General features: G+C 41.8%; 1 long non-coding RNA gene across 2 annotated transcripts; it reads left to right on the forward strand.

The window, feature by feature from the left end:
* Positions 1-23,546: 23,546 nt before the first annotated feature.
* LOC128417157 (uncharacterized) lies at positions 23,547-55,908 on the forward strand. 2 transcript variants are annotated; one of them, XR_008331388.1, is made up of 4 exons: positions 23,547-23,689; positions 23,874-24,090; positions 28,468-28,528; positions 54,744-55,908. It is a non-coding gene; the product is annotated as an uncharacterized LOC128417157 (long non-coding RNA). The 2 variants fall into 2 exon arrangements; XR_008331387.1 differs by having other exon boundaries at positions 23,547-24,090.
* The last annotated feature ends 16,181 nt before the right edge of the window (positions 55,909-72,089 follow it).

Consider the following 72,089-nt stretch of genomic DNA (forward strand, 5'->3'; position numbering starts at 1 on the left):
CAAAGTGTCCTGCTGCTGGGTTGTCGTGGAGTTGTTTGAGTACCCTTCCCCTCAATGTCTCCCCCGGTACGTACAGCGCTCCCTTATAGTACAGTACCCCTTCCTTTTCCTCAAATTCTCCCTGGTTTTCCCTTCCTTCCCGTAGTGCCCTGATTTTGGCTTGGGTGAACTCGTCGTCCCTGGTGAGACCGGCCAGTTCTCATTTCCCAACCAACACTCCCACACACACCCATCTGTCCTCGGGGAACACGTGTCGGGCTTCCGGTGGTCCCTCTCCTTCCATGTACTCCGGCTTCCAGGAGAGAGCATCGGCTCTAACATTCTCCGCTCCCGGCACATACCGGATCTCGAAGGAAAACTTGGAGAACTCTTGTGCCCATCGAATCTGTCTCTGGTTGAGTACTCGCGCAGTCCTCCAGTACTCCAAGTTCTTGTGATCCGTGCAAACTTGGATCTTGTGCCGCGCCCCTATCAACAGATGTCTCCACCGGCAAAACGCTGCATAGATAGCTAGCAGTTCGCGGTCATACGCCGTGTAGTTCTGCTCCGAGTTGTTCAGCTTCCTCGAGAAAAAGGCGCAAGGCCTCCAGTCTTGCTGGGTTCCTGGCTGCAAAAGTACGGCTCCTATGGCCCTGTCTGACGCGTCGGTCTCTAGCCTCATGGGCTTCTCCAGATCCACATGCAGGAGTTGCTCTTCCAACGCGAACGCTTTCTTCAGGCTTTCAAAGGATCGCTGGGCCCCTTCCGTCCATACGAACTTCTTTTTGCTGCTGAGACAGTCTGTGATGGGTGCTGTTAAATGAGCGAAGTTCTTGATGAACTTCCTGTAGAAGTTGATGAACCCTAGGAACCTCTGCATGTCCTTCCGGGTCTTGGGGGCCTTCCATTCCAGTACCGCCTGCACCTTGCTGGGGTCCATAGCTAGACCCTTGTCTGACAACTTGTACCCCAGAAACTCAACCTCCCTTGTGTGAAATTGGCATTTTTCCAGCTTGACCCACACCTGGTGCTTCTGCAGTCTCTTTAGCACTTCCCTGACGTCTTCCCTGACATGTTGCTTCTCATTGTCAGAATAAATTAAGACGTCGTCCAAGAAGGCTACGCAGTTTTTGTACAGCAGGGACCCCAACACGTGGTGCATGAAAGCTTGAAAGCAGGCGGAGCCGGACTGTAATCCGAATGGCATAACTAAGTATTCGAAGGCTCCTAGGGGGGTGAACATGGTGGTTTTCCATTCGTCCCCCTCCCTCATCCTGATCAAATTGTATGCCCCCCTGAGGTCCAGCTTGGTAAAAATTTTCCCCTGCCTCACCCGTGTTAAAATGTCGTCAATCCTGAGCATTGGGAAGGTCACGGGTTCTGACACCAGGTTGACGCCCCGGTAGTCCACAACGAGCCTGGGCTGATTAGTATCCCTTTTGTCCACAAAGAACACCGGACTGCCTTTGATTCTCTTATGAAACCTCTTTTCAAGTTCTTGTCAATAAATTCCCGCAACTCCTGCATCTCCCTGTCCGACATGGCATACAGTTTACCCACTGGCAGCTGAGCCCCTGGGAGTAGGTTGATTTGGCAGTCAAAGGGCCTATGGGGGGGTAGTCTATCCGCCTCCTTCTCGCTGAAGACCTCCTGCAGGTCAGCATATTGGGGTGGCACCTTCCCTTTTGGCTCCACCGCCATTCCCGCCACCCTGGCCACTGTCATCCTTGGGGTTCCCCCCCCCATGCAATGTTCCAAGCAGTAAGCTGACCCAAAGGTGGCTGTCCGCTGATGCCATGCCACTACTGGGTCATGCAGTGACAGCCAGCTCATTCCCAGTATTATTGGGGGCCCTGCCAGTGTGGCTACGTGAAAGGCGACGGTCTCCATGTGCCTAGAAACCCTCATTCTCATTGGCGGGGTCTGGTGCGTCACTTCCCCTCCCAGAAGTTCTCTGCCATCGATGGTGGTCACTTGCAAGGGGAAATCCAGGGGCAGCAGGTGGAGTTGGTGTGCCAGAGCGAAGTCCTTGCTAAAGAAATTGCAGGAGCTGTCTGAATCCAGCAGCACCTTCACCTTGACTGGGTGCCCATTCGGGAGTTCTAGCACCACTTCTATGGCTATTGCTGCCTTGGGGGGGTCTGGCTGGGGCACTTCTATTAGTTGCTGGCCTGGCTGCTGTGCCCGCTGATCGGCAGCCAAGCGCTGGCGTTTCCCTGCGCCTGCCCATTTTCCTCCTCCTCCCCCTCACCAGCGGCTCCCACCATTCCTTGCCAGGCCTTTCTTTGAGGGCAGACCCTGGCAAAATGTCCTGGCCGTTGGCAGAGGAAACACTTCTTGGTGGTTTTCCAATCCTTTCCCTCCTTTTTGCGACCTTCACCGGAGTTTGAAACCTCGTGCGCGCGCGCTCCATCTATCTCCATTGGCTCAGCCGGCTGGGGAGACTGCCTCGGCATTTCAGGAATGCGGTAGTCATGGCAACGTTCCCCTCTCCCCCCGCGCTTCTCCTCCGCCCGCGCTTCCTGGCGTACTCCAATCGCAAGCACAGCCCTGGTCAGCTGATCCATCCAGCGCGGGAAAGCTCGTCCTTCACCGTTGGGGATAACCCCTCCTCAAACAACATTTGAATGGGCTCCGAGTCTAGATCCCACCCGAGCCGGTGGATCAACATCGCAAAACGCGACCAGTACTCTCTAACTGATTGGCTCCCCTGCTTGCACCCCATCAGTTCCTGGCGAGTCACATTTTGCTCCACTTGGCTGGAGTACATTGCATCCATCGCGCCAAAAAATTTCCTAAGGTCCTTCAAGGCAGTGTTTTGCGTCGCCATTAGGGGCCTGACCCATTCCCAGGCGCCATCCTGTAGATGCCCAATAACATATGCGACCCTCTCCCCATCATCAGCAAAGTCATTATGCTGCAGTTCCAAAGCGTACTCTATTTCCGTCCGGAACGCGTTATAGTCTTGGGGCTTCCCCCCAAACTTATGTACCAGTCCCGGTACCTTCCTTGCGACGGGGGTGGGTCTGACCTGTCCATCCTGCGCCCGCCTTTCTTCTAGCCGCGCCGTCAGCAGAGCTACATGCTGTTCCAAATCTCGGTTCCTCTCCACCAGATTTTGCACTCCAGCTGCCTGCTCCGTGGCGCCTGCTCCCCCGGTTTGGCTCATGGTGCTGCCTGCCTGTCGCTGCGCACAAGCAACTTCAGGGACTGTCGGATTGCTATAATGGTTATGGGGTTGCTCGTGCGTAAGTTGCCGCCACTCCTGGCTAGGTGGCCTGGTTAAACCTTTCCTGACTGGACAGCCCCTCACTTCGTGGCTGTTCAGTCGCTGGCAGAATCCGACAGTGGGCGTTTCTTCAACCTTTTCCAACATAAAAGTTCTTTGACGCCCAGTCTCCTCCTAGCCTCCCTGCGCGGAAGCCTTCTGCGCAGGGTGGGCGTGGGTAGCGGAGGACCTGTGCTCTCCCCGCTGGTGTCCAGTGAAGAGTCTCTGAGCCTGCTCTCCGCTTCCCCCATTGGCCTCCCTCCATCCCTGGTGTCGCGCTGATTTTCTTCCCCAACAGGAGACCTGCCTCTCTCGCTACTTGGCCCCTCTCCAGCATCGTCGTGGAGCCCCTCCTCCTCCTCTCGTTCCGATGGCAGTTCCCTGACAGACCCCAAACCCAGCAGGATCCCTCACCTCCAATGTAAGGCCATTAAGTCCAGAATCTACAATTACCTAACTATACTCCTAAGTATTTTGATGATACACAATGTTTTCATATGGAATATGTTTAATTCTAGACCAGTATGCAAAAGTACTAATATTCTGGGCACTGAATAGTGAGGAACATTTCAGGTGATTGTATCATAAATAACACAAATATTCTGTTAATATTTCCACCTGTCTGTATTTTTCTAGTGTGTGTGTGTGTGTGTGTGTGTGTGTGTGTGTGTGTGTGTCTTTTCTGAAGTGTGAACTGGTGTTACAGGTATATGTAGCTGGTGATTTTTGTCATTCCCATTCTTTATCCATATAAAAAATGTTGGATTGCCTCTGAAACTTATCATATACAAATCTCAGTGCTGTAACCATATACAATATTATCCCAAGAGCCTTGTTAACAGGAACCTGAGCCTGACAACAGGGAGAAGAAGAAGAGAAGTCAGCTTATTCCAAAAATCTGCTGACCCACAAACACAGTCAAGCTGAGGAACAGTTTGGATGTTGAGGGAAAAGGCCCTAAGATCCATCTTTATCCACCCCCATTTTCTCCCCAAGGGAACCCAGAAGAGAGGGATATTCTTTTATCTCAATTCAAAGTTCTTTTTTTCAGGATATCTGTCGCGCTCCAGACCAAAGGACTTTTATGGTGACAAACAGAATATTGTTGTCGTCTGGTGTTTGAAAATTATGTTATCTCAATCACATATATAAGCAGGAATATTACATAAATAATACAATTCACACGCCACAAATAAACAAGTACACCAGCCTCCCTAAGTTTAGTTGTTCCTTTTCTGGTTGTCGCCATAGAATCTGTCCTTGAAGCCTGATATTTCTGCCGGTCAGTGAGGGAAAACGGACTCTTCTTATTTCACCTCAGCACCACAGCAGTCTTCTCAAAATGGCGGATGGTGCCAGTAGCTCAGGAACAAACTTATAGCCCTTTATAATCTAAAAGAACTTAGACAAGGAATTCATACTGTTGGGGAAATGCATAACTCTTAAACAATTGAAAGGAAACCTCACAACTAACCTATTCTTAAGGGTTCAAGGCCTTACAGAGAGGAGAGAGCAGGCATCATGTGAACGGCACTGAGGTCATGCACAGAATGGTGGCTGCTCTCTGCTTCAGGGGTCTTGCAAAACATGTGCAGAATCATCAAAGTGATATACACAAGTGGGTTACTCATGCATGATCAGGTCAAAAAGACTACTGTTGCAGCCAGTGCAGACTGACAGAGGCAGGAGTGATGCAGTCAGTTTCTGTGAGAACCCAAAAACTGACTGCACCATCTTGCCTGGAGTGCTTTGGGAGCAGAACTTTGCTGCAGAGGGTATGCTGATTTGAGCTGAGAGCTAATGTGTGGAGAGAGAATGAGAGACACAGCTGAGGTTCCGAGTGGAGATGCTGAGCTCTAAAAAGTGAACCCCTAGTTCTTCTAACACTCTTTTTAAGACCATTGGGATCTCTTAATTTATTATAGGGATACCTTGGGACCTTAAAAACATTCTTTTCATTCCTTTCACCTCGAAAAAGCGTCTTTTCTTTCATCCTTCCCCTGCCCATGTGTCCCTTTAAGCCTTTATTCCTATTTGCATCAATAATTATTTCTGGATCTAATAGATATGGAACTGTAAATAGTGAAAGCAGAAAAAAGGGGATGAAGAAGAGGGAAATAATGTTGACCAGGATGTGTATAATGATTAATATTCAGCATACAACATTTCTCAAGGGTGGTATATATAAATACCTAATTTTGTCCCATTATCATAGAAATGTTGCCTAACCTTAGCTACCCCTTACTTACTTATGGTCTAATTATCGTGATTTTAACCAATGCTTTTTCATTCCAATAATGGCCATATCTGGATTTATCTTTACTTTCAGCGTCGTTCATATCACTCATGCAGTGAAAATGGTAGCAGGAATTTAAAGTTATTTTAAAAAACATAATGGTTTTTTAAAAAAAAAACAACACCACACAACAGCATTCAAAACAAAAATAATTTTCTTTTCCTGAAAAAAATGTGATTTAATTCCATTTAAATTCATTTCACCCTGTAACGTATTTCACTTCAAGGATCTCTCAAAGGCTCCTTCTCCACCCCCCTTTTTTTTACACCCAGCCTGGTGATAAAAATTAGAAAGCAAATAAATGAGATGAGCAGCAGCAAGGAAACTGGATGCCTAAAAGTGCATCAAATATAATTGGAAGAGCAGAAGAGAATGTTTAAAGTAAGTTCAAGAACAGCGATAAGGCTGGAGGTGATGTTATCTATTGGACAGAAGAAACCATTAACATACACCAGAGTGTTTTCAATCACTTAATCAGAAAACCCTTTTCCTGAGCACTGTTTCTTGTCCATGTGCCACAGACAAACATAAATATTTTGGATTTCCTGCATCCTTCAGTCTGATAATAGCCTCTTAACTATAAGCCCTTCCCACCTCAAAGACAAAGCTAAAACAAATGATAAAGCAAGAAAGATAGAGATGATTTCTATGCCAGATGAGTTTGTGAATACTCCACAAAGGATCTACTGTGACTTTTTTTGAAACTTCCCTTTAACTTCAACTAAGTAGACAAAAAAATGGGGCAAGAAAATGGCTTAGGGTTCACTAATGAAGCTGCTGGGCTATATTACAGTAACACTGCAATGGTGTCAAGTTCATCTGAAGCAGAGTTTCCTTGCCCATCACATACGAGATTCTAAAATGTCAGCATTTCATTTTAACACGTATTTTTATTCTCTTTATTCTGTCTGACTGTCTGTCTCCTGACTTACACCCCATTATTCACCTGAAGCTCAAAGCAGCTTTCATAGGCTTCCTTGGAGGTATTTCATCCAGCTAACTTACCTGCCCGAATTCTAAGATGTGATAAACTTACTCCAGTGACGGCAATGGTTGCGGTGAGGGTGCCTAGTGTCAAGTGCGTAGTATGAGATACTGCCACTCAAGTGTGCACTACAGTACATAAGCAGTTCCCAATGCCGTGCGAGGATTGTATAATATTGCAGGATGAGCACTTCTAGCAAAAAATAATAATGTTTTATCCTTTTGGCAGTTTCTTGTAAATGTATATATAAATATGCATTTTTTAACACTGTATGTCACTGTGAGATTGTTTATGTAGTAAGAGACAAATAAATGTAATTATCATCAGTGATAGAAAATGGGCGGGATTCAAATAATGAACCTGCCAGTGGAAGTCTGCACAAGGAATGCTGCTAGTACAATGAGGCTATCCATCCTCTCCTCCTCCTCCTCTTGTGGTCGGGAGAATCTCTCAGTGCGGTATGGGGGAAGGAGAGGGCAGATTGTTCCATTAGGCAAGCAGAAATGAAGAAATTGAAGGTGCAATCTGCTTAGCGCTACTTCGAATTCCTGCCAATATTTTTACTGCTAGTCTACTAAGCTGGGGAGAAGAGGCAGAACGGAATGTGTAGGTCTTACATTGTGCAATAGCCAGACCCATAGGCCGCCCACATTTACCACCTATGCCATGGGCTTAAACACTTCGCTAATTAATGAATGTGATTTCTAGTCTGCAGGGCCTATAGTGGGTAGCAGCAGTTTAAAAACATCCCAAAGGCCAGTCACACTTGGCCAAATCCATTTTGGAGATAGTAGCATACTGGATCAGAGAGAAGTGGAAATTGGCTCAAGAATGCTTCCTTGCATTCCTACGCAACTCCACACTAAGGGGCTTTATATTGAGTTACAATACAAACTTCTGAGGTTCTGGGATCCAGTTCAGGCTACCAAGCTAGTAACTAAATCAAATACAGATAAGAGCCCACTATACTTTACAGCCAGCTGGGATGAATGCCACCAGATATCTTTAAGATATAACTGTGAAAGCAAGATCATCGATAGCTAATGAATATGAGGACCTCTTGCATATGGGGAATATATGTTTTCAGTCTGCAAGTTGTTGGCAACGTAACCTTCTCAGTAACCCCAAACAGTGAGGGAAATGGTTTTGAATAGGGCATGAACTTCAAGGAATGGAATGATAAAAAGACATCAGTCCCAGTACTTTCGTCATCAGTTTACACATTTGGCAGAATCCAGCGCTCAAACATTTCCTAATTCCAGTTTGAATGCTCCCTAATGATGGGTCCAAGAGTTGTTCTGCAAAGTTTAAGACTTCTCCCTGGCATGCTGGTATACAATGAGTTTTATCCATGTTAGGATGTTTCAATATGCACCTAAAAGATGGTTGTTGTTGGCGTCCATCTGTCTCAAGAGACAATGGAGTGCACTTCCACCAAAGTCAAACCACTGCAAGCCAGAGCAATATGATTGGCACCAGCTTGGCTGCAGGATTTGCCAGGAGGTGTACAACCGTCTTTGGAACTCCACTCTGCATTTGTGCTTACTTCTTAGCCTTTTCTTCTCCTGAAGCAGACCCACTGATATTAATTGACAAGATGGTCATGAATGACTTAAGTCCCTTTGCTTGATTGGGCCTGCTCTGAGAATGATTAATCTGACACTGTCTATAGACTTTGGGGAAACTGTGGGATAAATCCGCCTCGTATTCAACGTGCTTAAGTCTAATAAATGCATGGAGGGGTTAAGACCGTAGCAGGCATGGCCAAACGTGGCCCTCTAGCTGTTTAGGGACTACAGTTCCCATTATCCCTGACCACTGGTCCTGTTAGCTAGGGATGATGGGAGTTGTAGTCCCAAAACAGCTGGAGGGCCAAGTTTGCCCATGCCTGCCATAGAGTAAGCTATTCTGCCAAGCTTAGCTAGGTCAATTCCCCTAACCTTGGGAGGAAGGGTTATCAAACTCTTATTCTCTCACTTCAACCATATGAACCCTACAGTAAGGAGGTCTAAGCTGGATGCTCCAAGCTTAGACCGTGTGGCTTATGCAAGCCATCTTTTTATTTCTGTACAAATAATTTTGAAACATTTACCATTTTGGAACCTAAGTTACACTGACCTTTTTTTTTTTTTTTGCTGCTGTATAGAAAAGCACATGAATCTGAACTTTGAAGAGTTTGTAAGTAAACCATTTTAGCAAATGTGTGGTTTCTCTGTATGTCAAGGTTAGTTGGGAACTTGGAAGCGACTTACAGTAGAAGGGGGTATTTTAAAGTCTATATTTCCACACTTTATTTTGCTGTATGCTTTTTATCTCTGCCAGGGCTCTCTCACTATAGAGCATTTGCCTCAAACCTGAATTTAGGCATCCAGTGAATTCTCCTTTTTATATTATGCCATAGCTATTATTTCCTTTCACCGAATTAAACCAAGAAAAACCTGAAAAGTAAACCCTTACAATATTGTGCTAAAGTATTCCTAGAAGACCCTGGACTATGGACCAATCATCACTACTTGCTTGTATCTGTTTTATATTTCCGCAGATTGTTGGATCTTTGATCTAGTTTAATATTTGTCATGCTTTTCCCCCCCCTTGGGTTTACTAATGGATTTTGTAGATGAAAGACAAAGATCTAGAACTCTATTAAAGAAAAACGAGAGGAGTGGAGGGGGGGAGAACAACTAACTTCCTCTGCTCCTCTTACTTTTCCTCCTCCCATTCAGTTATCCCAACCACAGCTTACCTGCAGCATAATCACTTCAATCTGTGTCATACAGAAATACTAGATACCGTATTTTTCCGTGTATAAGACAAACCTGTGTATAAGCCGCTCCCTATTTTGCGGGACTCAAAATTAAGAAAACGCACTATGCATTATCCATGTACAGTGGTACCTTGGGTTACATACGCTTCAGGTTACATACACTTCAGGTTACAGACTCCACTAACCCAGAAATAGTACCTTGGGTTAAGAACTTTGCTTCAGGATGAGAACAGAAATCGTGCTCCAGCAGTGCAGCGGCAGCAGGAGGCCCCATTAGCTAAAGTGGTGCTTCAGGTTAAGAAAAATTTCAGGTTAAGAACGGACCTCCGGAACGAATTAAGTACTTAACCCGAGGTACCACTGTATAAGATGACCCCTTATTTTTAAAATTTAGGAAAAAATAAAGCCTTATACATTGAAAAATACGGTATCTACAGGCACAAAGCATACTTACCTGCAGATACATGAACTGTTACCTAAAGCCCCCCTTAAATGAGGGGGACTATTCCTGGAAGGACAAAAAGCAAGGGGAGAACTGCTTAACCTTTCTACATCCCCTTGGTGAACCATAAATTTAAATATTCACATAAGGGGGAGTATTTGGGGAAGAGGCATAGCAGGCAGAGAAGGGGTTAGATGCCTGCTCCATCCACCCCCACTGGAAGTGGCTTTTCTTCATTTAAAGGAGTCATAGGGCTACTACTCACACATGGGTTTATGTGCAATGTGTAGTCTGGGCCTTAGACAACAGTAGTTATTGCTGTCTATAACTAGATTGTTGTGCATGGTTTTTATAATGATTTTTTGTTGTTTCTTTGTTTGTTTTTTAAGTGGCTAAAATAGCCTGTTGAAATAAAATATCCTGTTAGATACACCACTGTTGGTGTCAAAGGCTACTCAAAATATTGGGTGAGAACACAGGTCACAGACAGAGTGCATGCTTTGCATGTTCTAGGTTCAGCCCTTGGTCAGATGATATGAAGCATGTGATGATACAAAAGACCCCTGCAAAATGCCCTGAGGAGTTACTGACAAGCAAGCAGACAATACTGGGATAGGTGGAGTAAGTTATTTTAATCCATGTGCCAAGAAAACCGTAGTGGGCTTGCAGAGGAAACTTAGTCTTGAATATTTATGGCAGAACTGGGAAACCTGTGCCTTGCCCGATATTGTTGTACAACTCCCCCCACAAACCCTGACCACTGGCCTTGCTGGCTGGGACTCATATGAGTTCAGAGTCCAAAGATATACATTCCTCATCACTCCTCTGGGGAAAGGGAGAAGCATGGTTGCAGGATGGACCCCAGGGACACTTCTTTCATGTGCCCTTGCTGTTTGAAATTATTGGGTGTACAATCATGACAAGGCCAGATTATTTGACCAGTTTGCAAGATTGCCTTACATACAGCAGAAGTGGCTGGAAGGTTCTTCTTCCTGCCTGCTCTTACAGGCTTTATTTTTTGCTGGCACAGGAATAGGGCGACCAGATGCAATGGAGAACAGAGCTCTTGTACCTGTGCAAAAGGGAATTTCAGCAGGTGCGGATTGCCTCAACCCTTCATGACAAGCTGCACCTGCCAACTTTCCCTCTTCTCTACAAGCATTCAATCCAGGATCCCTGTCCCCCTTTCATCTGGGCACCCTACAGACAAAAGCACTGTATCTTCCCCCATCCAAGCTCTTGGTACTTTCTTTTCCCTTATCCCTATGCTAGCAAATGTCTATTATCAGAAACAACAGAAGTTGTGACAATGGGAGTAGTCCATATGTACACAGTTGATACAGTGTTTCCCTGGGTACAAATGGGCTTTGTCAGTCATTTGAATAATGATGGACCAGAAACTGCAATTTGTGCTCAAATAAATAAACCAAAGCAGGATATGGAAAATAAAGTGAAGCTAACTTCAAGCCATCTTCATAAAGAACAAACACAACTGACACCTTTTCTCAAGTTTAATATCTGCCATTTCTGTTTGTGTTGTTCTGTTGTTAATTTACTTGCTGAAATTATTTGATATGTAAAAAAATAAGAAGATAAATATTAGCACCCTTGTAATAAGCAAGCCTATTCAGATGACATTTCCTCCAGTTCTGATTTTGTAGCACATTTTACACAGGATCTAATGTAAAATAAATCATAGCACCACTCTTAATCGTGAGCGATTCTACAACTAGGGGTGCTCAGGTTTCCTTCCTTCCTGAGAAGTAGGCATCATCACTTTCAATGCCTTGTACCCCCCCAGCCAATAATTACTTAAGTCCCCTGGCTCACGTCTCTTTGTCTAACATCTATTTCTTCTAAGAACATAAACTGCTAACTGATTTTATACCTAACTAGGGAAAGCACAGGGTCTTCAAGGGTGGATCTTAATGGACTGGGGGCAAAAGTCTTCAGTACTGATTTCTGAATACCCTACTAAGAAAAATGGCACTAACAGGTATACAAAAATATCACATATTCCTGATGCATCATGACTTAAAGTTCTTTTTCTTGAACCAAGTAGAAAAAGTTCTTCTATCACCAAAAAAAGAAAAAGAAAAGATTTGCTGCCAAATTTCACAGTAAGGATTCTTGAACAAGCCTCAGCCGAGATCTCATCTTTAATTCAAAACTCACTGATATTTATGTCTGGCAAGACACTATGATATATCAATGTTTGTAGGGTACAATATCTGGACTATAAAACCTCAGCAGAAACATTTACATTTTTAGGAAGGAATAAACAGATGTATGCTAAGGCTGTTTGAATGTGGCAACATTACCAACATTAAGAAAATTCAGGTTTGGGGTTATTTGGGTTTTCTGAAAAGGAAAGGGGGAAAGGCAGTTGAATCACATTGGAATCTCAAGACAATTCCAAGATGAACTGACTTGGAGAGTAAATGACCTCTTCATCTCAGTGATAAAGTTCCAGCCAAAATATTCTCTCAGCCTGAGACGTGATTCATTAGAAATATGTACATGGTGTGGAGCTCGACTCTCTATCTGGCAGAGTCCGGCCTGCAGACTGATAAGGAAGCAAATGCAAATGTCCTGATAAGAACTGAATGCAAATATTTATGATATGATATTCCCTGGGAATTATGTGGAGATAAAACAAAGTGTATTATTTTCCCGCTTCTCTTTCAGGTTTGCCAAAATGCCCTTTTTTGCTTTCGGAATTTGCATTTCTTCAAAATTGATTCGGCTTGCGTATTATGTTAAGCTATTTGTTTGCTAAGGATGGTAATTAGTTACTGTAATTACAGCAATGACAGTTGCTAAATTGTTTTTAAAGCATTACAGTGAGCCTGTGCCAGAAGATTGCAGTATTTTTTTGGATTTAAGCAGAGGCTGGAAAAACTCCCACTCTAAGGCCAGCGTGGGATTTTCGACTACAAAGCTGCTTTTCCTGATTGAAATATTTTTTTTAAAAAAAGAAATCATTAATTTGCATTGATTGTAAGTAACTAACTTTAAATTTTGGTTTATTCACAGATCACAGAAATATTAGTGATAGTGGGTCCTGTGGGAAAGGAGATGCAAGGGGGACTCCCATCGTAAATAAAAGTGAAAGCTGATAGCAGAGGGGGAAAGGGTCTAACTATTACTTGGAGCTTGTTAATTAAACCCTTCAGTCTGGTTTTTTTAGATAATTTCTTTTTTTAAAAAAACCACACAATTGTAAAATGTCTGATTCAAAGTCATTCCTGAACTTTTTTTGGAGGGTCTATGGCTAATATGAGATAACAGAAGGGACAGAGTGGGTAAAGAAGAGAGGAAGGAGAATCTCTTCTAAAGAATGCATTAAAGTTTCACACAAGGAAACGTTACCAGCAGCCCTTTGCGGTGTGACATCATGCATACAACCAATCTTTTGCAAATCATACCTAAAGAATGAACATGGAATGTGTCATGGGATAAACATCTACCATTATCCCCCAGAAACCTTCTCCAAGGATCACTGTTTATTCCTCTTCTTCGCCGTGCTCCCTCTAACTCTGGTGATTTTTTGACAGCAGGGAGAGCAGGTGGCTTAGCAGTGGAAGCACCCCAGGCAGAGGCCTTCCTGTTCCAAGACATGTGGTCCCAGGAGATTAGTTTGTGTAAGAGTGTGGATGTGATTAGGGGTGTGCGCGTGCGTTTGTGTGTGTGTGCATGCATGTTAACCCTAAGGCTTTCATCCATCTCTTCCTGTTTCTCTTCGCCGCCACCCCCCTATAATCTCATTCCTCACAGTATCTAGGAAAAGACATAATAAACACGGCCAAAACAAAACAAGCAGCCTGCTTTGCCCCATCACACTCTCTAACAAAGACTGCCTACCTGAGCAGATACACATACACCCATATCCCACTCTGCCTCTATGTCTCACCACTTCTTTGCATCCTGTCATTCTTCACAATCCCTTTCCCCCACACCCTTCCTCTACCACCTACATCTATTTGTATTTGCATTCCTTTTGCAACACCTTTGCAACCTGTACATTTTGCTGTGCCTGCAAGCAGCCTGCTGGCCTCCATGTGAGCAATCTGAAAAGTGTTTCTTTAAAGGGACCTTTGCTTTTCCCCACTTGCCAGCTGAAAAGGTTCCCAGAGCAGCTTACATCAGATCAATAAAAACAATAATAAAAAAGACAGCCCATGCCTTCGGGCCTTACAGTCTAAAATACACATGGCACAAATGAAATACAGGGCATGCAGGCAAACTCAGGCAACAGGTCCCAAAGCTGCCAAGTTTTTCTAATGACCAGCTTGCATAGAAACAGTCCGAGGAAGAGGAGAAACCCAGTGGAGGTGGTCTTTCAGTTGGGTTGATGGAGTGGGCCCTACTGTCACTTCTCTCCCTTTGTTGTAAGTCAAATGGAATGGGAGTTGGTTTGAAACTTTCAGCACAATCTGTAATAAATTACAGATTGTGGTGTTGTTGTTTGTTTCATTTTTTAAAGTGGGCAAATATTCATTGCGAACTTCTTGGTAGTGGTACCCACCCTGTGGAACGCCCTCCCATCAGATGTCAATGAAAAAACAACTATCTGACTTTTAGAAGACATCTGAAGGCAGCCCTGTTTAGGGAAGTTTTTAATGTTTGATGTTTTATCGTATTTTTTTATATTCTGTTGGGAGCCACCCTGAGTGGCTGGGGAAACCCAGGCAGATGGGCGGATTTAAATAATAAAATATTATTATATTATATTATATTATATTATATTATATTATATTATATTATATTATTATTGCATAGTGGCTAAGAGTGTGAGCCATTGTGCAGATTTCAACCCACTCTTTAACTCACCCAGTGGTATTATGCTAGTGACTATTCTTTTTAGCCTCAGTCCCCTTTCTGAAAAATGGGGGAAATAATCCTAGGCAAAGTTATATGGCTGCTTGTGATCCTTTTGTTCTAAGAATTACTGAGATGATGTATTTGAAATCCTTTGTGAGCATTTCCAACATGTGTTTTATAAATCATCAGGCTGCAATCTTAGGAATACTTACCAGAGAGTAAATCCCACTGAATACAATGGGATGTACTTCTGAGTAAACACACCTAAATTCACACTGTGGGATGTGCAAAGATAGCACAATCACAGTCATATTCCATGGCTTTGGAAGCTTTTGCATAAGACCTGATGAAAACTGGCGGAAACTTACCCAATAAACCTTTCTTTTTATATTGCAGAACAAACGGATTGACCCTTTGCTGGACTAACAGTAAAGCTGTGTCCATAGAAATTGACGGGGTCATTCATTCAGTACCACCACCCTGACTTACGTATTCATTCCAGAGTAGTGCTACAATAGCGTGATGGAGTAACATCCTGAGCCACCATGCAAATATCGCTAGGAATGAAACTGGTCCTCTGAGTAGACAATGCTGAGATGCTAAACCAAATAAGCACCAGCCCCCCACATATCACACTTATAAAATTTATAAAATTATTTCTGACTCAATTTTGGGCCCCCAAAGGAACTTAAAACTAACTAACTTTAAAAACTCATTGTAAAGCTTTAAAGCAGGTGCAGGGAACCTATGGGTCTCCAGATGATGCTGAAATACAACTCCACCTCCCTTGCCATTGGCCATGATTGCAGGGGCTGGTGGGAGTCATATTTCAGTTAACATCTGGAAGGCCAAAAGTTTCCCCCACCTGCTTTAAGGGCCTAATCTTCGACATTTCCAGTTAAAAATATCAGGTGGCAGATATTCGGAAAGCTCTCTGAGATCCTGGAGAGCTGCTGCTATCCAAAGCAGACAGTACTACGCTAGATGGACAAATAAGTGTGCCTTGGTAGAGGGCAGCTTTCTATACTTCATAAATCTTAGCCTATTATGAAGAGGATGCATACCCTCCAATATGTTGAGTCCCAAAACATGTGTCTTCCCATCCGTGCTCCCTCATGAGTCACGTGACCTGTGCAAAATCACAGATCCTAAAAGGGGAGGAGGGCCAAACTGCAGCCCTGAAAAAGTGGTTGGTGAGATCTCGGCACAATATCATGGTGCCCCCAATGACCAGCATGCTCACATGGGAAAAAACAGGATGGCCTGGTTTTTCTGGGACACTTGCGGGGTATGGAGGATGGACCGGTTTGCATTTTTTTATATACAAAGATGAAACAAAGTGCAGTTTGAACCATTTTATGGTTGTGCTGTTCAAGCCACAGGTACAGATTACTTTCCTTACTGCTTTAGTTTATATACTAATTTCCTGCCCTGTAACAGCATCTCTCTCTATCCAACCTGATAGGTTCAGTTCTTATTAGTGTTTAATAGATTACAGTAATATCCCCAGCTAAATAAGGAATTGTGTGCAAATAGCTGCTCTGAGCACAATTCCACAATACAATCCACCAGCCTCACATATCTATAGACTCAACAAGATATACTGAACATCACCTTCCTTGTTGTATGCAATCCCTGCTAAAGTGTTAACTGGCACTGCTGAGAGTAGTTAACTATTGCTACATGCAAACAGGTTTGGACTGTGACTATGCTGTGTAAAATTACCCAATTCTGAAATGAGGAGTGTTTTATGTTGTGACAGTCAGGGATTTCCTTAAATATATTAACATGTCAACAAGTTTTTGTAGAAGACGTAATCCTGTAACCATACATCTACAGCTGTTAAATACAAGTAAACCTTTAACTTCAGTCTAAGTTGATATTAATTTCCATGTTGGGTTGGGAAGAGATGCTGGCCTAGGAAGCTATATGCAACTTGATCTCAACATATAAGGGAAAACAGGTACCCTTAGATACCTGTGATGTAATGATGGCAGCAGATTATAACATCAAATGAATTTGGAAGTATTTATGGTGATTTAAGCAAACAAATGCTCTCCGCTATGAAAGTTAAAGATGATTCCCATGTGGCCCATCAAGAGTAGGATGAATGACTCTTAATCACATTTTGAGATATTCTCCAACTGCATCAAAGAAAATTCATTCTGCCCAGGTGTGCCTGAGCCTCTTTCCCTAAAACTTATGATGGTAGCTGATAGATGGTAAATATAAATTAGCTGCTTTGGATCAAAGACCAGCTGTAATGATGGGGAAAGAAGAATGGCTACATTCATCATATCATATATAGCAGATGGAGTCAGAAAATGACAGTATTTTGCTAAGCCAATGTAGGCATGGGAAGAAACAAGCAAACAGATATTATGTAGTTCAGCCCAGACTACTACACAAGCCTAACAGACAATTTGCTGACTCTTAAAAGCTAATTATTTTGTTGTTGTAAAAGGGCTTTGTAAAATGTATTTTCAAAATCTAAAATGTTTAAGCAACGATAATTTTATTTATTATATGATTATATATAGTCAAATATTTTTAAGCCACCTTTCATGAATACAGCCTTCTCAAGGTGGCTTAAATGCATAATGAATATACAGTTTTATCAGTAACAGTGCTTGGAAAGTTCATTTTTAAAAGGAATTAGTTCCAGTTCCAGGTCTCCACTTCCAAAAAAGAATTTGCTCCAACTCTAGTTCACCCCTTCCAAATGAGTCCTGCATTGGAGAGGGTTGGACTAGATGCCTCTTTGGGTACCTTCCAACTCTACAATTCGATGACTGTATGAGAAAGTAACCAATTCTGTTTCAGTTTAATTCACAATTCGTTCAAGTGGTCCTCAGTGTTGTTTTTCAGCCTTCAGAATTTTACAAGCTGCTCTGCTTAAAGTATAAAATAGACTAAGAAAGCACCAAAACCTATACACAGTGTAAATGTGAACAATTGTTTGCTTATTTCCCCCCCCCCCCCAACAATTGTGATCTTTAAAACGTAAACAGCTACATCACTTTTCAGATAGGTTAAAAATGGTAACTGCAATGGCAACAATTAAACAGAGAGTAAGTGTGAAGAAACCCAGAGAGAGAGAGAGAGAGAGAGAGAGAGAGAGAGAGAGAGAGAGAATTGAATGTAACATCTGCCAAAGTTCTACACAAAAGACACTTAATTCGCCTTCAGTTCACCTAAAAATAATAGGATCTACTTTCAGGTATAATTCAAGATTTTTTAATTAATTTGGTGAATTTGTTTATTATTATTATTATTATTATTATTATTATTATTATTATTATTATTTCCATACTGACCTTCATCTGAAGAAATAGTTAAAACAATTGTAGCAGTGGCTCTGCCTATGCTTTGTAGTTGGTGCGGCAGCCAGATGCAGATTGGCTGCAGGTGCCGAGATAACACAACTACTGCTGCTCTCAGCTGCTGGGGCTGGCTTGCCAAACGGTAAGAGGCTCAGCAGGTGCAAGTTAGCAGGACAAAGGGGGTAGCTGTGGGGTAGATGGTGAGAGGATTGAAGGCTTTTACCCGCCCCCCCTCCTGTTTGCCTCCTTGCCACAAGCAGCAGTCCTTTGGTTCCTGATCACATGCTACATTGGCCCCATGTTGTTTACTCCGAGCAGCAATCAGTAATAAATGCTGCAAATTAAAACATAAAATTGTAAAACAGTCAGTGTAAATGAACCATATACAATACAATGCAACAAAAAAAGCAGCAGCATACACAAGATAACCTTTGGTTTAAAGATAGTGACATTATTACATTACTGCTATGTTGGTCTGGGGCAGAACCAGGATGATGGGAGCTGAAGGTTCCCCATCCCTGACTTACAGTGTCCCACACCCACAATGTGTGATAGAATGTCATTGCACTGTGCATCTCCCATAAGAACACAACAGCCTGCTGGATCAGGCCAAGGGCCCACCCAACCCAACAAGTGCCCCTCCCACATTTGTCTCCATTCCCATCCCATGCAAACCATCGCTGGTCATGAAATAAAAGTTGCTATTTTAATCCTGACATGATATTTTCTACATTTTGTCCACAATGGAGCTTTTCACATGATTTTAAAATAAAGCATCCAGCTTGAAGAGGAGCCTTACACAGCTTGCAGAGAATTGAATTTCTATTGGAGGTTCACGCTTGATAAGGATATAGCTAAAGCTCTAAAACTATTCTTGCCTCTTGGTGGAAGTCTTACGTTTCCTAGCTGGGTGAACTATACCACAGTTGCCTATGTCACATTGTTTTTAAAATTTGCCTGGCCTTATTTCATCAGTGTTGTTTTTAACTGTTTTTATTTAATTTTATCCATCATCTTGAGCCATGTGTGTGGAAGCTGATTCACTAACAAATAAATAACATGAGGGGAAAATCAAGAAAATTATGCATACCATAATTCAAAAGTCAAGGCATCACATAGAAGAACATTTGTATGGATAGACCTTTTTTTTTTAAGGTCACATGCTTGGAATTTTGAAAACAAAAACATGCACACGGCTCTCCTGCTTTTTGTAAACATCCTTCTGAATATGATCTGCCCATCTATTGAAAGCATTAGTCTGGAGTCGCGTGATGCATCTAGCAGCTTTTCCTCACCATCAGTTGCCAGTCATTTTCATCTTGTTTTTGGTCATCTACTTCCTTAGCATATTTCCTGAGACAGACTGCAGAAAGGCCTTGTCTGTTTTGAAAAACTGGAAGACTGAGTGGGGTACTTTACCTTCTTTCAGTACCCTTTTCTTAGCCTCCTTACATTTCTGGCTGCCTGGTTTGTATTTATGGCTAAACATGGCAGTATGGTGTCTGCGTATGCACATCACACCTGTGTATTTGACATTTACTTGCATGTATTTGGAGCCTGTAAGTCCTACCAGCACCACTGACATCCGCTGTCCCTGGAATCAATATCCCTGATCATTATGATGTATTTTCCATCCAACTAGCTGTCCCTCTGGGTATCGTATCTCTTGTGAAAGCAAGGCACAAATCATCTGTTTTGCTAGTTAAGTTAAGGTTACCAGACATCCCTGTTTCCCGGGGACAGTCCCCAGATTTACAAATCAGTCCCTTGACAAAATCCATCCATTCCGACTGAAGCTGAAAAGTGTCCCCGGATTCATTGAAAAAAATCTGGTAACCTTAAGTTATGTCCTACTTTAAGCAAACAAGCACAGACTCTCTATTCCAAAAAGGAACTCACTGTTCGCTTGCTCTGCTCTCACACTGTTCTAATTGGCTCCAACAAATCTCACATGACCAGGTCAACAGGTGCATTCAAAACGGGGAAATAAATTTTCATAAAAATCCTGAGGTACGATCTACAATTCAAGTCTCAACGCATCCCTGGCATGCTCTGGTCCATGGGGTCATGAAGAGTCAGACACGACTAAACAACTAAACAACAACAACAGGATGTTGCAAAGCGATCAGCAATTGCATGAAAGCAAAATGTCAACTGACAGCACTCTCCCTTGTTTGCCATCTTTCTGTCTTTGAAAACTCCACTAGTGTTTAGGTCTTTTGCTCCCTACGAGGACAGCGAATCTTAAGCCCACTCAATAAATGCTTTCTCACTCTTATGCAAAATAAATTAACCTCATCAGGCTGTAGAGTCATTCAAAGTTTTATTAGTGAATCACTCTGATGAGGACAGAACAGTATAAAAAGGCTTTGGCAGACCTACAATTATTAGCAGGGTTTTTTTGCACTGCTAAAAATCTCTCTCCCTCCCTCCCTCTCCCTCCCCCCACTTCTCTCTCACACACATATAAAGGATAATTTTTATAGTTCTTATAAATGAGGTCTGCGTGGTATTTTATGTGAGCAGTTGCCTGCAACTGAAACTGAATCTTTTTCTTGTAGTTGTTGGCATCCCATCTGTCTGGAGAGACAATGGATTGCACCTGTGAGTGTTAAGTCAAACTGCTGGAGAATCACAGGGCACAAGCCTGAATCATGGCCAGTTATAATACAGTAACTACTTCTCAGTGGTAGAGTACACGCTTTAGATGCAAAAGGTTCCAGGTTCAATCTCTGACATCTCCAATGATCAGTTGGCAGATGAGATTAAAGACCATGGAGTACTGTTGCCAGACAACACTGGCTTAAATGGATAAATAATCTACCCTCATTTAAGGCAAGTTTCTTTATTCATATTGGTTCCTGCCAACTTAGCTCTAGGGTCGTCATGAGTTGTTGTGTGGAACTGCAGGGGAATAATGGTCGCTTATTATTATTCTGGCCTAACATCTGCTTTTTACAGGTTAACTTAGAAATCCATACTTCCTAGACAATACGCAAACTGAACCACAGGTATCCTTTAAAATTCATACTTCTCCAAACTTTGCAATGCATTTCTGCAGTCAAGTAATGTTTACAAACATGCATATACAGTACAGTACTATGGTAAAATGTGCATTAAAATGCACATATTAGTGAAAATAACATTTAAAAAGCAGTATATTAGGAGAAATTGCTTTGCAAAAATGTGTCAAAATGGTATGCATTTATTAAGGGAAATTCACACTAAATTTATGAGAAATGTTCATGATAATTTTTTCCACAAACTGCTGCAGTAGAAAACTTAATTTAAGATTGGAAAAATGAGAGACCAAAATTGACAAATTCATCGATCCCTAGACCCAGGTACTAAAAGCCAATACAAATAAGATACAACATTCATACGCTCTAAAATATGACTAACTACTTTCTTGGTTAAGTTTCGTTATGGTAGTTTGGGGGGTATTATTTGTGCATTACAAACATTTGTATATTACATGGAGTTCCCTAGGATCAGTGGTTAAGGAAATCATGACCAGCATAACATCAAACATCTGTATCGCTCCAAAAAAGATGCATTCAGTGAAACCTGTACTGCAACCATTATTTTATTGCCAGGTATCCTAGCATTGTTAAGGTGGTGTAATGGAAATGACAGTTGCACATATTTTTTCTACTTTATATATTTGCAAAATTGAAATTAGTTGCTTAACTTACACATATGCATTGCCTCCACAGCTACCATGTGTCTGATTAACAATGTCACTCCATAGGTTAACAGTAATCTAAAGTCATTCAAATGTTTACTGGGTGGTTTAGCAATGGTATTTACTAATAGCTCCTCTTTTAAATAGGGTTATCAGGTCTTACTTTGCTTTCATGCTTTGTGTCTTTTATCTAAGAAGCCCTTTTTAGGCCCACCACATATGGGGGGGGGGACACACATATTGAGAGGCCCCTTCCATGCCCATTTCTGATTACTAATCAACTCACATAATTTGTCATGGGACAACAACTTATCACACATACTCAACATATGACATGTTTAAAATAAGTGGCATTGCAGCGTAGGTTAGCACCAACTTCTCTACTTCCATCTCGTGTTCAACGAGAGGCTGCAGCAAGCCATTTTTAACAACGTGTTACTGATTCCTGAGAGTACATTACTGATAGTAAGACCAGACTGTGCAACGATCGTTCCTTTGCAATATTCAGATTGCTTCAGTCAGAAACTGGGCTCTGCTATTCTTATTTAGCACTTGGAATGCTGAAAGTTAAGAAACATCATACTGAGATTTAAGCAATGTTTAAAAGAATAAAAAAAGGTCTGAGTCATGAAACACATTTGTCCCCTCCTATTAAATAAGGCCTGGTTGCCGCTGTAGTAAGCCTGTGTTCACACCGTATGTGTTAAGACACATTTGAAACACGTGTTTCACCACAGAATCCACTGAAGTTTAACCCTCATGTAGCTACAATTCCCCACACCTTTACAAACTACAGTTCCCAGATTTTGCGGGGGGGGGTCATACATAAATATATGGTGTATACACAGCATCTGGGAGCTGTGGGTTCTCACAATACCCTTTTAAACAAAGAAGTTAGTTCAACATTTAAAAATAATAATAACCAGCATACCAGGGAGAAGGTGGGGCTAGACGCTTTCTGATCTCTTGTAACAACTTTTTTCTATATAAAACCTTATCATTAGACTAATAATATTTCTTAGACCATCAATCCTTCAGCTCAGTCGGAGCCAATCACTCTTCCTCAGCCTTGTCTTCCTTATAGGGGAGTTGTGGGAACAGGACGGGGAATCCATGTCAGTAATGCTATCTTGAGTTGTTTGGAGGAATGAGTACAGTGGTACCTCGGGTTACATACGCTTCAGGTTACAGACTCCACTAACCCAGGAGTAGTGCTTCAGGTTAAGAACTTTGCTTCAGGATGAGAACAGAAATCATGCTCCGGCAGCGTGGCGGCAGCAGGAGGCCCCATTAGCTAAAGTGGTGCTTCAGGTTAAGAACAGTTTCAGGTTAAGAACAGACCTTCGGAAAGAATTAAGTACTTAACCCGAGGTACCACTGTATAGGAATCACTTCTCTCTCTCTCTCCCACCCCCATCTTTGTTAAGGGCCCTCTTCAGGTCTCTCTTAAAGGAGCCATGTGCCAGATACAGTGGTACCTAGGGTTACAGATGCTTCAGGGTACAGACGCTTCAGGTTACATACTCCGCTAACCCAGAAATAGTACCTCAGGTTAAGAACTTTACCTCAGAATGCGAACAGAAATCATGCGGCGGCAGCGGGAGGCCCCATTAGCTAAAGTGGTACCTCAGGTTAAGAACAGTTTCAGGTTAAGAACGGACCTCCAGAACAAATTAACTTCTTAACCTGAGGTACCACTGTATATAGTTGGCAACATATACATTACACCTCAACAAGTGCTTTTTTTCTTTTAAAAAGAGGTGCCAGAATTCATAATGGCAATAACACCCACCTGAGAGGTGCTGGAACTGCACTTCACGCTATTAATTTTTGTACCTGTTTTGTACATATGTTAAAACATAATGATTTAACAAAGCCTATATTGTAACTATGGTGAAGGGAAAACTTTTTCTTTACCACTGAATGAGAGCAAACATCACTTGAGTTTTCTCCAGATACACATTTGCTCTGATTTAGCACTTTAAAAAGCAGGTTTTCAAGGGGAAAGCAGTAGGCAAAATTGCTCTGACCCATGCGTAAAAAGCACGGGACAAGCAGAAGTATGAATGACGCACCAGAAAAGAAAAATAGAAAGAATCAGACTATGCCTAAACTACTTAAATGTATGTAAATAGACTAAAGATGGTAGTTTTTTAAAAGAAATGGGGGAAAGATAAGATATAGATAAGGAAATAAGAGCATTCCATTGAAGGCAACACTTTCCCTCAAAATGCATTTTATGCACTCTGGAATAACACTTGGGCAGTGCACTGGCACTAAAGAAATATATTTGTGTTTTAATTTCAGGACAGACATATTCAACAGTAGTGTAGTTTCAGCTGTTGCTCTCTGGAAGTCACATTTGCGTTATGGTGCAACAGCAATGGGTTTTATAGGAAGCCATTTTGGTTGTGTTGGAAATCAGTTTGCAAACCTGCTTAGTCTGGACCTGGGAAATGCGGGTTTCCTTTACAGCAGGTCAGATAAGGTCTCTTCCAGGATTGCTGTGATGTGGACAGAGAAGGTAAGAATAATAAATCACATTATTTATGATGAAATAAACATTCCTAGTCTTTCTTAGAATTTCAATACGCTTTGGGTTTTAGGCCTGGCCTGAAAAGGAACACAGGATTGGTAAAGTGAGAAGTACAAATGGAAAAGAATATTAAGCTGATATTAGAATTATCTTCAAAGTTGCCTGAGCTTTTTATTGGCCTTGAGTATATATTTCAAGAATATTGAAGGGGGGAGCACATTAATGCACCAAACTTTAATTGTTGTTAGTTTATCCATGCAGCCCAGCACTTTTTCCCCCCTTCAGCCTGCTCCAGAAACGTTTGTTCACTTGTTACAAACCATGTCACAAATCTTCAGTGCGGCAGCTAATATTTTACAATTGATCAAATAAACTGGGCTATGTATTCTAAATATGTGACTTAATGAAAACAACTGAAAGATTTATGCTCCATTTAATGTACTTAGCTGAAGACCCAGGGGGATTGCCAAAGGAGATAAAAACTGCAGTACGGGTTAATGCTTAGTTATCTTTTGGTTAACTCTTATAGCTTAGTAGTCAAAGGACATGAAAGGAAAACCTTTGATAAAAATTAGCCTATTTGTAAATTCCAAAACAGGCAGCTGCCTTTATGTGTAGCGCACTGTAGACTTTTATACTTCCAAACAAGGGGTTGTAGCAAAACTTCTTTTGCCATTTATGGACAAGGACAATATTTTTAATGGTTTGGCATCCTAGGAGACAGGGAAAACTTAAAATCAATTTTGTGAATAAAAAAGCAACTTATCTGAAACAATTAAGTAAAAAAAGATTTTCTTAAAAAGTTTTTCCATTCTTTAAATTTATTTATTATCATCATTTTGAAAAAGAAACATAATCATTGGAAAATAAATATTGGAAAATAATTAACATACATCCTTCCATAATATGCTAATGTATCAATCACAGAGCAAAGTCAACATATTAATAGTTGCATGTACACTAAAATCAAGGTCACAAAGCAAAGGAAGCATATTAAGGGTAGGTTACAAATCCCTTGATTAGTCAAACACCCTATTATTATTTGACTGAGGTCAAATATTGTCAAAGAGACCTTGAGGTCAACAATATTCTTGTGTAAGTATATGTGGCATTCTTATCTTTTTATTACACCATGATGTCACATCTAACGGCACAAAGACCTCCTTGTTCTGCAGCTTTGCAGGAATCAAGATCGCACACCCGTGTGCACGCATATGCCCTGCCCAAAATTTTCTGCTGGGGGTTCTGATCTCTCTTCTCTCTATTATGTGTCACAGTCTAATTTCTTCTACTTACCACATGTCATCACTGCAGATGTCATCGAACAGGAGGAGTACAGGATTCAGAAGAAAGCCTGACACCAACGTATATGTACATGCAATGTTTAATCACGGCAGCTAAGGTCACAGGTGGTAGTAGTGATACTAAAATGGCATTCTTATTTCTTATAGCGCACAGCACATCCTTTCTCAAAAATATGTACTCCTGACATATAGCATGGTTCTATGTAATGCAAAGCCGCTATGCAAATCCTCTCTCACCCCTTTCAAAGCTGGAAGCAATGACAGGGAAACGAGTGGAGGAGATTTAGTCATGCCCAGTACAGTGGTACCTCGGTTTACGAACTTAATCCATCCCGGAAGTCCATTCTTAAACCAAAACCATTCTTAAACCAAGGCATGCTTTCCCTAATGAGGCCTCCTGCCACCGGTGCCCTTCCACTGTTCAGATTCTGTTCTTACACCAAGGTAAAGTTCTCAAACCAGGACACTATTTCTGATTTTGCGGAGTTCATAAACCAAATCGTTCTTAAACCGGACTGTTCTTAAACCGAGGTACCACTCTACTAAACTTCCCACCAATTTGGGTGGGGGACTGCCAGGGCCCAGGGCAGCTTTGCATCCTGTAAATCTACGCTGTTGCTTGGAGTGTCCCTAATGTGTCTGCTTTTTAGCTCCAGTGTCAGTTGGACCAGAATTTAGGAGGAGCCAATAGCAGTTGTCAGGAAAGCTCCACCATCAGATTTCCCTTTCTGGTATCAGAGCAGTGTATCGGATGTCAGATTGGGTGGATCCAGTGAAACCTGTCCTATAAACCCTGCAGTTTGGTACTGCATGATTCATTTTTTTAAATACTAAATTTTCAGTGAGGGTTACTAAGATTGGTTCAGGGATTAAATAAAATGGCACACAGTTTGAAAGCATCGGTGACCAATTACAGGTTGGCTTGACGTGATACCACACATAGAGGGCATGAAATGGAGTGAGCACTCCAGGCTTCAGCATCTTAAAAAGTGGTGATGCATCCTACTCAACAGCTGGTTGTCTAGAACCCAAATCACTTTCAAATTAGCTGACAGCACCTCAGGAAGCTTAGGAGGGGCACTATTTTCCATACAGTTTGTGGATTCCAATGGAAACTTAACTGCTGTTGCAATAAGTGAGACACAGTATGATGGACATCAGCTTCAGTAACTCCCTGACTGGAAATGTGCCTCCAACATCCACCTATAAACCTCATGAAACTTGGTCAGGGGTTTTCATTTTAATATTTGGTTGTAATTGTTGTTACGCATATGGTGCCTGGGTGTGCATTTGGTTGATTCCTAAAAAACAAACTAGATAATAAATATTACCTATTGCCGATGGAATACGTATGCACGAATCATTGCACAAATTTATACATGTGTTGTCAAGCGAGATTACACAGACTCCAGGGGTCACGAGCGGGACTTGTATCCAAAAGAAAAAAGACGAGTCAAGAGGGCGTGCTGAGAGGTTTCAACCTTAGCACCAGTCCTCCTTCTTGAAGGCTAAATGTCAGTAGGGCTTGGAGGCATTGAAATTAATCCAATCACAATGAAGGAATAAAGACAAGGCATCTGTACCTCTATTGACTTTTCACGTTTGTGCGATAATTATTGTAACATTTTATTAAAGGCCACAGACCTTTTGATGATAAATACATCTCATTACATGGAATTTTTATACGTAATCATCCCATAGATCTTCGTGTAATTCAGTGGATGTATTTATCATGTGTTAATCCTAGCATAACAAGCCTTTAACCTATTTGACTTAATTGCAGGCGTATCATATGATTTCCTGGAAAAGTCTTCTTCTCTTTTTCTCTCATCCTCTCTTATACACCAGAAAAGTTTTATTGCTTTCTTAACCCTTTTGTGAGACCCAATATTTTTCTTTTTCCATGCTCCCCTTTTACTTTCTCTAAATTAAAGAGCTACCAGATTCAGTTACTAGCTTGGCTTTTCCAGAGCTAGAAAAAGATTTCAAATTTCTGAGCACCAACAAAAGTTTACCAAGAGCAGAGAAGAAAAAGAATACAAAGCTGTTGTTAATATGGCAAGAAACAAGCATATATGGAACAGCTACACTCTCTAGGAATTCTCTATAAAAACCTACACCAGAACACCAACAAACACCACATGTTCTTTCCTTCTTCATCTGTCTATTCCTGCATCTTGCACAGAGCACAGACTAAGCATGATATATCATACTCTAAGATATGGTATGTTCTAAGAAAACCAATGGTCAAACCAACTATACGGACAAAGGTCCGTATAGTTAAAGCTATGGTTTTCCCAGTAGTGATGTATGGAAGTGAGAGCTGGACCATAAAGAAGGCTGATCTCCGAAGAATTGATGCTTTTGAATTATGGTGCAGAGGAGACTCTTGAGAGTCCCATGGACTGCAAGAAGATCAAACCTATCCATTCTGAAGGAATCAGCCCTGAGTGCTCACTGGAAGGACAGATCCTGAAGCTGAGACTCTAATACTTTGGTCACTTCATGAGAAGAGAAGACTCCCTGGAAAAGACCCTGATGTTGGGAAAGATGGAGGGCACAAGGAGAAGGGAACGACAGATAACGAGATGGTTGGATAGTGTTCTTGAAGCTACCAACATGAGTTTGACCAAACTGCGGGAGGCAGTGGAAGACAGGAGTGCCTGGTGTGCTCTGGTCCATGGGGTCATGAAGAGTCGGACACGACTAAATGACTAAACAACAAGAAAACCAAAACATTTGCACATTGAAGATCTGTTAATTTCAGACCTTTGGAGCCACTGACCTCAGCTCCCAAGCAAAAGTTTTCACACTGTGTGTGAGTTTTTTTAAAATGTGCTTCAAATATTGTGGTTTTAGTGGGTTTATTAATCCAGCTCTGTAATATGCGTCTGTTAAAATAAGAGCAAATAAACAGATTCCTCCAGAATCATTTTGACGGCCAGGGGCAAAAGCAGCTATAATGGATGCTGGTGAACAATCTCCCTCAGAAAGGATTTAGGTATCATTATGAGACTCATCTGCATGAGTAGAAATTTATTGCATCTATTATCTATTGCAGGGGTGAGGAACCTCAACCTCAGAAACCAGCCTCAGGACTGAATGTAACCTATTGTAGAAAGGTAAGAGTCCCACCTACCGTTCTGCCTCCTTTTGCCTCTGGCCCTGCCCACCAATGGTTTGTGGCCCCTGGAAGACTACCCATGAGGGAATGCGGCCCTTGGAATTAAAAAGGTTTCCTACCCTTGATTCTGTGTCCTATCTCCTAACAGCGCTATTTCCCCTCAGCTGTACCTCCTATCTCAGCCAGTTCCCAGAAGTAACAATCCAGTCCTTTGAACCAAATATTCTCAGTTCATCAGAGGCAGGGAAAGTCACTGGGAATAACTCAAGCCAGATACTACCAGAAGCAAATGCAGGCGTTTGATTTACAGTATTTTTGGATGAATGGGATAGTAGTAGTTTTGCCTCATTTATATGCAAAGTATATAAGCAAAATGTAATAATATAAAAATAAGGCAAAAATAAAATGAAGCACCAGAGAGGATTTAAAATCAAAATATTATATAATAGAGAAAGGAAACTTTGTTCATGGTTTGCCTATGTCATAGATCTATTTGGGTACTTTATGCAACATATCAACCCACTCTTCCTCAGTATCAACCCACTCTTCCTCAGTATCAGCATGTTTGTGATCTTTCCTGGCACTGCTTTGATCTTTTACCTCTTTTGTTAAGAATACTAAATTAGTAACATTAAACTGAGCTGTAATTTAGCATTTCATTTTATACAAAGTGAAAGCTGAAAGCCGTCAGGTTATGAGTGGTGCCATACATTTAACCATTTAAACCAAGGCCGTGGCTTGGGGGGCAGAGGAAGCTATTAAGATGTCTACAGCACTTAGTTCTGTACACAGCTGTCATGCTTTTAATGTCAAACTTAGTCACTAAGGTCGGGGTGAGACAGAACTGGCTAATAGTGCCACTTCTTCACTCTCTCCAATTACAGCAATGGGATGACTGAGAGCAGCACAGAACTCAGAGTAGGGCATGCAGGTATTTTGGAAATGGGTGTCATAATAATGTCTTAATTATAAAATAGGGGTGAGAAACCTGTGTTGCTACAGATGTTGTTGGACTACAACTCCCATTATCCCTGATGGTTGGCCGTGATGGCTAGGCATGATGGCAGTTGGAGTCCAAAAAACAACAGGATGGTCACAGGCTTACCTGAGAGCCAGTGTGGTGTAGTGGTTAAGAGCGATAGACTCGTAATCTGGGGAACCGGGTTCGCGTCTCTGCTCCTCCACATGCAGCTGCTGGGTGACCTTGGGCCAGTCACACTTCTTTGAAGTCTCTCAGCCCCACTCACCTCACAGAGTGTTTGTTGTGGGGGAGGAAGGGAAAGGAGAATGTTAGCCGCTTTGAGACTCCCTAGGGTAGTGATAAAGCGGGATATCAAATCCAAACTCTTCTTCTTCTTCTTCCCTGATATAAAACCACTGAGAAATATTACCTACTTTGGCTATTTAGGAAATTTTGTGATATTACTTGACATAGTGATAAATGTGACATAGATTATTGTCAACAAGTGTTGGGCAGCTGCTGTGTTTGAAGGAACCTGAGTGCCCAAATCCTGCATTCTTCTGCCCAAGTGTAAAGAAGCTCGCAGAACACATGTGATGAGATACTATTACAGAAATTGAATCTTCAGAAGTTCCAGCTCATAAAAGCATGCTCTGGATTGTTAGATGCAGTGGTGCATTCACACTGAGAGATGTAAGCCACTGAAGCGCAACACATTCATTCAATCACACCGTTTTCTAATATTAAATAACAGAATTTTAAAAAGAAATTACTGAACAACCTTGTCTATGGATAAATGTGTAGTTGTAATTCAAGGAGTAGCTAAGTTAACCAGACTGCCTTCAGGGTGCAGTAGCGGAAAAGCCCATATATACATTTATGCTCAAAAGCACATCAGACATTTTTCGTAATTTGTGAAACTATAACCTTGATGAAAATATTTTAGCACATAGGCAATATTTGAAAATTCAGAAGAGGTGCTCAGATGGCCCCTTGGAATTCTCTACTCTTTGAGCAGAGTTTTGGGGCACCCTCCAGGAACAGAATCTGCAAACTACAAGCCTCCCATTGCTGTCTATGGCAGATGGATTTCCATAGACGCATGGATTATTTTCTCATCCTGCTGCTAAAAATGGAAAATGTTGGTTTATATGCATGAAACTGCATTGCTGGATCAAATCCATGCCGTTTAGCAAACATCTAACAGAAAACACTGCAACAACTTTCCCCTATGAATATACTGATCAAAGCCATCAATACTGAGCAAATCTGAGCAAATCTACATGTAACTGAACACCCCACCCCACCCCTGTTTCAGTAGAGCTATCTTCTAAGTACCTAGAATTACTGCCATATCCTGAATGGGTGCAGTTTCTACTCATGTAATTAAACACACTAAACTTGCTATGCAGTCCCACTGATGGCAATTTAGTTTTCAATAAGTAAGTGGTGTTAAATTTATAGGTGATCTTTTTGAGTCGTATTCTCTTAAATCCTTTCAGCAGTTCAATATCCTAGTTTGTATTCCTAATGCAGTTATTGGGGAAATTCCATTCATAGAATAGGCTGTGACTTAACTAGGCTTAACCAGCATTTTACTAGGCTTTGCTAACAAAATAGACTTGGGGTATGGGGTTTGCATAATTTACTTCTAGCCACTAAACTTTTTTTGTTGCTATAAATGAGTGGTGTGTAACTACACCAAAAGAATATGAAATGCAAAATTTTAAAAGCATCTTATATGTAGTATTGATTTACTGTGGTGGCTGAATACACTTTTCATTTTGAGGGCCAGTCCTTTATGGGCAACCTTTCAGGGGTCACATGCCAATGATGGGTGTGGCTAGAGGCAAAAGTGGGCGGAGCAATGAATGTGACTCTTATCTTTGTACAGTAAGTTACATTCCAGCCATGCAAAAGACAGATATTTTTACACCCACCCTCATCTCTCCACCCTCTATCTAGGTAAGGCATAGGCAAACTCGGCCCTCCAGATGTTTTGGGACTACAACTCCCATCATTCCTAGCTAACGGGACCAGTGGTCAGAGATGATGGGAGTTGTAGTCCCAAAACATCTGGAGGGCCGAGTTTGCCTATGCCTGATCTAGGTAAACAAGAGGGATCATCACAGTTCACAGACACATTCCAGTCAGGGGAAAGCACCCCAGAAGGGTGCAGAGCACAGCCAGCAAAGGGTGTGTGGCCCGGGATGGATAGAGGGGTCCAGAGAGTCCTGGGACTGAGGCTTCCCAACCATGATTTATTAATGTCAACTAGATGCACACACGACAATTTGAAGACTAGCAGAAAAGGAAGAGAACTCCCTTCATCCCTGTCAACCTTTCTTCATCTCCTTAGTTGGATCTGAAGAAGGCCCAGATCAAATGCCTTGTGCATAAACATCCAAATTTGCAACTATGTGCAGATACCTGTAATGCAGGGTTTCACTGGAATACTCTTTCAGAAACCCCAATATGGTTGGAGATAGGAGAAGATCCTGCATTCAAGTAGAATATTAAAGAGAGACAGATACAAACATTAAAACCAGTGCTTTTTTTCTGGGTGTACACAATACCGTAACAATTTCCCCCCGAATGTTAAAAGTGTGGTACCTACTGTAACAACTTCATAGTGAGTACGAGCACCTTTTTAAAAGAAACACACAAACTGATTAAAATATATTCAGTGATAAATACTATGTAACATCCAATTGTGTCTGTCAACAAATGGAGCAAACTTCCCTCACAAAACAAGACTTCTCCTTCCTTTCTTCTGCCCTACAGCCCACAGTAATCACCTCAAATCTGCTCTGAAGGGTCTGAGATCAAAAGCACAATATGAGTGCCAGTAACACCCCAACAAAAACCATCCCAAGGAGTTGTGTTAAAAAATAATTGTAAATCTTATGCACATGGAATTAAATGCTTTAGATAATTTAGTAGCACCTATTTATGTAACAGCAATTCAGAATAATGTCTGTTTCTAAATATTTTAATTCTCAGTTCAAGAAGCAACATGCTAGCTGTGGTAAGGACATTACGATGTGGAAGGAAAAGAGCTAATAATTAGGGTTCACACAGCACATTGAAATAACATTAGGAAAGTCAACACTACTGGATTAATTCTATAACATTGTACCTATTGGAAAGAAAGCCTACCACTGCAACATTAAGGGCTTTAGCTAATAGGTGCTTTTTAAAAATCTCTGTCCAAGTCAGTATATACATATGAGTTTCCTATTGCCAATCCATCACAGGATTTCAGTTTCACATTAAGAGTTGATTTGCACTCTGTGTAAACCCCATTTATCATGATGACAGAAGCAAAAGACCTTCATGGTTTGAAATTCCTTCATAACTTTTCAAAGACTGATATAAGATGCTTGTAACACTTCAAAAATTATTACGAAAAGAATTATTTATTTTGCAAGGAATGACTTATGGTGAATGAATAGATATTTTCTAGCGGGACAATATTTTTCGTTTGGGGAGAAATAGCTATGAAATGCAAGTGGTTGAATATATTCTTTTAACCTGACAAAAATATGAGGCTAGGCTTATGGCCCACCAGTAATAAAATCAAGACCATCTGCCATATAGTATAGACTAGGTATTATCTACCAATGAAATATAGAATCTAAGGAGTTAAGTCAGAAGAATATATATTCATTTTCAAGGCTATCCAGGGCATCCACCTAACAAACTTACAAATTCAGTGCTAGCCGAATGATACTGAATGGATAAACGTGGCATACAGAAGGTTTCAACAATGGTTTTCAAACTATGTTTTACAGAACCCTTGGGCAGCTGAAGGATCTTTGTGTATTGTAGGACACCGTGTCATTCTACACAGGGCAATGTGAGGCCCCAATATGTCTAGCTCAGAGCCTTCACCAATCAATTTGGGCCCCTCCAGATGTTTCTGAAGTACAGCTCCCATTAGCCCCAGCCAACATAGTCTGGCTGTCCAAAACATCTGGAGGGCAGCAATTTTGCGGGTGTGTCTTCAAAAGCCAGTAGAATGCCAATACACATGGGGTCTCATGCATTTCAGCAGGGAGTGTGTTCTAGAACAGTGGTGCTACCAGTATAAAAAACTTGGCCTCTGTGTGCCAGTAATTATCAGGCCATGGCAAGGCCAGAACCTTGGAACCACTCACATACAATCTCTTAATGGGATTCAGCTTCAATTTGTTGGCACTCATTCAGTCCACCACAGCATCCAAGCACTGGTTCCGCTTGTGCATAGCCTCTCCTGGCTCAGATTAAACAGAGAAACAAAGTTAGATGTCACCAGCATACTGATGATACTGTGCCCCAATTCTCCTGATGATTGCTCTCAACAGCTTCATATAGATGTTAAATAGCACTGGAGATAAAACAGTGCCTTATGGTACCCCACAACTGCTTTGCAAGGTGTAAATACATAGCCTTCTCTAAGATTGACTATGCAAGTAGGAGCAGAACCACTGTAGTATAGTACAGTGGTGCCCCGCAAGACGAATGCCTCGCAAGACGAAAAACTCGCTAGACGAAAGAGTTTTCCGTTTTTTGAGTCGTTCCGCAAGACAAATTTCCCTATGGGCTTGCTTTGCAAGACGAAATGTCTTGCGAGTTCTTGCGAGTTTGTTTCCTTTTTCTTAAAGCTGCTAAGCCGCTAATAGCCGTGCTTCGCAAGATGAAAAAACCGCAAGACGAAGAGACTCGTGGAACGGATTAATTTCGTCTTGCGAGGCACCACTGTACCTCCAACCCCCAACTCACAGAGACTGTCCAATGGTGTCAATAACTGCTGAGAGATCTAGAAGAAGAAGAAACAGGGTCACACTTCTTCTTGTCTCTCCCCTGTGGAAGGTCATCCATCAGAGCAAGCAAGGCCAATTCCATGCCAAAACCAAGCCTGAACCTAAAACTGGACAGGTCCAGACAGTTGGTTTCCTCCAAAAGCGCCTGCAGCTGAATCATCAATATCCTCTTGGCTCAAAATGGGGTATTAGTGACTGGGAGACAGTTGCCAAGTACCGCAGGGAAGGTTCCCCCCCCCCCCAGGAACAAATGTACCACAAACTCCTTCAAAGATTCATTAACCAACCCACCTGGCCACCCACCCACTGCCCCAGCCACTTCCATGAAAACAGCCAAGATAGGTAAGGGTCAAGAGGGCAAGTAAAGGAGGAACAGCAATAAATCATGGCTCCTGGTTGTTCCAGTTACAGCACCTCTATCTACTGCGGTTGGAGCTACAGCATACTTTGCCTATTCCTGCAACCCAGTGCTGTTGCTGCTAAAACAGAAGAGAATGGCCATTAGTGATGATGATGATGGGAACTAGTCCAACAACTTCTGGAGGGCACCACATTGGTTATCGCTGCACTAAAGAAGGATGGGTAAAATAATACATTTATTTGGGCCAATCAGGGTTCACAAGCTATTAGTGCTAGCAGTCATTCAGCTTTAATGCTTCTACAAGGTGTTTGAGGCTTTAAACGTTTGGGTGCTAAAAGGAGTTGTGTAGTGGGATTAAATCATGGAGGAGCTACAACATTGCTATGCTTGCCTTTGTTACTGTGTTTATTATTCCTTCAACATTATCAGCAAGTTGTTGAGTGAGGGGAAGATATTGGTTTGCCTATATTTCTGCAAGCTGCAGGATCCTTCCAGGAGGATCATAGGATCACCTTGCCTTGCACATCTGCTCACATCTAGTGGTATGGTGTCCTAGTGCAGAGTGATCTTTTTTTTATTATTAATTCAGGGTATTTATGAATCACACCTCCTCCAAAGCAGCAGTAACCACAAAAGCAAAATATATCAAACATCAATAAAAACCAGTACAAGCTACAAATTAAATAACACAGTCGTTTTAATATGCCTAATGTTCTTATAGCCCTTGTAAGGAACTTCCTCCCTTGAATCACTTGCTGCTTGAGATACCATTGGACAGGGTAAAGAAAGCTTGTCAACTTGTACATTCTCAAAGTTTTTGTGCCGTCAGACGTAACTCCTGCAGTACATAACGTGAAACTTCTCCTACCTTTGTAGAACTTCAGTGACCCCTGAGATCAGTTCCATTGCTTTTAGAAAATAAAAAAGGAAGCCGTTTTGGTTTAATTTGCAGCTGGATCACAAGATAAGCAGTTATTGGAAGATAGCTTTTTAATGGTCAGGTTATATAATACAGTCTGCAAGAATTTATAGCTTATAGGTAGAGAGGCACTATGCTAAACATTATAATTAGGACTATTAAAGTGCTTGATAACTTCATTTGTTTTTCCTTGTCTGATGAACTGATAAATGCCCCTTGGGTAATGCTTGAGCACTTGGCGGGGGGAGATTTTTGGTGTTTTGTTTTTCCTCTTTATGGAAAAAATAACATAACTCCTAGGTATTCTTGTTAAGCAGCATCCAAATCCCAAACAGTGCCAGAGGGGAGTTATGAAATAAAAATGAATGGTCTTAAAGGCGTTGGGAGTCTCTGGGGAATAAATGATAGAATTTTCTTATATTTCCTGTATATGCAGATAACAAATACATTTAATGCAAGAAGGAAATAGAATTTTAATAGAATTTTTAACTAAAGATCTTGAAACAAAACTAGACATACATTTTAATTGAATTTCTGGCTCAAATTACAGCAAACCATTATAAATCATTAGGAATCAGTTTTAAAACTGCTTTCACTTTTAGCCGTATTACAAACACAGAGGTAAGCTTTTACAGCTACAGATAAGTGTTAATAAATTACCCGAATTTCAAAATTAATGGCTGCCCGGCTGCTTTGGGGAGATATCATTGTGTTTCATGAATATTTTGATTTTGTGATTAGATCAAAATGCACTGAATTCCTAAACAGTCGTAACTAAGGTCTGCTGATCATAAACTGTTCTTTTTTTAATAAATTATATTCCTCGCAAATCTGCTGATATGGAATAATTAGAAATTGGTTGCCTGCATTTACTGTAAGATTTGCATGACTTTAGATCTCCACCTACTGATCTAGTGGCTGGCAGGAAATGTACATTTTGTACATTTCTAAATATACCTTGCCTGCAGAGATAATGGTTTATATTGTGATGTTAAGAAGGTTTTTATTTGCAAAAAACAAAGCGGTGTCACTTGCCAGTTCTGGAAGACATTGATTAGGCTGTTTATGTCATTCCTATTCAGAACTTATTATTTACAGCTTTTCTGTTTCCATTCCTTTGTAAGCGATAATGATCTGTCTCTTGTAAACTGCTTAAAGTGTGTCTATTTTCCCTCTTTTTAGCAGGTCTTGAAATACATTTTATAGAAATGTGGGTATATTAACATGGAATGTAAATGGTGCAAAATGGAGCATATTAATCGAACGCGGTATCTGTCAATATGATCTTTGAGTGTTATACAAAATATTTAGAGTTAGAGGGAAATGGAAATTGCTCATCCATTCTTCAGCATGGAATACTTGCTATCTGAATGTGACCCTATGGAACATGTATATGCTACAATTAAATGCACTTTACATTTTAGATGCTGTTCGTGTAACATGCACATAGTTATTGTTTCCTGCAGATTTCCTGCAAAGCAGAAAGCATTGTCTGTTATATTGAATCCACTACTTAGAACTTGGGTTTTGGGGCCATGGTTTTTGAATTGTTTTGAATACTGAAACGTATCGTGTATGGTGTGTGTGTGTGTGTGTATGTATGTGAGACTATGCACTTTCAACAGCACAGAAAAAGGCCATTGTCTCCTTTGTGGTAGGCACAGATGGTGGGAATTTATACAAGTTTAATTACTAAAATGTTTCTTCATTGTCACGAACCACTGTCATCACTTCTAGGGCACTATAGCCTTGAAGACACATCAAGATTCTATTCTGGTGTGATAAGCTAAATGTATCCTAAGCTTTACAATTTCCATGTACTAAGGTAAAGGTAAAGGTACCCCTGCCCGTACGGGCCAGTCTTGCCAGACTCTAGGGTTGTGCGCTCATCTCACTCTAGAGGCCGGGAGCCAGCACTGTCCGCAGACACTTCCGGGTCACGTGGCCAGCGTGACGAAGCTACCCTGGCGAGGCAGAGCCGCACACGGAAACGCCGTTTACCTTCCCGCTAGTAAGCGGTCCCTATTTTCCATGTACTAGGAAAAGACATTTTTGAATTTTTCTGATTATTGGTGCCATTGCTCCCTGCTCTTCCTACTTTTGCTGCTGCTACCTACCAGTGGCGTGCGGTGAATTTTTTTCCTAGGGGAACAGTTAGGGTCAGAGGCACCAGCTTGCGAGGGTGATGGGGGGGGCGTTGTGAGAGTGAGCATTGTGCCTCCCTCCCTAAGCCAGGCAGAGGCTTCCCAGGCTTTGAGAAGGGGGTGGCCAGGCCTCTGACAGGATCCTGGACTTTGGGAAGTCGGTGGGAGATTTCTTGGACTGATCAGAACATCGCGCCTCCATCCCTAAGCCTGGCAGAAGCTTTCCAGGCTTTGGGAAGGAGGCTTCAGGGGAACATTAAGGGGACTAGCCTAGTCTTCCTAGTCCACTGATGACACGCCACTGCTACCTACTATTGCTAAGCAGAACAGTCCCAACACTCCAGAGTGAACCCAGAATAACCCCACATACTTTCAAAAGGTTTGGACAGGAATAGTTGGTTTCTGGAAAATAGTCTAGCAGCGTATCACAATGGATGGCCCTACTGCACTATTGCAATGTCAGCACTAGTGCCAACATTTTCTTCTTGTTAGCATATGTTTTTAAGGAAGAAAAGGAGAAAATGTGGAAGGTAGATGCTGAACACCAGCTGCTCTATCACATGGCTGAGGTTCCTTTGCTGCCTTCAGATACTAGAGATTTATCACATTCCTTTCAGTCTAGCCTACGGCTGTCTTCCTCTCTACTCTCAGCCCCAGTAGAGCAGCTGGGAACTTTTAAGCCCCACATAAATACACTAGTAAGGGTGAATGCAGATGACCGTTTACCACATGGCAGCTTACCAGCTGATAATACTGACGCAGGTTTCTCCTGTTCTAGCACATTCCTGGCCCTTTAGGATGCAAAATCTTATGCTCCTTGTTCTTCTGAATCAGGTGCCAAAGAAGCAATAGCATGCAGTGCTATAGGAGTATCTTTGCTGCCTGGCAAAGGTTGAACCACATCCACCCAACTTTAGAAGATCAATTCTATTTTGCAGTAGACTGGAAAGCTGCCACCGGTAGCACAATGAGCCAGCCAGAGCTTATCCGGGAGTCATGTTTACACAGGCTGTCAGCAGACAACAGCAGCCAGTGATGGGTTAAACAGGCTGTAACTTTATAGCCAGATTTGCAAAGAGATGATGTATTTGTGTGCCTTTATCAATTACCATAGTCTTGAGCAGCAGGGCAACTCAATAGATGGGCTACTGTGGACCAAGCTTGCCATTTTTGGTCCCATCCATTCCCACCAAATGCATTTGATGCAATTGCATAAGGATTAATGAAGATCTTCAGTTATTACATGCGTTTTAATATCATCATACCAAATCCCAGGTCAGCATGTGCTGATTAAGCCCTTTGGGGACAATGGCTTGATTGCTTTTGCCTCTGTATGCCAGTTTGCGAAACCTTGTTACTAAAAGAACTAGCTTATTCTCATTTAATATCTTACCACTCTGTACAAACCTGGGTGATGCAGACAGAGCTTAACAGAAGTAGAGTTTAGTATTTTCGTTATTCTCTTGCATATAGCCACACAATTCCTTTCAGAATTCCCCTTACCCTTTAAGTTCTGAAGCAAGGGCAGTTCCAGATGAGTTTTTATTGTGAAATACTTGCATGTGGGTTTGTTTTTGTTTTTTCATCATCCACACAACATTGCTGGCATCGAAAGATGGCCTCCTAAACATCTGCACAATCATAATACCTAAAAACAACAACCCCCAATCCACTTTTCATTTCAACCTTCACAGTGTAAGCAAAATTACGAGTAGGTCAAGAAAGTTTGGAGTCCCAGAAAAGGCCATCCATGATCATGAACTATTGAAAATAGCTTTCCTGATACTGCATCCATCTGGTAATGAAGCCGATGAGAACAATCCTTTTAAAATTGTTACCTGATTAAATTCCTGGTTGCAATTGCACAGGACACTAAATATCCTTTTAAATCTATCTTGACATAGGCATTGTGGGTTTGTTTGTTTATTTGTTTTCATTTGCAAGCATTAAGGGCATGAGAAATAGGACTGTGAAGAAAGGCGCCCTTAGGCAAGGTTCCTTAAAAGCAAAGGCCATTTAAGTCTGACATCACATCCACGCCATACATTTAGTGTGGATCCTCGGGTTATGTACTGTCCTCCTTACAAACGCTTCGAGTAACGAGCTCTGCTAACCCGGAAGTAGATGCTCCTGGTTGCGAACTTTGCCCCAGGATGTAAGCGGAAGTCGCGCGCTAGCAGCAGAGCAGCAGTAGGAAGCCCATTAGCGAAAGCGCACCTCATGTTAGAACGGTTTTGGGTTAAGAATGGACCTCCGGAACGAATTAAGTTTGTTACCAGAGGTGCCACTGTAAAGCACATGGCTTCCCGCAAAGAATCCTGGGAACTGTGGTTTGTTAAGAGCGTTGGCAGAGCCGGCACAGTCATTAGGTGGGGTGAGACTGCTGCCTCAAGGGGCAGAACTAAGTACCAGAGTGTGGTTTTGCTTCTTTTCTCCTCCCTCCCAATCTCTTTTCCTTTTGTGTGATGTCTTTTAGGTCGGAAGTTTGAAGCCAACCTTATTATTGATCTTTATAAGCTACTCTGGAAGTAATTTTCATCTGAATAGTGTGGTAAAAATATTTGAGATGAATAAATAAGCAAATAATTTTTACTTGGTGAAATATACTCAGAGTCGCAAAGTGATTTCATGCTCTTTATTCAGCTCATAGTGGTGAGGAGGAATGAATGAAAGTCCCCTCAAAGTATCTGCTTTATATACATTCTTTACACAATGGGCTGCACATGATTGGCTAATTCCGGAATTCTACTGTAAGCCAATCAGGTTATGGATTCACTTCTATCTGGAGCATGACTGGGTAGTTCCTGCCAACCAATCACACTGCTGCATTGTTCCAGGACCAATCAGACTGCTGCACTCTGAATCCCACTGTTCTAGGACCAATCAGACTGCTGCCTTTTGGATCCTATTGTTCTAGGACCAATCAGACTGCTGCAGTTTGGATCCTATTCAACTCAGTACATAACACCTGGCCTGAGAAAGTCAGGCCTTGAAGGACTCCACATACAAAAGTTGCTAACAACTAATAAGATGGAGTTGTTATGGTTTCTTGCACGATTGACTTAACTGGTTTTTTGCAGTTATGTTTTGATGGCTTGTTTAATGGCTTGTTATTTAGTATCTTGATCTTTAGGCCTAATTGCTTTATTATGAATTTTTAATGCATCCTTTTATTTTTTAAGATTCTGTAGATTAATTGTTTTTGCTATTGATTTTTGTACTACTGATAATTTTTGTCATTTTTTGCATAAATGGCCTTGAATGTTATATATGGAAAGGTTGTATATAAATAGCACTGACCTTGGTATTGACTCCACTGAAACGACTCACACAAATTGGACTTGCCTACATTGACATGCACACTGCCCAGCCATTTTGAATCGAGTTACAGAAAACCAGCTGTTAATGTCTAAAAGAACCTGGTGCCCTAGACTACAGCTTCCAATGGCCCAGCCAGCATGATCATGGATACTGGGAATTATAGTCCAACACATACAAAGGACATGTTGAGGAAGGCTGAGGTCTAAAGGGATTAGCATCAAGGTCAAAGTAGGTTTCATACTCAGGTTAAAGAAATTTTAGGCACACACAAATGAAACTATTGCTATTTTCAGCCTCACCTGTGAAAACACGCTAAGATAGCAGGTGCTCAGTAATGGCCTAGGTGTTGTTGGACTCCCATCTGCCCCAGTCAACACATTGAGAACACCATTTCAGAACCACTGCAACAGAGAGTCAGCTCCACTTGAGATTGCTGCGATTGTGGTATGTCTGTGAGTTTTGTATTATGCTTTCACAGATATCTCACTCTCTATATTGCTGTTGCATTTAGTACAATGTTTGCAACAACAACAAATACTTAATGGCAGTAACAAATCCAACGAAAAATTGTTGATCCAGCCCGTGACATATCAGTCTTGGATCATTGCTCTGTGTCAAAGGTCCACTCCACCTTCTTATGTCCCATGAAAAATATGGAGGAAATCAGGAGTGGTTTCTAATAAAGCAAATGGATTAACACTTTCCATTGGATATCTTATCAGTGCAGATTGTATCCTACTAATTGATATCTAAATTGCAAATTAAAGTGATTTGTGCAGAGGCCATTGTAAGAAGATTGTGATTATAACAATCTCTTCCGTTCGCTGTGGTTTAGTGGTTCAAGGCAAAAGTGATACCATATTCTCTAAGGGAAGCACCCTAGCTGCAAGCCCACTGGCAATGTCAGATGCCAAAACTGCACATGTGGCCACTGTTTCCCCCCTTTCTTAAAACACAGGAAAAACTGAACCTGATATAAAATAAAACCTTGAGTGTTTTGTATGGGAGATGCTTGTTGTTCTGAAGCTATACACCAATACACCCATCCATATATGTTTCAAGCAGTGCTAAAAAATGGATTTCTCCACTGAGATAATTGGGGGGGGGGATCTGCCTTTTAGACATTAGATTTTGCTGATAGGAGTTTGCGTTTCTTTTTTTCCTTTGAAAATGCACTGTATGTGGATGTGTGTTTTACAAGAGATGATTTTTAAAAATGATAAAATCTCTAGCTCATTATGTCTGTATAGATCCTGTTGTTTTTTATAATCTTTAAATCGAAATGGAGCCTAGTTTGTTGATGTCAGAATACTCCATTGATTTAATCCATTATTTAAATACAGCTAATTTGTAATACAGGTAAACAAAACAAAATGCAAAGCTGGGGGGGCATTAATTTGTATTGTTGCATGCCACCCTAATCTCTGAGTGGTGCAAGATTCCAGGAGTTCTAGGCACTTACCCAGGGTTTGTGTTTCCTCAGAATGAGGCACAGCAGAAACTGTGGTGTCTTTATGATATACGGTTTATTTACACATATATGCAACCTGAGCCTACCTGCTGAATGAGGTTGAGGACTAGGACCTTTCCAGTTGTGGCACCATAACTATGGACTACCCTCCCTAGTTGCTTTTGGCTTCAGGAGTCAGGCTAAATCTAAGTTATTTTGCAAGGCCTTTGTGTTAAATTGATGCTGGCTCTTCATTTTTTATCACTAACTTTGATTTTTTGGCCAGTTTTGATTAGCTTGTCTGGCCTTCCGTTATTGTTCCATTTTATCAATCCTGCTGTTCTTGGTTGTCTTCTGTCATGGAAGACCCCTGACTTAATCACATGCTACCTAGTGATTAAATTAAACCGTAACAATGGGACATGCACTTTGGAGGGGAGAGTTGCTGCAGAGCTGTTGCCATTTCCTAAGACCTACCAGTTCACACCAGCCACAGCAAAATATGTGGACGTGTCTTTCTTCTTTCTTTTTTGTTCCCTCCCATTGCCTCCAATATTAGGGGACTAAGGAAGCCTAGGGTCCTGCAGATTCTTGGCTGCCTCAGCTCCATCACTCTGCTTTTAGCCCCATTGCCTGTGGAACATCACCAGTGGGGCAGCCATGGTGGTAGAAAGCTGCACCATCAACTAGGGAAGATCTTAGGCATATGACTTCTTTCTCCATAGCTTGATCTCCCTTTCGGCCTATAGATTGGGAGGTCTACATTATCCTAGGGTCCCTGTTGACACCTATCCCCAAGCCACAAGTAGTTGCACTCTTAGGTGTTTGTTAGGAGGGTGACCAAGATGATAAAGGGTCTTGAAACCAAGCCTTATGAGGAACGGTTGAGGGAAATTGGTATGTTTAGCCTAGTAAAGAAGAGACTGAGAGGAGATATAATAGCCATATTCAAATACCTGTCACATGGAGGATGGAGCAAGCTTGTTTTCTCCTGCTCTAGATGCTAGGACCTGATTCCTGCTAAACATCAGGAAGACCTTTCTGACAGAAAGAACTGTTCAACCGTGGAATGGACTTCCTTGAAAGGTAATGGACTGCCCTTCATTGGAAGTTTTTAAGCAGAAGGTGGATGGCCATCTGTCGTGTATGATTGAGTTGAGATTCCTGCATTGCAGGGCATTGGACTAGATGACCCTCAGGGTCCCTTCCAACTCTACAGTTCTATGATTCAGTTGTTCTGTGATGATCATCTGATATGATATAGCTCTATAAAATAAGACTTTACATATAGCAAAGACCCAGAGAAACAAGGTTGGCATCTTCATCACACACCAATCAACATTAACCCTGCCTTCAAGAACTTCCTCACCTGGTGAGCTGCTTCCTTAAGTATGTCCATCTTGATAAAATGCAGCAGTGGTTGTACCAGTGAGCACTGTCTAATTAAGGCAATCCATACTAATTGTAGTTATGTGTATCCAGTCGCCTAATTTATGACGTTCCTGACACCGCACAGCTACAGAATGGAAAAACATAGTAATGTAAGATACACTACTAGGAGAAAAATCTGAGGGAACATATTTTTAAACGCAAGGTCTGAGTGCTGATTGACATGCTTTGTATGATAGTAAAATCTGGCAGGTGCATTAACTTGCATTCCTCTGATCTGTACACATCCGCACTTGTCTTCTTAGGGTACTTGGTAATAAGCTTCTTTAAAGATCCCTGAGTAAGCACTGAAGATAATATCTGGAGTATGTAGCACTCAGTCCTTTTAGAATGGCTTTTTCCTGCTCCTTTCGTTTTCTTAAGAAAATGTCAGTTTAATCATATCTTAATGCTTTGATAATGCGTTTCTTTACATAGCTGTAGAACACTCACTTCAGTGTTTTAAAAGAATTAATGTAGATGTTAAAAAATGCTGGCTAAATGAGATTTCTTTCCAACAGGCTAATAAAACTGGAGCACAAGCCTTTGCCAACTCAAAAAACATTGACACAGTGACACAAATATGGGATGTGCTTGTTGGCTTTGTGTGCAGCCATGTGTGGTAGCCTCACATAATCCATGCATTGGTCATCGTTTTATCGAACGGGAGCAATTCATTGCAGATCAGTACATAAGTTTGCATCCGTTGGACCAATCTTATGCGCTGCTGGGTTAGCAAGCAAGTATCTAGCCTGGGGCATCCTATTATGAGAACTATAGCACTACACTTGATCCAGAACATCATGCTAGCACAGCAGCAGATGCAATGGTGGTGGCCATCATTCTGATGCATTGCATAACAGCACCATGGGAAGTTGCAAATATTAACTCCAGGAGTGCCTATATGACACCACTTCCCCCTCCTCATACTGGTACCATTGCCTCTTCATTTTCTCCCTCCCCTCCCTCTGTTGTCTCACATCTGTCAAAACACACTGCAGGCATTCCTGGGTCACAGCCTGGGTGCAGTGCCCCAGTAGAACCCTCAGCCGACTCTGTCAGCACCCGAGGGTCGAAAGGCCAGCTGGCTAGGCCCCAGGAGGATCGTATCCCTCTCAGCCTTCATGTTGCGGAGATTCATCAACCTCTGGCTCCGACGTAAATCAGTGACTCAAGCTAGCTGACGAGCACATTGTACGTAGCAGAGTAAACTGCACAATAGAAGAGGCTTGAGGCTGTGGATATATACTAAAACTACGGATTTATTTTACATAAATCAGAACAAAGAAACATGTCGTCTCTCCTCACCGTCTTCTCAGAGAGAGTCGAAAATGAAAGCAATACACAGAGCGGAAGTTCTGCTCACGGGACCCAGCAGTCTGTGCTGGAATGTAAACAGACATGTGACGCACAACGATGCCATGTCTGCAACAAAAGGTGGAATGGAAATTTCCAACATCCTCCCCCTTTCCATGTAACCTGTGGCACAGTATTTCAACCTAACTGCAACCGCTGTACATAAACCTGTAGTTGTTCTCTGTTAACAACCTTAGACAACAGATCTTCAGGAATTTTGTTTCCTGACATGCAGGACACCTGAATGAGTCCTTTCTGGATACACTCCCTTGCATGATGTAATTTTATCCGCAAGTACTTGGTTCTTTGCTTGCAACTCTCTGAAGCGAGCAAAGCCAAACAGGACCTGTTGTCTTGATAAATCTGTATAGGACATTTCACATTAACCCTCACGTCCTTAAACAGTTGCAACAACTATTCACAATCCAAAAGTGAATATGACAGTGCACTGAGTTCAGCTTCACAAGAACTTAGGCTCACTGTTGTTTGCTTCTTGCACAACCAGTCAAATAGACACTGGTTGTACATGTAGCACACTCTGGAAGTGTTTGTGGTGTCTGTGGTGTCACTTCCCAAACTTGCATTGGCCTACGCTGTCTTTTAACCTGTCCTTTGATATGATGACTGTTGGACAACTTGGTTCAAGAGCCATCACTGTAATTTCCCACAATGCCCCTAATATTATTGCATCATTCAGGGGCATTGTGGGAAATTTTAATGGCAGATGCATCAGAGTGCTGTTATTGCCCACCAATGCTTATGACAGGTAGGACGACAGTGCCAGGAGGGCTTGATGGTGCAAGACTGGGTCTGCCCAAGAGCTGTTGGCAAAGCACCCCCTACCCGCAATGTAGAGCCAGTCCTCATAAATGGTAAACTACTCAGGACAGAACTCAAGAAAGGGATCCAGAAGTGGATCAGAAAGGGATCAGAATCCTATCTGCCAAGTGCTGTGTGTGCTGATGCACATTAGAACTGGTGGCATCCTAGATGCATTTTCATTTATTCGCTGCTGCCTATACTGCATGATTTTATAATAAGACTGTAAACTGCAAGTAGCCTATCCAAATCCCTTGTCTGGGGCACAGTGTTATTGTACTTAGCAAGCACAGCTATGGCATAAGACATTGGAAGTTTGCACCCCTTAAAGAATTTTTTTGGGGGGTCAGATTTCAGAAAAGATTAATTATTCAATAACAACACTTAGATTCCAGTTTGGAAAGAAAGCATTTGTGCTCTCCAGACCAAGAATATATATATATATTATACTGAAATGAATGGCACTAGGTAGGTGGACATTTTGAGGAACACATTCCTTAAATTGTCTCTTAATCACAAATCATGGGAAGTTATGATCTAGAAAAAATTATTGATCACCCAAATGCATTGTGCGAAAAAGCATTGGTATATAAAAGAACACACAGTTTATAATTTACATTGGTATATAAGAGAACATCAACCCATTTAAAAGTTAGAATTTAATTCTGGCCAACTTTTGGAGTAATTACATTTTCAGCGAAAGGTAGATCTCACACACATGGTGTATAGTCTGTTGAGAATCATTCTAATCCATGTACTTTTCACATTTCACTTACTAATCGAGCAACAAATAGAGCCATTTAAATGCAGTGAAAGTCAGCTAAAAGTATTGCTTGTATGAGATGCCAGTCTATTTATTCTTTGTCATACAGACCCCTCTGTCATAATGTACTTCCTTACCCTTTGTTTGTGGCATATTTTAGCACAGAATAAAGTCGGATGACTAAATGCATCCCCCACCATGCAGTGTCATTTTAAGTCCCTGTACTGATCGTTCCTACTGAACACCCCCCCCCCAAATTGTAACTTTGGGCTCAAACCCATGGTCCTGAGTCCCATGTTCTATTGACTGAGCTATCCCATTTTGATCAGAACATTATTGAAGTGTTTCACCAGCGCACTTCATAATGTGTTCAGACATTCTGCTTTAATTTTGACAGGCGAGAGTGTTTCAGAAATTCAGTAATGTTTCAAGTTTGGTTTTACACAGCTACGCCAGACCCCGTTGGGCCTTTCCGGGGCCACGACAGGCCCTTTTAGCCTCCCCATGACCACAATAGGCCTTGCGGTCTCCTCCGGTTGCGTGACATCACACGGGCATGTCACATTTGTGATGTCATGCACGCCGGGCCCCCTAAAGTTGGGTGGAACCCATCACCTGTAGCGGCCATGACTCCTCTGTTCACTGCTATGGATACAGCTTTAAAAAGACAAGTAGTAAGCGATACAGGCACCTGTTTTTCACAGTTGATGTAGCCTGCCTGTATTGCTTTTTTTTTTTTTTTTTTTTGCATTGGGTCATCTAATTGGAGTGAACAAGGTAAGCCAGTTTAGAAGGGATGGCTTCGTCATTAAGGAAAGGTTCTCTACCCCCTTGGCTGTCATCACAATGGAAAGTTTAAAAACGAAGTGCCAAACAAGCAGGCATTAAACCGCACACGCAAAAATCACACTGTTTCCTTTTGCCAATGTAATCAGCCCGATCAGATTCAAAATATCACTTGCTTTATTGGAGGGGATGGTTATACTGAGATAGCAAACTGAAAACATAAATTATAGATACACTTTCTCTCTGCCCCCCCCCCCAGCGCCTGATTGCTCATTTCCACTTAGATGCAAGACTTGCTACCTGAAAGCCCGTGATTATTGCAAATTGCTGCAGTGTCACAATCGCAGCCTCATTTAGTTTCTTCTCTTTAAAAAAAATTGTTGAGCTTTTGAACTACTAATATTAACTCGTATTTTCTTGTCTCCTTGCAACAATTATTCAATCAGGTTTTCTATTGTGAAGGATGGAAGATAAATTCCTCCATAGCCTGAACAACTATAGTGTCATGCATGAACAGCTCAATCTTTGCCTGCCTCCCTCTGTCTCTCTCTCTCTCTCTCTCTCTCTCTCTCTCTCTCTCTCTCTCTTTCTCTCTCTCTTACTACAAATAAAATTGTGTGTTCTTAAATAATCACCAGATAAAGGTTTCTTCTAGCAATGTTGCCTGATGATGAAACAAATGGCTTTATGGGAAAATTAATAGTGTGAGCTTGTCCCTCTGTCTCTTTTCCTTTTGTTTTGCATCACATTTTAATAAGATGCACTTATTGGTTAAAATCGAGGACCTCAAGTTCTGTTTCCAGTTCTCATCCTTTTTCTGCATTGCATGGGAAGACAGATGATAGAAAGAGATCTTCTAGAAAATCTCAGGGCATGAGTGCTGTAGCTCTCTCCTACACCTTTCCAAGTAACTGGTATTTAGAGAATTGCTGCCTCTGATATTGGAGCTTAGTACATAGCCATCTTGAGCCCTATCCTCTATGAATATGCATATAGGATTGCAGCCTATCCCATACATAATTACCTGGGGATTAAGCCCCCTTGAATTCAATGGATCTCACTTTGGAGTAAATATGTGCAGGATTGCAGGGTTCGGTTTTGAATGACGGATGTCACAAAGGCATTCGCAAACAGCACATTCAGGGAAAGAAGAGTCAAATGGAGTCCTCAGTGAACACCCCCCTCCCCCGATAATGTACGTAGGTTAAAGACAAATCTTTGTCCTAAATATCTCTGGAATGAAAAAGTATGGGGGGGGGAATCTCTTGACACCTGAGTAATGTCAAAATAAGCTGGGATCTTCACTTGGAGGGTGGGAGTTAGAATAGCACTTTTTGAATGTGGAGTGCGTTCAGTCTTTGCAGCATAATTCAAATTGGACATGTAATTCAGGTCCTGGAATTAACCCACTCAACCAAAGCTTGAAAAGATTTAGATTTACCCAGTCTAGCTCTAATACAATAATGTCTTACAGTCACACAACCATCCTGGTTTGTGGTGATATAGCCAAACACACTGTAATCTGTCATTCTAAAACTTACTGTGGATAATTGTTTAAAAAAGGAGTTCTGTAACAATCCTTGTGGGGTTTGTCTGGCTGAAATATACAAAACCCCACACTTTTAAATAAAGACATTAGTAGTAGTAGTAGTAGTAGTAGTAGTAGTAAAAGAAGAAGTATTTTAAAAAACATCTCTTTTAAGCACTTTGAAAATTACTCTCCTGAAATGATCTTTTCCTCTCATCTTTAGACTGTCAAGAAGTATATTTGCAACAAAATCCTAGTATTTTATTATTTTGCCTAGGATGGAAAGGGGTGAATATGCATAGTATTCTACGGTAATTATTCATAGTTAACCTTGGATTGCTTGAGCTGCCATTTAGTTGTCTGGGATTGTTTCGAAGGGGATTTGGCTCTGACCATAGGAGGAGGAATATATTTCCGGAAACCATAATGGTGTTTCCTTATTGTTAGCTACACTGCTGATTAAGGGGATTCTTATGAACACTGGATGGAATTTGGGCCAGTGTGCCATGGTCTAATTCAGCAGCCATGCAAAGCAACCTCAAAATGCAAAATGGGCTTTATTTAAATTGGGATTGGGGAACCTGTGGCTCCTAATTAGGCTTACAAGCCTTCCCCATTTGGCCCATAAGGCCATTTCAAGTCACACCCAGCCACATATATGACTTCAGGTTTGGGGCAGCTAAAAACCTGGCTCAGCTGAAAGGTGTTAGTAGGACCATGAATCACATGATTCCCGGTGCCTGCAAAGTACTTTCAGAAAACAGCAAATTGAAAGGGGTTTCTGAAGTTAACAAAAAGTTCATCTGGTGTCATTTTGAGGCCAGGTGATTGGCAGGTGGGCAGCTCAAAACTTTACCTGCAAGCGATGGGGGAGGTCTAGTTTCCCACACCTGATTTAATATGCACTATTTTCCTCCTTTATTCAGTGCAAAATAAATATAAACACGACCTGAGGAAGGGGGAAAATCCTAAGAACAGGTGAAATGCACGGAAGCCTTAAAATCAGGGTAGTACACATAGGATGATATGTAAAAACTGGGACCCAGACATGCAGGTGTTAAGGTGTTAAGCAATGATTTCTCTTTGTGACAAAATATATCGCTATGAGGAGCCTGTAAGGAAATTAGTCTAAATCATTAATAACCATTACATTCTTGCAAATCTGCTATAAAACACCCAAAATAAATACACTCTATCTTATAAATAAAAATGCTTTAACATTAAGGCAGGAGATACAATACCCTTTTCTAAAAAAAAAATTTAAAAAACCTATGCAAAACATTATAATCTTACCTTTATATGGCTTTCTGCTTTCTCTCTTTTAAAACATTTATTAAGCAGAAAGACCTCAGTGACATGTAAATTTCATTTTCTATGCCTGGCAGATTAAAATACATCAGCTTCAGACATCATTCAGCAAAGAAATAATTTGAATAGTTCATTTTATTAGAAAAAAGATTTATGTCAGCATTTGACTGTGACATGAGAGGAACTAGGGGCACCCGTACAATGTTAAAAACAGATTTTCCATAAAAAGTAGCTGCACTAAAAAAAATAATGTGATTCATCATTGAACAGGTTAACTGCTAATGTTGTGAACAACACCTCGGTTATTCTCAGTTCACTCTCAGTACCTGCCCCAATTGATTTACTCAGGGCTTCATATTCCTATTTCTTTATGTCCTTGGTCACCTACAACAGGTATGTACAAGGGACAGTGCAACCCATGAGGCAGCCTGGTCACAAGCCAAGAAGAGCCTCTTTGGATCAAGCAACTCACTGGGGGAGTGGCAATTTTCTATCGTTCATTCATTTATGATTAGTTTATAGTGTTATCATGCTATAACACTCTTTCACCTAAGTGGTACTCTGCTAGTATAATTTTTTATTTTAAAAAATACAGGGTGGGGGAGCATTTTACTACTAATAAAATATTGTTTGACAACAACAACATACCACCAGAGGGATAAACTAGTGCTCTTTGCAAAAGCTGTTTAGAACTGTGTGCTGAAAGGTTCATCACACTTTTTAAAATACAGGAGCAGTTTACTCAGCAGGCCACAGTGTCTCAATTGTAGCATCCCTGCTGCGTCTGACGTACCCAAACCTTTTAACAGTCCCCGAAGACACGCCAGCAACACCGATAGTAACACATATCCATTTGGGTGACGTATCTAAATCATCTTTCCCCGATCCCTAACTTATGCCATGACAACCATGCATATCAAATCAGCCTGCATTTTCCCACATTCATATAACCTTTGGTTATCAGCTTGTGGTAACATGCAGGCAGGCTTTTTGGGTGGAGGTGCCTGTATTGTGGAATGCCCTCATTGCTAAAATACAAGAGCCCCATCGTTACTGGCACTCTGTTGGCTCTTGATGGTACACCTATTTAGGCAAGCATTCCTCTGAACTTGCTCTTTTAACTGTTTTAATTACTACGATTTTTAACAAGATTGCTTTTTCTGTATCTTATAAATAGTAATAGCAGGAGTAGCAGGGACAAGATATTGCCCATAGATTATAATTTTTCTAGAAAACCATCCTCAAACTTTAAATGCCTTTTAAAAAAATACAGATAAACAGGTTCAGCTGGGATAGCTCAATTGCTAGCACATGAGACTCTTAATCTCGGGATCATAGGTTTGAGCCCCATGTTGGGCAAAAGATTCCTGCATTTCAGGGGTTAGACTAGAGCAGTGTTTCCCAACCAGAGGCCCTGGGGCACCCCAGGATATTCAAAGGCGGCCGCAGTTGAAAAATGTGCAAATGGGGAGCCATAGCATGAGACCATAGCTGTCAACTTTTCCCTTTTCTTGCGAGGAATCCTATTTGGAATAAGGGAATTTCCCTTTTAAAAAGTGGAACGTTGACAGCTATGCATGGGACTAGGGGGCCACAGAGGGAAGTGAGAAGTGAAAGGGGGGAAATCATCATTTTTTTATTTAAATCCTGATTGGATGGCTATCCACTCGGCCAATCGCAAGGGGGCAGCCCACCAGGGCCTAGCGCTCCTTTTTGCCCCATGCATTTTCTTGGAGCAGTACTGGTTTGTTTCTGGCGGGAGACGGTAAACGCTGAGGTTCCTGTTTTGACCAGTAGAGCCCGTGATCCAGAACCCCCAGGTCAGGTAAGTGCAGTGGTGGCATGGCAGTGGGTAGGGCTGGGAGAGCCAGAGCTGCTTGTTGCTGCTGCCAGTGCTGGGCCTGGTGGAACCCTGAGCCTGACTCTGCAAGGCGCAGGGTGCAATCCACTCCAGCGCCTAGTGGATCAGGGCCTTCGGATGTTGCCAAGGGGTGCAGAGCCTGTCAGCAGCATCGGCCTGGCTCTGCAAAGCGGGATGAAACCCACCCCATTGCGTGGCCAAGTGGGGTCATCTGGTGCTGCTTTCATCTAAGGGTCTACTCAGAAGAAAGGGGCACGGGTGGCACTGTGGGTTAAACCACAGAGCCTAGGACTTGCCGATCAGAAGGTCGGCGGTTCGAATCCCTGCCACGGGGTGAGCTCCCATTGCTCGGTCCCTGTTCCTGCCAACCTAGCAGTTCGAAAGCACGTCAAAGTGCAAGTAGATAAATAGGTACCGCTCTGGCGAGAAGGTAAACGGTGTTTCCATGCGCTGCCCTGGTTCGCCAGAAGCGGCTTAGTTATGCTGGCCACATGACCTGGAAGCTGTACGCCGGCTCCCTCAGCCAATAAAGCGAGATGAGCGCCGCAACCCCAGAGTTGGTCAAGACTGGACCTAATGGTCAGGGGTCCCTGTACCTTTACCTTACTCAGAAGAAAGCCGCACTGAGTTCAGTGGGCTTTACTCCCAGGTAAGGGTGTGTGAGACTATAGTGTTTTATCTAGGCAGCCAGGGCTCCTCCAGATGACAAGCTCTTTTTGCACCATGGCAGTGAAGACCACTTGCTTTTTAAAATTCTCCCATATATACAGAACTCCCTGTGCACCTTTTGGACTGTATCTGTAGGTTTCCCCCTCTGTGTCAAATAACTGGGGTCAAATAAGTGTTGTTAACTTTTAATAATACATGGACGTTTGATCTCCCTCGAAAGGTTCTGGACACTCCTTCCCTGGAGGTTTCTAAGCAGAGGTTGGGTGGCCATCTGCCATGGATGTTTTAGCTGAGTTTCCGACATTGCAGGGGTTGGTCTAGATGACCAATGGGATCCTTCCCAGCTCTATGATTCTATGTTTTTCTGCTTCAACAATATTTCATTATGTTTCTATCAATTTATGTAATTGTGTTCTGTATAAATTATAAAAAATATAAATAAAACATTTTCTATTTACAAACAAAACATAACGGGGGGCATGGGCATAGTCAGGATTTTTGTTAGGGGGCAGGCTTTTGTTAGGGGGTGCAAAACCTCAGATGTATTGATTTTTGCTTATTTGGGGGGCAGCTGCTCCCCTTGGCTATGCCCATGGGGGGCCACAGGAGAGAAACGAGGTCGAAAGGGGCCCACGATCAGAAAAGGTTTGGGAAACACTGGACTAGAGGACCCTTGTGGTCCCTTGCAACTCTGTGAATCTGTAACACAAAAACCTGCAAGAAGATTTCAACATGAGAACTCTCCCTCCTCTTTTGTGTTCTAATGCAATGTCCATATTTGTCTGAATACAGCTCCTTGAATTCAAAAGCTGGATACCAACTAAGGGCTTATCCACACTTATCTTTCATCTGCTCTTTCTAGGCATGATCCACAATTTAAAGCTCTGTGTCTTTCTCTCTCTCTCTCCAGAGCTTTCCCTGTGAAAACCAACTCTTTAAAGCTCACTTGGAGGAAACACCAATTCATGAAAAACCCGAATTGACATTTGCTCTGATTCAGCTTTAAAGAACAGGTTTATGCAGGGAAAACTCAAGACAAAAAAACAACGCTTGGACACAGATTGTGGACAAAGGGTAAGTGTGAATAAGCCCTTTGATATTCTTGGTAGCTGCTTCTTAGGCACAGACTACACTCTGAAGAACTAGGCAAACCCAAAATGTACGCATCTCCCCAAAACAATAAATACGCCTTTTATATCTGTGCTGGATTTCAGTAGCTGGGGCTAAGCTGATATGTAGGAAGAGTTTAGGAATTTGGCTTTGGTAGCCCTCCTGAACTTTGGGAATAGGCTGAACTAGACACCAATCCAGTAGCGATGGCCCCAGGCACAGTTCAGATTCCACTGATGGACTCACCCCAGTTAAACAAAAGATTGGATCCACTAGTCTAGGTCTTATGCACAAAACCTCCACAGCCTAGGGAACATGCAGTGGTATTTGCCCTACCCTCCTGATTAAGTACCATTCATTTATTAAAGGCTGTAAAGTCAGAGAGCCTAAAAGAAAGGAGAAATCTTGGGGAGATCTGAGGGTAAAATGGCATATTTTTATAAGTAGAAAGATTATTTGACTTTAGAGCTGTAATAATGATAATTTCTGTGACCAAAAGTGCCCCCTTATGATTAATCAATTATGCAAACCATCACCATTTCAAAGCTAGTAAAGACTTATTTAATGACATTTTTCATGCATCTCGTGTCTTTAATATATTATTATCCCCCTTTATCCTGACAGAGTCGTCCGCCGCAGAGCACCCGGCTCCCTTCTGCAGCTGGTGGAATCATTCGCTCACATTGGGAAACAATTGTTTATTTAGAATAGATTTTTCAAAACTGATTGCTTTAGAAAAACAGCTGACTGTCACTGGGCAGTTGGGTTCTTCCTCTCCAGCCTGGCATACATTTCCAGAGAAATGCCTTACAAGACGGTGGTTTCTGTATGAACAGTTGCCTAGGCTTGATGTAAGAAAATCAGCTTCCTTTTCTTTTTCTTCACCTGCTTTACTGCCCCAGGAATGATCTCAACTCAGCTTGGAGTTGAGTATATACATAGGAAAAGAAGTCATTTCATCCTTTCTCATTTCACTTCTGGGCATCTTTTGGGCAGAGGACAGAAACAATCTCAAGCCAAAGATATTCTCTTCCGAGCTGCATTGTGCACTTTGCAAATTGAGCAAAAAAGAGGGTCAGGCTCGTTTTTAGGGAGACGTTAAGGGCAGGCTGCTGTCCTGGCCAACGCTGCATCGCATGCGAGACAGAAGAACGTTTTAGAGAACAAAGCCTATTTCACTTTAAAAAATGAAAGAATTGGCAACGGTTCCCTTTTGCTAAAAATAATGACATGGAATTTTGGTGATTTTCATGTCCAGGCACTTCACAGGTAATAGAAGGGAGCTGCACTCAAGACAGAAAGCTGGCAGGAAGAGGTGCCATAACTCCTTTGTACACTTCTCCTTATTTTCACAGAAAACCTTCCTCGCTTTCCCTTTCGTCCAACAGTGCTGAACAAAACAAGTTCCAGACAAAAAAAAGGTCTGTACACTACTCAAGAACTAGCTTGGAGGGACCTCTGTTTAAACTATAGATTGTCAGTTGTGAGTACAGATCATAGTGAGCTTTTTAAAAATTTTGATTCCTCTGGTTCAGTTTGTCAATAAGGACCCCATATTTTATACAGAGGGGTATATTAAAAAGCAACTGAGAACATACGTCTTTTAGGAAGCAAGCCTATGCTTACATCGGAGTAAATCCCACTGAACTTATGCATACAGTTTAACTTTTAGCCACACTTAGCTTCTACTATGCCAAGCTGTACTGGAAAGTCCTTCCCAGTCTTGCCTTCACATGCCAAGACACCAACTTTGTATTTGTTGTTAACCGTTTATTAAAATTTTCCCAAATTCTTTCAGATTATAGTTTCTCTTTCAGTTTCCTCTCCTTGGTTTTCCTCTCACTCCCACAGGGCACTTAAGAGCTCACTACAATTATAATTCAGTCAACATATTCCAGTCACAAAATAAGGAAAGGGAAATAAATGAAGAGACAAATGTAAAATGTGGAATATTTATAAATAAATATAAATAAAAGTAACTCCCATCAGCCCCAGCTACTATGGTCAGAGTTTATGGGAGTTTTACTGTACAACACTGAGAGTTCAATGAAGTCCCAATTCACAATCTCACGAAAACTCTACCTTTTTCAGTTTAACGAACAGGATCTTTACATGGGCTGCCAGTCGCAGAAGGTCATCCATTCAGTGATTTCCAATGTTGGAAGAATTATTATTTTACCTGCTAGCATGGAACCATCTCTTCTGCACTTCAATCAACCTCTACTTATTAGGTATAGCTATTACAACATACACAATTCCTTCTCTGCAGGGATTCATTGCAGTTCAAATTAATTCTGGTTTGCACCTCCCTCCCAAACAGTGTTATAACTGGGCGTCTCCCAAATACATGCATTAAGTCTGCCTGTGGCTGCTTGCAGCATTTTGATCAGCTGTGGGGACCCTTTGACCCTGCCTGGTTGTTGCTGAACTACAACTCCCATCTTCCCAATCCATTGACCTTGCTTGCTGGGGCTCATGGGAGTTGTGGTTCAGCAACATCTGGAGGACCACAGGTTCCCCACACCTGATTTAGATGCAAAGCAGATGCTCTACCACTGAAGCTATGGCCTTTTCTGTAATGAGGGAAATTAGGAATACAGGAAGATGCCTTATACCAGGTCAGAAAATAGGTTGAACTAACCAAGTCCTATCTGCTCTGATTGGGATAGGACTTGGTTAGTTCTTACCTGGTGATGCCTGAGATTGAACCTGGAACGGGTTCCTGCTTCTGGGACGTGGTTTTGCTGCCTCTCCTGTGCTTGGCTCAGAAAAGTGCTTCCAGCTGAGTATGCCTGAGGAGACAGCCTTGGGCAAGAGACAGTAGGGAGGAAGAGACAGAGAAGCCAAGATCTTGGTGATAGAGTCCAAAGGATTTTGGCAGCTGCTTTATTCACACAGCAAACAACATGAATTGGGTCACTGTGGTCCCTTTCAGCAAAGGATTCTTCTTACTCCCCTTCTTTTTATCTGTTAGAAGGCAGATTATTTCTACAATAAATGGTAGGCCTCCTAGAAAACGGGAGGGGCAGAAAAATTCCACTGGAACGTCTTTTTAAACAAACATGATGTTGGAGCAGATGTCATGTCACTGTAGACACAAAAACCATTCCCACATATGCTTATATCATGAAATGGAATCCTCATTTGGCTCCTGTGTTTAAAATATGTACATTGGACCTGTGAATTTTCCATCGTTAGCCACATGCCTGGGTAAAAATTCAAATGCCCAAAGAATAAAGTTGCAATGCATGAATTCTGCCTAGGATAAAGCAGATTTTTTTAAGCCAAATAGTATTTCGAGATGACTGACTCAAGATCCCCATCTAGTGGCTTCATGAAACTTAACAGTCGCCATTCCAATGTAACCTTTTTTTCTTTAAAGTATTTAGCTTTGGGCTCATCAACCCTTCCCTTCATCCTGTGATTTCTTTTGTTTGTCCCATGATTTCCAGGCATGGGTCTGAGAGATTCTTATTTTGTCCCAATGCTTTCCCTGGGAAAACCCACTGCTTCTCTAGGGAAACCAGGGGGAGAAAAGAAACATGGAGCAAACAAAATTCTGAATGAGCCCTTTGTTTTCATTTGTCAAACGTGGGGTTTCACCCAACTGATCATGAAATCTCTTCTGGGCTTTGGTGCATAAGGACTTCTGATCACTGGCAAAATAAAACCTCGGGACTATTTTTGTTATTATTTCTTTCCAAATAACTGGTTCATGGCATTTTATAGTACACCATTGATTTGATGCAGAGGTAGGGAACCTGTGGTCTTGGAACAAAACATAGAACAAAAAACTTCTATTGAAGTATAGTTGGTGTGTTATTAGGCATGATTTCTCCTAAGTATACATATATCGTAGAAAAGATGGCTATACAGTGGTACCTCGGGTTAAGTACTTAATTCGTTCCGGAGGTCCGTTCTTAACCTGAAACTGTACTTAACCTGAAGACCACTTTAGCTAATGGGGCCTCCCGCTGCTGCTGCGCCATCAGAGCACGATTTCTGTTCTCATCCTGAGGCAAAGTTTTTAACCCGAGGACTATTTCTGGGTTAGTGGAGTCTGTAACCTGAAGCGTATGTAACCTCAAGCATATGTAACCCGTGGTACCACTGTATACAAATGAGAATGCAATGCACATATCCATTCAGCCAAAATGACTATGAGAGGGAGGGCCGCAGGTAGCTCAGTGCTGGAGCATCTGCTTTGCTTGCAGAAGATCCCAATTTCAAACCATCTGCAGCTGCTGCCAGTCAGTGTGGACAGCACTGAGGTAGATGGACCAATGGTCTGATTTGATATAAGGCAGCTTCCTGTATTCCTATCCCTGACATTCTGCATAATAATTCATCCCACGTTAACCAAATCATTACTAGCAAAAAGGGTATCTAATCTCCCTCAAGGAACACAGCGGAAAGGATGCCCTTCCTAATTTGTGCTCCCACAATACCCTTAAGGTGAGAGAGAAAGAGTGATTGGCGTAAGGATTTGAGTGAGGATTTGAACCCAGGGCTCCCCATCCCTAATCTACCACTCTAGCCACTACATCAATAGTGGCCACACCACCTGTTCATCAAGATAACACAGGGCCAGCTCTACTAGTAGACAGAGTGAGCTGATTTTCTCAGGTGGCGGCAGCAACAGCCCACCCCAGTTGTTTTTCCTGAACCCCCCAATCATTTCCCTTTGTTGGAGGCAGAGCTGTAGATGCTGCACAGCCCATCCTGAAGCCCTAAATTAGCCCAATACCAAATCTTGGAGAATTCTCCTTTTTACATCTCTCCAGTCAGAGAGCATCCAGCATCCTTTCTCACAGTGGCCAACCAGATGTCTGTTGGAAGCTGAGCCGAACAGCACCCCCAAGATACCCAGAAGCTGGTACATCCCATCATGGTGGATACCTTAAGCCCCTGTTTTAGATGAAAAAGAGGACATAGCTATCACACTGTTGCCAGCTGTGTAGAAGAGGAGCTTTCGGCAGGTGTGTTTGTATGCTGTCCCCTCTTTTTCAGCTTCCCACCACACAGTTTGAAACCAGTCCTCCTGCACCTGCCTTAGAGATGTTAAGAGATGGCGCCTATGTCCATTTAGTGAGTTCGTGGCTCAGGTAAGAGATTTGAAACAACAAATTATTCATTAAACAAACTAAAACTTCGCTAAACTTTTTTTTGAAAAAAATTAACTACTAAGCTCCACTTAAAAATACAAATTTGAAAAATGAAATGCAGAATAGCAAATTTTTGCGGTATACATCCAGGTATGTATGGTCAATTGTTGTGGTCTTCACTGACCAAGACAAATTAAGGTTTCCTCATCTTCCTGTCCTGGAGAATGAGACATCGCTCACCATATGTGAGCAAAAAGGTGTCAAGCTCCTAGAAGCTGATAGAGCCATGAGATAGATAGATAGATGATAGATAGATAGATAGATAGATAGATAGATAGATAGACAGACAGACAGACAGACAGACAGACAGATGCAGGCAGAAGCTGCAGATCCATTCCAGACTCATTAGAGTCTTTTTGTTCTACCTACATTTCTTGCTGTCTGCTTTCCTCCTCCTCCCTGCCACCTTTGTCCCTCTTCTCACTGTGGCAGCTGAGACTGCGAGGTTGCTGCTCCATACTTTCTCCTTCTCACCATGATCTCAATTTTTCTTTTAAAACAGTGGGGTGAACATTGAGTGTTTCTGGGCACACCCTGTGCATATGCCTATGTGTAGGATATTTTCTCCCACATTGGTAGGGTTTGTTTCTCAGCGAAAATTCTCTACCCATCTTTTTTTTTAATCACATGCACAAAATGTAGTGGAAACAGTTTTCTGTTTTGTTTTTAAAGCTTGCATCATCTTGCACAACAACAGATGCTGCCAGTTTTAATATATTTAAGCAGCATATGCATCCATTAGAAATATAAGTCCTCACTCTTTTAGGGCTTGCATTGTGCATTTATACATGCTGCTCCCTGCAGGGCCCCGTGCTCAAGAGTTATTCCCATTACAGTTAATGGGACTGTTTGAGGAAAGTGGTTTGAGCATTGCCCACCAAGTTACTAAAAATTAGGTCTCATAGTTCCTAGACCAGGAACTATCTTCCCATTAGTTCGGTGGGCATACATTTTGTAGAACTATGCAGTGCTGTTTGATAAGATAGCAGGAAAGAAGCTATTTTCTGATTTACAGATAGAATATCTCCCTTCACAGTTTTCATGGCAGTTTTAAAAGTTCTAAACACATTTGGTTTCCCATTTGCACTTACTCTGATGGCAGAGACCAGATAAAAACATGTCAAATATTATCACACTAGCAAAGGTTCTTCATTATTTGAGATATAGACCTGGGCCCATTTTTATCAGATCTCAATTCTTCAGGTAAACCATGAGTCACAAAGTGGAGCATTATGCTATAATGGCTACATTAACAGAGGACCTGGAGATAAAATTCCGGTCATTTTGACTGTGCACCCACTATCATTAGGAAGCTTTCATCTTAGGAGGTGATTTGTTGGCGAAGATTAAGGCTTCAGCTGGGTAAATTGTCTGGTCTTATAAATAAATCAGTTTTTTGACTACCCCCTTTTACTTCTTTTTCCATCTAACTTGGGGACAAAAGTTTTCTCATGAACCTCACATGGAGATGGAATGATGGTTGATGAAATGAACTGGTAGGATGGGTCATTAAAATATGCTTGAAATATTATTCTACACACATGGTTTGTATGATCACAAATGGCACCTTTACCTAGTTCAGTTTTTTACATGATGTAATCTCATTCTTACTGGATATTCTTTTTATACACACACACACACCCCACAGCTGAAATAAAAATGCAGCAGTATGACATAAATGAATCGATAAAGGAAATAAATAGCCACTCATAACAGATTAGATCAGTAGAAAGGTAAATAAACGAATTGTTAAAGGAATAAAGAACATAAAGAACACATAACAAAATAAACAATTAGAAGAAAAGAGAGCAAGAAGAGTTGTTGGGCATTCAAATAAAATTAAATGTAATTACCAGATCTAAAAGCAGGGAAAACTTGAATCTCGCAACAACCCTGTGAAGTAGGTTGGGCTAAGAGATGGTGACTGGCCCATGGCCACCCTGTGAAGTTCATGGCTGAGTGGGGATTCGAACCCTGCTCCCCCAGGAGTTGCCAGAAGGTGGTGTACAAGGTGCCATCCAACTGTCTTAGGGACTCCAATCCAGATTTGTGTAAGGTTTACTCCTTAGGCGTTTATTCTCCCAAAGATATTCCACAAGGCAGCAGAGGTTTAGGAGCAATTTTCCTTCTCCTAGATGAGCTACCTTCCCATCTGCCCCTCACTTTCCTCTACAGCATGTGCAGAAACCGCCTTCTTGACCGTTGGACCCACAATTGGTCTCATCCAATCAATCCACTGGAGCCTGTCTTCACATGCAAAATTACCCTGTCTCTAAATATCCTATTCAAGATGGGTGCAATTCTGCCATCATTATGGGTGGTATAGTCCTGGAGATGGTTGTGGAGCTCAGTTAAGGGTCATCATCAGACCCTAGATTACATCCTAATTACCTGCCAACTATTGTGGAAAATAGGGACACAGGTGGCGCTGTGGGTTAAACCACAGAGCCTAGGACTTGCCGATCAGAAAGTCAGCGGTTCGAATCCCCACGACGGGGTGAGCTCCCGTTGCTCGGTCCCTGCTCCTGCCAACCTAGCAGTTCGAAAGCATGAAGTGCAAGTAGATAAATAGGTACCCCTCCAGCGGGAAGGTAAACGGCATTTCCGTGCGCTGCTCTGGTTCGCCAGAAGCGGCTTAGTCATGCTGGCCACATGACCCGGAAGCTGTACGCCGGCTCCCTTGGCCAATAAAGCAAGATGAGCGCCGCAACCCCAGAGTCAGCCACGACTGGACCTAATGGTCAGGGGTCCCTTTACCCTTTACCTTTTTATTGTGGAAAATAAACCTCAAGAGGCACTCAGGGCAGGGCTTTCCGCTGTTCAGCTGTCAATATACAGCTATAACATCTGAAGTTTCTCACATTCCAATCTTTTCCGAAAACAGTTCCAGCTTGCTTTTACATAGGCAGGGAATAAGGGAAAACACCTAATCAGTAGGTGCTACCACTAGCATGTGGTCACCATGAAGGCATGTTGCTCTGTAGATGATAAGGGATGTGGTGGAACATTACAGCCTATGAACATAAGCTCCTTCAGCTCAAACTTCTTCTGTAAAATGACCATGCAAATCCATTCGATCGCAATCTGAGCATTACCATACCAATTTGGCAGGCTCAATTTGCTTGGCTGCAGCTGTTCCAGTAAGGCTCAAGTTACCATCCCCATTGATGGGGGTTCCATATTTTCCATTGCTAGTGTTCACATGGCGTCATTTTGATGCTGCCTTTCAGATGGTGAAGGCGATAGTGGACTGCGTGGTGGGGCACCATTGCTCACCTGACCTCCCAGCAGCTGACTCACTGCTGCTTACCAGGAAGGAGGGGCAGCGGGAGATTAGTGCAGTGCAAATGCACCAGCGGAGCCAACCTGACACTCTTGCCAGAGCATTTGCACTGTGTCACACCTTCCCAGTAGACAACAGAAAGTTGGCTATCAGTTCAGGTGAGCTTCACCATGGCTAGATCTAACTAAACACCCCTTTCAGAATAATACAGAACCAAGTTGAATCTCTGCAGAAAGTATATGCAATAACTATTTTTTCATTTTGCATACATGAGTGGTTATTTTTGTTTTTATTTGGAACATCCCGGTTTTCCAGAGATATAATGCATGCTCAAATTAAACAATCTACAAAGGCAGCTTCTACCAACTCTTCCTTTCCTTCTATTTTCTTGGCTGGAGTCTGGAGAAATCCTTATCGTTTGCCCTTGGAATGCAATGCTTCTCCCTTTCCTGGTTGCCTCAAGGATCTTCTTGTTATCTCTCATTTCCACTGAAGTCACAAGCACCATGCTGTTGGAAGTAGCACCTTTTGGGTTGGTTCCAGGTGAGTATCTTACAGCAATCAAGCAGTACAGGAAGAACCTTTGTTCTCTGGCAAGTCTAGAATAGAAAAATGTATTTTTAAAAAGAAAGAAAAAAGAAATCCACTAGATCTTTCCCATTCAGCTGAAGTGAAAACTTCTGTGCACAGAATTGCCTTTGGGATGTTTTCAAGCATTTTCATTCTAGAGACACGGAAAAAAGTGACGCTTAAATCCATTGTATGCGCAGAAGGGGAACATATTAACCTTAGTTCCAGCATGAGGGTCTCACATTCTCCTGAAGCCTTTGAATAATAATGTAAACAATGAGGTTAAAATCCTATACCAACTTATGTGGTAGTAAGTCCTACTGGATCCAATGGGACTTACTTCTGAGTAGACATGCATGGGATTGCACTGTTAAGAGCAGGCATAGGCAAACTCCGGCCCTCCAGATGTTTTGGAACTACAGTTCCCATCATCCCTAGCTAACAGGACCAGTGGTCAGGGATGATGGGACTTGTAGTCTCAAAACATCTGGCAGGCCGGAGTTTGCCTATGCCTGGTAAAGAGGCTGTAACTTAACTACATTTTGGTTTCTGAAAGGGCAGTCAGGTGAAAAAAAGAGGCCAAGGCTTCTGGGCCTTTAATAGTGATATAGCAGAGGCAATTTCAGCAGGAATGGCTTAACTACATCTGCTGAAATCCCCTCTTCTACAGACTTATGCAGGAGTCCTGTTCTCTTTTGCCCTTTGGTTTCTGTAGTTGCTGTTTAATACCTACTAGTGTATCTACCACATATTTATACCAATGTGGGTAAAGGTAAAGGGACCCCTGACCATTAGGTCCAGTCGTGGCTGACTCTGGGGTTGCGGCGCTCATCTCGCTTTATTGGCCAAGGGAGCCGGCATACAGCTTCCGGGTCATGTGGCCAGCATGACTAACCCGCTTCTGGCGAACCAGAGCAGCACATGGAAACACTGTTTACCTTCCCGCCGGAGTGGTACCTATTTATTTACTTGCACTTTGACATGCTTTCGAACTGCTAGGTTGGCAGGAGCAGGGACCGAGCAACGGGAGCTCACCCCATCACTGAGATTCAAACTGCCGACCTTCTGATCAGCAAGTCCTAGGCTCTGTGGTTTAACCCACAGCGCCACCCGCGTCCCGTTTTGGTTCCTCTAGTTGCTGTTTAATACCTACTAGTGTATCTACCACATATTTATACCAATGTGGGTACCTGGATTTATTGATTGCATTTATTTCACACCTTCTTCTCCAAGGAGCCTGCAACACCTCTGTGAGGTAGGTTAGGCTGAGAGGCACTGACTGACCCAGGGTCACTCTATGTCCATTCATTATAACCCTGATCCAGCTCTAGTTGTGCATATGTAAGTGTACTATAATGTAAAAGGCGGTTTGCATCTCACTGGAAGCAGTTAAAAGCCTCCATGTTAGGGAGCTTATCCTATTTATATACATGTGTTCTAAAGTCCGGAGAAGATTCTCCATACAGAGATCTCCTCCTTTGAATTGGGCCGAAGGAGATTCTCAGCAGATTATACCCAAATATGGCCATGTGGCAATAAGGCTCATTAGTGTGTGAGGACTTCTTGAAGAACATAGGGGTGTAATCTTGGAACAAATAAAGGTCTGTTTAAGGAAACCAGAACAGAACTTACATCCAAGTACAGGGTGAGTCTTTTAAAAGAGGCCCCATGGGACATGTGTACTCTGTATTCACGGGGCCTCTTTTAAAGGACTCACCCTGTATGTAAGAAAAACGACTTGGCTAAAACTCTGCAGATGGACAAGAGTTCAAGGCTGCTGTGGATTCAGATTGTGGGATGAAAGCTTATGCTCTCCCACTGATCTTTGGCAGAGGAGTAGAGGGATAACAAAAAACCATAATATTCATGTGAATTCCAGGAATGATTATTTGATCCTTTTACATGGTTTTGTATGTATTGTGGTATTTTATGCATTTTGACTTCTTGTTATTTTTATTGATTATAGTTTAGTAATTATTTATTGTAATTGTTAAGAATGAATTTCTGTTTAATTCGTATTTGCTGATATTTTGAGAGTTAATTTTATTGTGTACTATTAGATTCGAATGGATTGTTGAATATTACTTTATTTGATATAAATTGTTTATTTTATTTTATATAAATTTTATATAATTTTTATTTTTTGTTTTTTCCATAACATCTTAACATAAACACAGTCCAATATTTTCCAATAAATATATGTGTTTTTGACTTGCCCCTAAACCTTTTGCGGTTTCTTACATTTTAAAATTTATAACACTGCATCTCCTTCATTACTCCAATTAATAATAACTCCCTAGTTACCTTTTAACATTAATTTTAACTGTTTGTTTTAAATTAATACTGCTAATGAATTTATATGTGTACAATAACATTTCAGATAATCCACAAATTTCCCCCAGTCTTTTGTAAAGTTTTTTCCCTCTTGGTTCTTTATTGCTCCCATAAGTTTTGCCATTTTGGCATAGTCCATTAATTTAGACTGCCACTCCTCCTCGCTTGGTACAGAATCATCTTTCCATGTTTGAGAATAAATCATCCTGGCTGCAGTCATTGCATACATAAACAGTTTTTTTTGGGGGGGTTGGTGTTTCAGTATCTCTACCATAAGTTGTTTATTTTAATCTATGCTTTTAATATGACTATTTTATTGAGTCGATTATAAGGTGTGTGATCTTTGTGGTAGATTTGGTTGTTGTAAACTGCCTTGTGTATAGTAATATAGAAAGGGGGTATACAAATTAAAAGTGAAATGAAATTAAAGTTCTTTGTATTGGCTCAGAATGCGCAGGACCAGCCCTGCCATTAGCCAATGTGTGGCAGCTGCCTCATGCAGCTGATGCTGGGGAGCAGCAGGAGTGTGGCATAAAGACAGAGCTGTGCATGCCATATGTTCTGCTCTGCTAGCCTGCTGCTCTCAGGTGTTGTGGAGGGCCCTGTCTTGTAACCATTGTTGAAGAAAGAATCAGCTGCCAGCCCATCAGCTTGGATACATAAAACTGGAGTTAACGTTGGCAGCAAATTTAACCCTGGGACTAACGAGAGTAGCTAAGAAACAGTGCAATCCTATACATACCGTACTGGCCTGAATATTTGCCTACTTTTCCCCCAAATTCTGACCGTGAAAAGTTAAAAGTGCGGCTAACATTCATGACCTTACGGTATGCAGCCGGGAGCGTGGGGCAAACAGTGCCAGGAGTGCAGCAAACCAGTGCCCGCCTCCAAGGCCAGGAAGGGTGACAGCGAGGAAGGGGAAAGGCCGTCAGCAACGCAGTGCAGCTCCCCTATCCCACCCCCAGTATGAAGCCAGGAGTAGTGAGGAATAGAGCGGCTTATATTTGGGAATTTTTCCTTTTTTTCTCCCCCCCTCCAATTTTAAAGATGCGGCTTATATTTGGGCCAATACGGTACCTGCTTGGAGGAAAGTTCCCTTGATGGTGTATACTCCCAGGTAAAGTGTTCATTCTGCACCCACTTACCTGGGAGTAAAGGCTACTGAACACAGTGGAACTTATTTCCCATTGTATATCTATATAGGACTGTCATGTTTGTTTCTTAACCGAAATAACACATAGGAAGCCATATGAAAAACGCCCCATATTTCACTCATTTAGATTTACCTTTTATAGCAGCTCCCAATGAACATGGTGAGAGTTACTTCTGAGAAAATGTGTGTAAGATTAGGCTTCCTATTCACTAATTTAGCCATACTAACCTCATGGGCATTGCCTGTGACAATATGTTCATAAATGTGCAGATGTGTCTGCACACTCACATATGTTTCATTTGAAAGTGGAATGAAATAGTGAGAATTTAAATAGATAAAAAAGCAAGTTGTGTTTGAGCTCTTTAAGATAAAACTAGTATTCATCATTTAGAACTGTATTTTTAATAGATTGTTTTGTGATTTTAAAAAAAGAAAGAAATTGAATGGCTATAGTTATTTGAAAACCGTCCATGCACTTCATTGTCATTCCACTAGAGGGTGCCAATTTGTAAGCAGTAAAAAATTACAGTATATGTGGTTTAGCTTGTTGCTGCTCCCATAGATAGGAGAAATTAGCTACCGGTACTCCCTCTTCCAAAGTTGCTCTTCTCATTTGCTTCCACATCACTTCAAAATACACAATGATGCTTTTGCATTTGGCTACACGTGCAAAGCTAAAGCCTAAAGCCATAGAATTTGCCCACAGATGCAAAAACCACAGCACAATATTTTTAATTGCAAATTTAGTCAACTAAAGAACCAAGGCTGGCTCAGATTTCTATAAAGTAGGGGTAGCAAATGCATTTTTAAGACTTCCCAGTTTCTTGTGTCAGGACTAGGGCATTTAACCCTTCCTTCCTTCCGGTGCCATTTTACCTATCAATATTAACCAAGCCGCTGTTTTGTTCTTCAGGGTGGAAGGAAATGTAGGTGCTTGAATCATGCTTGTATATTTCCACAACCTAGCAGTTTGAAAGCGTACCAGTTAAAGTAGCTAAATAGGTACCACTGCAGTGGGAAGGTAAACGGCGTTTCCGTGTGCCCTGGCTTCCATCACAGTATTCTGTTGTGCTAGAAGCAGTTTAGTCATGCTGGCCACATGACCCGGAAAGCTGTCTGTGGACAAACGCTGGCTCCCTCGACTTGAAAGCGAGATGAGCGCCACACCCCATAGTTGCCAGGGGTCCTTTACCTTTTTACCTGTTTCTACTGCATGGAGCAAATAGCAACTTGGAGAGTGATTCACAGTTCAGTCCTATGCATTCAGAAGGAAGTTCCCCTGTATTCAATAAGACTTTTCCCCAGGTAAGAATGTATAGAATTTCAGCATGAAACTGAGGGAGGGGTGAGCAATGAAACATTCCCCACAGCTACCTCTCCAATCAAATTATCACACAAATATGTTCCTTATCATCCTGGAAAAAAATATTATGAGTGGGGTGCCACAGGGTTCTGTCCTTGGCCCATTATTGTTCAATGTCTTTATAAATGACCTGGACGAAGGAATTGATGGAATGATCATCAAATTTGCAGATGACACCGAATTGTGAGGAGTAGCTAATGCTGCAGAAGATAGTAACCAGGATAGCTCAGTTGGTTAGCATGGTACTGATAATGCCAATGTTGCAGGTTCAATTTCCGTATGGGACAGATGCATATTCCTGCATTCCAGGGGGTTGGACTTGATGTTCCTCAAGGTCCCTTCCAACTCTACAATTCTTTGCTTCTATTATTCAAAATGACCTTAACAGACTGGAGAACTGGCCCAGAACTAACAAAATGAATTTCAACAGGGACAAATGTAAGATTCTTCACTTAGGCAAGAAGAACCAGGTGTACAAATATAAGATGGGGGACACCCAGCTTACCAGTAATACATGTGAAAAGGATCTAGGGTCTTAGTGAACCACAAGCTTAACATGAGTCAACAGTGTGATGTAGCAGCAAAAAAAGCTAATGCTATTCTAGGCTGCATCAGCAGAAGTATAGTGTCCAGATCAAGGGAAATAATAGTACCACTCTGTTCTGCCTTGTTCAGACCACACCTGGAATACTGTGCCCGGTTCTGGGCACCACAATTTAAAAAGGTTGTTGACAAGCTGGAACGTGTGCAGAGGAGGGCAACCAAGATGATCAAGGGCCTGGAAACCAAGCCTTATGAGGAACAGTTGAAGGAGCTAGATATGTTTAGCCAGGAAAAGAGGAGCTATGATAGCCATCTTCAAATATATTAAGGACTGTCTCATGGAAGATGGAGCAAGCTTGTTTTGTCCTGCTCCAGAGGTAGGACTCAAACCATTGGCTTCAAGTTACAAGAAGGGAGATTCTGACTAAACTCCAGGCAGAACTTTCTGACAGTAAGAGCTGTTCAACAGTGGAACAATCTCCCTTGGGAGGTTGTGGACTCTCCTTCATTGAAGGTTTTTAAGCAGAGGTTGGATGGCCACCTGTCATGGATGCTTTAGTTGAGATTCCTGCATTGCGGGGGGGTTGGACTAGATGACCCTTGGGGTCCCTTCCAACTCTATGATTCTATGAATCAGCATTCACCAGCCTGATGCCCTCCAGATGTTTTGGATTAAGATTCCCAGCATGCTAGGGTGTGTCAATCACACTGCCTTATTATCTCAGATCTTTCATAGATCAGTGTGGCTCTTTATTGTGCATATCAATGATAACAACCTGGTAGTTATTTTCATTATCACTTTGAGCTTGGTTAAAAAGTGGTGAATTAACAGGTTTATGTAGACCACATACTCTAAATAGGATGGTGATTTGTATCTGGGACACGGCAAGGGGTGGTTCAAAAAGGGAGTTGGTCTTTGTTCACTGTACAGTTCAATACTGTCTGCATTCAATTGTTCCATGACAACTAAATTGGGCCACCCTTGGAACATGGCATAAATCTTGAAGTGGTTTAAGTTTTGCCATTTTAGGAACTTGCCCACAAACTTTACAAACTATTCACTCATCTTTAACATAATCTCTTTTGAGTTAATAATTTAAATTTTATATTCCACATTTTCTTTTAGCATTAGCAGGGGAAATATGAGTGGAGCACATCACGCTTCAAAGTCTTCTATAGCCTTTTGTCTTTTAAATTAGATTTAAGATAAGCTTCAAGCTCTTCAGACAGATTCAGGTAGTCATAATTAACTGCCAACATTAAAATGTCCTGTCTAAGTCAACCCTGACAGTTTTTATGGCATAAGTTCATTAAAATCATGAGTCCATTTGCATTTCCACATTCTTTGCTGGGTATGTGACTTGTATCTCTCTTATGTTTCTGATCAACATACCAGTCTTCATCTACGCCTCTTGTCATAACATCCAATGGCACCTGGTTTTTATCTTCAGAAGGTACCAAGTACAACCACCAATGATAGCCGTATTAAAATGTGGAAAGTACACACAGGGGAAATGAAATTTGGAGAAAGAGTGCAGGGCATGAGCCGAAATACTCCACTCCAAAGCTCTCATGGAGACTGACTCCATCAATGACCTTTCAGCATTCTACAGAATGGTTTGCATTTCAGCTGGACATGCAAAGAATCCTCTCCACAATCCAGAACCCCAATGCCTGGTCATTCGGAAGATGCTTGTTCAGCTCAACATGTGAAAAACAGCCCTTTAAACCATTGGTGCCAGTGCATAAAGATTGCGGACAGGACTGCTGTGCTCCCTCCTTAAACTGTTTATTCCATCATGTGTTCAAATACCTGAATAGGACTGGAAAGTAAGAGGGTTATTGTAAATGTCCTCCCAAGTGCTTTCCTTCTGTTGGGTGTTGGTTCAACTCCATACCCTCCAACATTTCTCTAAAGAAAATAGGGATGTCCTATTCCAGGCATAGGCAAACTCGGCCCTCCAGGTGTTTTGGGACTACAGCTCCCATCATCCCTGACCACTGGTCCTGTTAGCTAGGGATGATGGGAGTTGTAGTCCCAAAACATCTGGAGGGCTGAGTTTGCCTATGCCTGTCCTATTCCATCATCATCATACCCCACCCATCTGACGGGGTTTCTCAACCCACTCTGGGCAGCTTACAACATATATTAAAACATAATAAAGCATTAAACATTTTTTTAAAAAAACTTCCGTATACAGAGCTGCCTTCAGATGTCTTTTAAAGGTTGTATAGTTACTTATCTCCTTAGCTTAGGCGTCGCATAACTCCATACCCTCCAACATTTCTCAAATCAAAATAGGGACGTTCTGAGGAAAAGTGGGACATTCCGGGATCTAATTAGAAACCGGGATGGCTTCTGTAAATCCGGGAATGTCCCTGGAAAATAGGGACACTTGGAGGGTCTGCAACTGGAACCCCAGTTCTTCTGTCAATAGTTATGTCTCTCCCCAGCTGTTCCTTGTCAGGCCTCAGTGAGGGAGGAGAAATGACATGTCATGTCTGGCTGCATGCTGGGAGGCTTGCCTCCCAGCCATTGTCCACCAAGCTCCACTGACTAAGGTCCTGGGGCTACCAGGTGGCCACCCCTGAGCTACACAACTGGAGTTCTCAATAACACAGAACATTTTCTAATATCACCCTGGTAATAATGATTAATCTTGATACCAGATGAAGCAAAGACTCTCTCTTTTTTTAGTATAAATAAATCCTTTTATTTATTGTTCTTCTCATAAGAATACTTGTACTTTTTTTTTACTTTTCAATTATTGCATTGTAGGATTTTGAAGTGATTTGGAGTTCTTGAAAACCATCTTAAGTATAGCTAATAATCACCTCCTTTTTAAATGACTGAAAAACTAGCTTCTATTGAAATGTGCACAGATATGCAAGGCACTGGGGTCAGTTCAAGGGAAAAGAGAAGGGAAGCAAGATTAGCCAAACCTAAAATGAGTAAATTAGGTACTTACAGACAAGAAATGCTGATATTTCATAATCCTTCTAAGACTTTTTTTGTCTGTGTTTGCAAGATTATGGACTTTTTTTTTTGTCTCTGTGTAACATTATACTTTCAGTAGTTCCTAGGCTGACACCTGCATCTTACATATTTTGGGGAAGAATTATTTTCATACCCTGACTGCTTAGATAACTCTTTAGGATTTATATGCATGCATAACTGGGTAGAGGATTTCTGCCGTGCCAGTATGTGGAGTGGTTAAGCATTTTCAAACTAGTTGAAACAGACTGTGAGAGTTTTACACCGTACTTGGGCAGTTAAGAGGGTCAGTATCTAATAGTGGAAGGATTAAGCACATGTACCTTAATGTTTTGGCCAACATGTCCCCAGCACTCACACTCACACACACACGCAAAATTTGCGTATGCTATTTTATATGTTTATGTGCAAATTAAGATGGTGCGTCTCCTGCCAACCTAGCAGTTCGAAAGCACATCAAAGTGCAAGTAGATAAATAGGTACCGCTCCGGCGGGAAGGTAAACAGCATTTCCGTGTGCTGCTCTGGTTCGCCAGAAGCAGCTTAATCATGCTGGCCACATGAC

Source organism: Podarcis raffonei, chromosome 7 (assembly GCF_027172205.1).
Source record: "Podarcis raffonei isolate rPodRaf1 chromosome 7, rPodRaf1.pri, whole genome shotgun sequence".
NCBI lineage: Eukaryota > Metazoa > Chordata > Lepidosauria > Squamata > Lacertidae > Podarcis > Podarcis raffonei.